At 38.0% G+C, this 72,089-nt stretch overlaps 3 protein-coding genes across 3 annotated transcripts; 2 read left to right on the plus strand and 1 right to left on the minus strand.

Annotated features, from left to right (window-relative positions):
• Positions 1–1,273: 1,273 nt before the first annotated feature.
• LOC141954208 (transthyretin) lies at positions 1,274–9,282 on the plus strand. The gene is made up of 4 exons (XM_074893511.1): positions 1,274–1,362; positions 2,150–2,289; positions 6,993–7,128; positions 9,005–9,282. Exons 1-4 carry the CDS (start codon positions 1,294–1,296, stop codon positions 9,110–9,112), a joined length of 453 nt encoding a protein of 150 aa, XP_074749612.1. The 5' UTR covers positions 1,274–1,293; the 3' UTR covers positions 9,113–9,282.
• A 1,958-nt stretch (positions 9,283–11,240) lies between these two features.
• Positions 11,241–17,755, plus strand: LOC141948093 (transthyretin-like). Its single transcript, XM_074880123.1, has 4 exons — positions 11,241–11,369; positions 13,134–13,264; positions 15,867–16,002; positions 17,438–17,755. Exons 1-4 carry the CDS (start codon positions 11,301–11,303, stop codon positions 17,543–17,545), a joined length of 444 nt encoding a protein of 147 aa, XP_074736224.1. The 5' UTR covers positions 11,241–11,300; the 3' UTR covers positions 17,546–17,755.
• Positions 17,756–18,813: 1,058 nt separating this feature from the next.
• On the minus strand, positions 18,814–53,567 carry B4GALT6 (beta-1,4-galactosyltransferase 6). Its single transcript, XM_074880110.1, has 9 exons — positions 52,893–53,567; positions 36,036–36,152; positions 35,563–35,676; positions 29,123–29,247; positions 28,495–28,611; positions 26,694–26,881; positions 24,251–24,373; positions 23,299–23,400; positions 18,814–22,409 (listed from the first exon to the last, which is right to left on the minus strand). The coding sequence occupies exons 1-9, from the start codon at positions 53,005–53,007 to the stop codon at positions 22,262–22,264; spliced, it is 1,149 nt and encodes a 382-aa protein (XP_074736211.1). The 5' UTR covers positions 53,008–53,567; the 3' UTR covers positions 18,814–22,261.
• Between the last annotated feature and the right edge of the window lie 18,522 nt (positions 53,568–72,089).

Below are 72,089 nucleotides of genomic sequence, written 5' to 3' on the forward strand. Positions count from 1 at the left end.
CAAAAACCAACTTTGCCTAAAAAGAACAACTGCATAAAGCAGCCTGAAGGCATGAAAGCCTCTGGAGAATACCATCTATGACTTCTCTCTAAGACCTTCATCATAATTCTATTCAAGTTAAGGGGCAAAATTGCTTTTTGTTAGAATACTGTGAAATCAGTAAAAACTAAGTGTGCCAGGTCCTAAGAGCAGAACTGTAGACTCAAGGTTGTTTAGGACATGAGGAGAAAGAAATGCCAAACAGGCCTGTTTATTTGTCCCTCAACTAGCACAGGCTACAGTATGGACAATTTTTACGTGATGCCGCCAGAGAAACCCAGCTACACCATGCCTACTCCCCCAGTTGACATCTTCTCCCAACTTATGTTGGGGCTGAGTTCACCCCTGAAAAACCTCTTACCTAAACACACATTTCAGAGCATAACAACACCATTTCCAGCATAATAAAGGTTTGGCAACTAGAATATCTAGGTGTTAACATAGCTACCAGTCTATGCTAGTTTCCTTGGTTCCTTCTGGGGTACATGGAGCAAGAGAGGACTCATTTTGCTTTTCTGAGAACTTTATCTTCTCAAGGGGACAGATCTCAACAGATCACTTCCCAGTGACGAAGAGGAAACCTCAATGTCTACCTGAAGATTAGGCAAGATGAATCATTAGGAACTTCTGGTGAGAGACAAATGTTGTCAGATCCTATCTAAATAAGGTTTCAAAAAGAAACATTGCTCCTTTTCAACAAGCAGGGAAACTGCTTGGGAATCTCTCCCAGCATGGACCATCAGCACTGCTTGAGCCAGACAATGAACAAACTCCATCACCCATGTACTGAGTCTGCATCTAAGAGGGAACTGGTCTTCAGAAAGCACTGAATACATTGAGAAGAAACATGGAGCCGGCACAGAGAAAGCATTGGGGCATTCTCATGTACAACCTGAGGGCAAGGTAAAGATCTCCTAGAACTGGTTGGATTTCTGGGCTAACAAAGGTCATTTGCATTATTTTGTGGAGGGCTTTCTACGAGTCTAATCTCCCCAGGCAAGGGTCATGTTTGTGCCCGTTACTTATTCTCTTTGCTCTAGTGATCCTGTAGTCCTTCCATTGACTGCAGTGGCAGTGCTATTCATGGACTGACTCTAGGATTGGACTGTTTACTAAGCAAATAATCAGAATCAGCAGATTTGGAGTCATATGGGCACCCAATAAGCAGTCTGTTTTGTTGTAGGATTGGCTATAAAATCCCAAATCCCCTCAGCTCCTAGCTGCTGGCACCAAGGCTCACTAACAGCAAACAGAATGGCCTTTCACTCTGTCCTCTTTGTTTTCTTAGCTGGACTGGTATTTTTCTCTGAAGCTGCACCACTGGTGAGTCTCTCTTTATTCAAACTCAATCATTACAAGAATGATAATCTAGATTTTCTAGATGACTACCATCTTCCCCATTCATGAAATTCTGTAACCATTAGGCTTTGGTATAGTGATATTTCACTACCATTTTTAAAGTAGCTTCTTCAGAATTCTTAAAACTTCTTTTTTGCCATTTACCCAGCTACTTTAGTATATGATGAAAGGGTCAGGATCTAGAAGGTTTGACCTTTTATTTCTATCTGTGATTGTCAGTTCATGACTCACATCCTGTCTTCGATATAAAGGTAGCTTTACCTTCTTCACCAAACAAGTGCTTCACTAAAGCACTAAAAAAGTATTTCTGAATTATGTCTAAGGATTCCTTATAGTATAATGAAGCTTAAGAAACAAATATTCCTTCCACCCTAGGGATGTCATAGGTACTTCTTTGTTGGTTTCCTAGACTAACATGCTCTGCCTGCATTTACAATAATTTACTATTTTTTTATTTGTAACCTCATTAAAAAGATACACTTCAAAACATTTTCCCAGGGCCATATGCAACTCTAAATATTTATCAAGCAACCTGTTTGTATGTGTGTGTCTAATAAAGTTATCAGTATAAAGCTCTAAGATACTCTGCTTTAAGAAATATATGCTTGCAAACTAGCTTTGAATACCATTTGTCAAAGAAATTGCTTTTAATTCAATGTTAATTCTGCAATAAGAATCAATCTTTTCTTTGAAAGAAGGTTTTGCAGGGCTGGTGAACAGCTCCTATACAACCTCTCCTGCTTTCCCCAAGGTCTCCCATGGCTCTGTTGATTCCAAATGCCCTCTCATGGTGAAAGTGCTGGATGCAGTCAGAGGAAGTCCTGCAGCTAACGTAGCTGTTAAAGTCTTTAAAAAGGCTGCAGATGGAAGCTGGCAGGACTTTGCTGCTGGGTAAGTTATGTGGTCTTATGGAGCCATTTTCAAGGTGCCTCGGGCAAACAATTGAGAAATAAAGGGAATGGAAAAAAAGCGATGTTCTCTAGAACGTGTCACACTATCACTGTTAACGGCATGTGAATTCTGGTCTAAAATCCATCAGATTCAAGTGGAAGTTATCCATGACTGAAATGCGTGCTAATTGCAAAAACATGTCACGATGCTCATCTTATTTTTGTAAGGGAATAGGTTTAATAATCAATTTTTCTCTTAGCTTCAGTACTATCTTTCCTTTCTAGAAAAATAAAAAAATAAAAAGCTTATTTACCAGAATTTTGTAGGCAATCCAGACTAACCTACCATCTTCATATGCAATGGATATAGAGCTTTATTTGCAGCAGTCACATACAAAATCCTCTCTGTAAGCTTTGCCTGTACATGTGCAAATTATAAGCACATTAGTCGTCTTCTCCTGTGTAACAAACATGGTGATTGAAAGAAATTTTTTGACCAGAAAGTTTTAAAGACTCCCACTGTAACACAACACAGAAGCACAATCTCAGGATTTGTTTGTGGTCATTTCTATAGATCTGCATGCCTTTTGCTAGAAAGACAGCTTAATATTTACAAAGCATCCTCAGAACATCAATGAGGGGCAGGCAATAATATTATTATCTTCAGTCTGTGGGAAAAATATGGGTAAGAGAGGAATACAGCTTACTAAAATTCAAATAGGTGATGTATTCAGGCATTTAAGTTTCATTGTAACAACTCACTGAAACAGATTTTTAAATAAGTCAAGAGAAACCTCCAGTAACAGCAGGATATTCAAGCACAGAATGACAAGCACAAGCATGGACAGGAGCCACCAGAGCATCCAACTATCTTTTACTAGGATTTTTATAGCATGATTTGCATAAAAGCTGCAGAAAAAAACAGAGGAGAAGACTACAAGGAAAGAGATACCTTTCTCTACATCTAAAGAGTTTCTCTTCATAAAATTCAAAACCAAAAATACTTTTCCCACTGAAAAGGAACAAGAAAGGTTAGGAGATTGAAGCAGAAACAAACCCCTCCACTCCTAAATGCTGAGTGTTAATCTAGGAACAAATGACTCTCAGAATGGATTTATATACTTTAAAGAACAGAGAAACCCCATGAAAAAAAGACATGTTGTTTTCAAGGAAAGCGGAGAAAAGGATAATGTCTTGTCCTTAGTATTTCTGCCGTTATTAGGAACCCCATATTATTTCAACTGTTTTATCAGGTGCTCTTGAACATGTAATACAAAATACATTTTACAGAAGAACAAGATAAATGCAACATCAGTGTTAAATGCCCTCACTTTTTGGGCATAACAGAGTTTTCTTGTTCAGTTTGCAATGCTGCTCTCAACAAGCCCAAGGAGACAAATCCCACAGCTGTTCTTAGGCAACCTCTGTTGACCCTTTAGGTCAGTACACCCCTGAGAAAATCAAAGGACTTCTTCTTAAATAGAAATTTAGAAGATTAACCCCAGGCAAGTGAGAAGCATTTTGCTGGGGGAAGGCAGTGGATGAACGTTAAACCACAATTTTTATTGCAGGTAAAGATTTTGACTTTTCCCTTGACTTGCATCTGAACCAAGGCTGCTCTCAGCAATACCATTGACTTTAGCTAATGACACTTGTTTGAACTGGGTTTTCACACAATTGCAATTCTTTTCTTTTGGGAAAACCAGACTTTTTCTGTGTTAAACCAGATGAAAATCTGAATGCAATCTGTAAGTACTCCTGTCAGGCTAAATCTGAATGCAATCTGTCAGTAATCCTGTCAGGTTAACAATATTTTGAAGTTACAGTACCTAGCAGATGCATATGGAAAAGTTACATTTTGTACAAATGTCTATAAAAGTTATTTTTTTACCTTTTTGTTCATTTTGTTTTTTGCTAACACATTTTAGGGAATTAAGCAAATGCACCTAGCAACTGGTGAATTTGGAGTAATAGTATTTAAAAGACAGGGAAGAAGTTAGCATAGCAACATCTTACTTTATTAAGAGGCTTATTTCAAAATTAGTCTAGCCAAAAATAAGCAAGAAGAGATAACTTGAGCCAAGACACACTCTGAGGAAGACTTTAGGGCACAGAGACCTGGGAAGCATGTGATTTGGTTTCTATATGAACTCCTCCCATGACTAGCTTTGACCTTCTCATGCCTCACATGTTTTTGGAAATCTAGTCTTATCATGTAGCTTATGAGTTGCATTCACCAAAGATAGTTCTCTTGTGACCTAGGATGTAAATCATAAAAAAAAACCCTCAAACAAAAAACCCACAAAACTGCAGCATATTTGAAGTGGTTCCCCCCACTCTCCTTTTTTTTTTTTTTAAACTCCAAATTGATAATTCATGTTCCTGAGATATTTCCTCTGCATCCGAGGGCAGAGCTTATCTCAGTGTAGTATGTATCCCAAGAGTTCATAAATGTCATTGCACAGATGTTGTCAATTTAACCTGGTCACAATATACAACTAAGGTCCAAGACAGTGTAAAAGAGGATCAGGATTGCAGTCTAGGCTGGAGCCATAGTAACTTAACTTGGTTTGCAAATTTTTTGCTGGAAAAGCACAGCTTTTTTAACTTAACTGTCCATCTTACAGCAGATGCTGGCAGTCCACATCCTATTAAGAATAAGCAACCACACTATATTTATTCCCCCACTCAGCCAGAAATCCAAGTGCTGTTCAGAAGGAATCCCTTATAGCATTTCACTACCAGGGCTGAATGCAGGGCATCCTCTGCCTTGTCCTAATCCCATCCAGGCTCTGAATCACACACTGTCCTCTTGGCTGTCAATGCCACAGTAAAGCTGAAGGGTTTACTTGTGAGACCACTTGGCTACCACTTAATAACTAAAATCAAGAAAGTGCCATTAACTCCTGGTAGTGGGCAAGAGTCTTCAAGTGAACTCTTGTTTCCAGCTTCCCAACTGTTCTGGATGGTTAACATCTGCAACTCTGGGTCAGCACCCATTAGGGAAAGCACTATTCAAGCCGTACCCACACACTCTGGGTCAGCACCCATTAGGGAAAGCACTATTCAAGCCATACCCACACTTTTTCAAACTAAAACTTATTTGTTTACCTGAACAAAGATTTTGAGGCAGACACCATTTTTCCTTGTAATTGGTTTGTGTCTAGACTGTCCAACTTATAAGCAGATGTATGTGAATTGCTAACTTGCACTCTGAACACTCCTGCAGGATCTCAGCAATTCTGTCTCACGGTTTCAAGGACACTTGCCAATTAATTCTTCATCTGTTTACCTATTGCCTTTTACTAAGGCAATATAGTTTATGCCAGGAAGTACTAATTAAACCAAAATAAAACAGATCTGTACACAAATTGCCCATGAACCGTGTTTCAAATAGGGCTTGGATTCTCTGCAGGTTTGGTCTACAAAATACTGGATACAGTTCATTTCACTTGTATTGGAGCATTGAGACGTTTGTCAGTCTTCAAAGTGCTAAACTTGAAATATAAGAAAACCTGAAAATTAACATGGGATTTTCAATCCTGTTACTTCTTAATTTAAGCAAAAACTCTGTCATACAGACTTCTTTCATTCACCACCATTAACCAGAGATGACAAATAAGATGGAGGAAGCAGTGGCTGGGAAAGAAAAGCTGCAATAGCACAACAGATTCTGTTTCTGATAAGCAGTATGTCACTGCTTTCTCCCCTCCCTCTCTTCCTCCTCAAGTCTTTCTGTTTTCTGGCTGGACAGCTGCTCCTTGCCATACGACAAGAAAGTTCCACTAGTTCTTCAAGTCAAGGTTTTCTTCATTTTTCCTTCAACTACATCACGTGGTTATGAAGAGCTGTAAATATCAAATAAATATTTTCAGCAGAAAAAAATATGGAAAAAAAATCAGAAATAAAAGGAGGGAAAAGAGATAAATGCGGTTTAGGAGCTAAGTATGTAAATATTTAAACAGTGTCATACAAAGCTTGTACTTTTCAAACAAATAGAGTGTAATGGCAGCTATATTACCTTCTTTCTTCTGGACTTCATTCACCCACAATTTTTTGTAACAAGCTGAGTACATAATCTCTCTGAGCTGGGAATTTCTATTGCTCATTTATACGGCACCCAGTGGAAGAGGACCCTCCTCTTTGACCAAGGCATTGTAATTCAAATTAATAAAATCTTGTGATGTTAAATTGCTTTTCCAAGACACTACCACCCAGGGTCACATAAAACTGCATCAGTGTATAGGGGTAAAACCCATAGACTTAGTGTTAATAACTAGGGAATAATTTTCCACTAAAATCTCTCTTTAATTATAAATTGAGATTTGCATCTTGCCTTTCATCATGACAATCCTTTTCCTAAAGAAGTAACATTTGGTTCCAGAGGGCACTTGGTAAAAGTTAAACATGATATTAAAAGAAGGGCTTTTAACTATAATCCCTGCCATAGCAACAGAAATGACCAAAAAAAGCCAGCCAGCTTTGATTTGTGATGTATATGGATGAGTTGGTAGCAAGGACAGGCTCTGCAATATGGAAACACACACTACATAGGAGGGGGGAATTATTTCAGATAATAAGAAACTACTCAATGTAGAATTTGGCTGTGCAGCACTTCTGTTATTTAATATTCCACATCGACTGTTTCTGTTTAGCATCTAAATGACAGTAGAAAATATTTATGTAGATATTTTACCATTACAGAAAAACCACAGAGTATGGGGAGATCCATGAGCTCACAACAGAAGAACAGTTTGTAGAAGGAATATACAGGGTTGAGTTTGACACCAGTTCTTACTGGAAGGGACTTGGCCTTTCTCCATTTCATGAATACGCTGATGTAAGTACTTGCAAATATAACTGATAACCTATATACTGTGTAGTGGCATCAACTGGAAAGAATAAATACAGTCTTTAATACTGAAGGAGCAGCATCATTCAGTGAAATGGTTCACTGCCATATAACACTGGGCAAATAAAGGCTGGCAAATATAGCCAGCTAAGCCAAAGGAAGTAACCAACTTCCCTGCAAATACTGACACAGTTCTTCCACAGTGGAGCTGTGCCCATTCATCCATTCAGACTGGTAGGGAGCTTTGTTCAAAAAGAGCTACATTTCTCAAAAGTACACAGTGTTTATAAAGCAAGAAAATAAAGACTGCTTTTATTGTTGCTGAAGGAATATAGGGATTTGGAAATCTTAATTTTATAGGAAATAAACTATTCTTTAATCAGAGGTATTTCCCCCATATCAGTCACCTGAAAATGTATGAATTCTAGTATGACCTGTAATTACAGGAAACATCAGTTCTTTCTGTTGTACCCTTTTTAAAAGAACTATGCTCAGTACTGAAATATGCAATAGAAAAAAAAGGCATAAAAATATAAAGAAATAACCATAGTGGGAAAGGAAAAGTCTGCTGTTTCATTGATACTCAAATTTCATAATCAGACCAGCAATATAATCATGTCTTATGCCTCCCTTTGCTTTCAGCCCTACACTGATTTATTGTATGCTCTATTCTATTACATTTACTTAACACTTCAAAAAAAATCGTTTAAATTCTTCAGGCTTAATCTGCCATTAAATTTAAGTTTCCCCAAATTAAGTAGTCTGGAATGGCTACAGATTGTGTTGTAGAACATTTTAAACCACAAGTTTATGAAACTCTGTGGAAGACTAAAACAAATGACTGAGGCCCAGATCCATAGAAGTCTGAGGTGCAGCTTGGGTCATTTAGGTCAAATAAATAATCCTCAAAAATATTCCCTAACCATTTGGATGTCTGAAAGTTGCTGGGTCCTATGCAAGGGCTTCACCTCAAAAGGTGCTTAAAAGTGCCTAGTTGATACTGTTCCAGCTAGGCTGTTGAAGAAACTTTCCTTTGACGTAATAGGCTACAGGTCAACAAATTAGCCTCAGAAGTGGGCTGAGTTCAATGCCTGTCTGTGTACAAGGTAACTGAAGCCTACAGTCCTCACATCCCAGCAGCTTAGACTCTGGCAGGACCAGGATGTAGGAAGGAACTCTCTAGTCCTCTTGTAGAAAGTACATCATGGTTCAGAAGATGGTTTGGCTAAAGAGAGCCAAAAGAAAGTGGGAGCTTAACCCAAGTGACACTTTCCTGGGAACTGGGTCTCCCAAGTTCCAGGGACTGATTTGGAGAGCAGCAAATTTGAATTACCTTAGGACAAGGGGGTCTCCTTGTTCTGGCAAGTCTAGCCACTCAGTTCTTAACACAAGAACTGACCCATCAACAGCTGTGTTAAAAACAGAAGTGAGGCACTGAAGTACAGAAAGCAGCTTTGGGCTCCAACTGCCTACCATGCTTAGACACCTCACACAGAGGTTGTATTTAAGTTCACTAGATGTGGTTTCACCTGCTGTCTGTCTTACTGGTTGTTTGAGATACCTCCCCTTCAACTTTCCATTCCACATCACAGACTAGTTTGCCTGACTCAGGTGTAGGTATCTCCACCTAGCTTCACTGCAGCCAAGGATTTTTGTGAACCTTGGTCCAAATCTCACAAATTTCTCAGTTGTCAGTGAACATCACAAAGTAACAGGGAGCATTACCCTTCAGAAGGGTAAAATCATTGACTGGACAGAACTGGCAAAGTATTCTGCAGAGGAAATGGAGTGTGCTTCCTAATTCTTTATAAGGTAGTTTTGAATGTATGTTGTTGATCGTGATCACAAGTTTTCTCTTTTCCAGGTGGTGTTCACTGCTAATGATTCCGGTCACCGCCACTATACCATTGCCGCTCTCCTCAGTCCTTTCTCTTATTCAACCACTGCTGTTGTCAGTGATCCCCAGGAATAAACATGTACTGTCATTACACAAACACCCTCCTCCGCTAGAACTATTGTAGGCTTTTAGGAGGAAGGTTTTTCCTATTGCTAATGCATAACTTTTTGCTACATTAGTTTTTTTTCCATTTTGTAACCTGGCAAACTTCAGACAAGTCAATAAAATGTTACTTCTTTAAAACAGTTTTGATTCTATTGGTGAGTTTTATTGTGTTCTAAAGTGTCGGGATTTGCATTCAAGTGCAAAGGACATCTGGAAAACATGCACTGCATGGCACTTGATTTGGTTATCTTCCTCCACTACCTTAAAAAAATCTCACCAAATGCATTGGCTCAAAATAAGAAAGTTATAGAGTTGTGCTACCTTAAAAAATTTGACCAAACACGTGTACTCAAAATAAGAAAGTCATCCATGCTACTCATAGTTCATACACAGAAGAGATGGTCCCACTATCAACTAAGTCACAGGGTAAATAGGAGAAATTTTGAATACCTAGCAGCAGAAGAAACAATGCAGAAAGACTGTTGAAACATATATATCCAGAGAGCTGAAAGAGTTAAAACCTGTGTTCTTTTACTTAAAACTTCAGGTAAACCTCAACACTTTGTGATTTCAAGAGGAAAGCTTGCTGCTCAATCAATCTAGGAAGTTCTGAAGCAATGACAATAGCACTTTGATCTTTAACCCAGCTGACTACTGTGTTCAGGTGCATTCCAATTAAATCTCTAATAAGTCAAATCTCTAACCATCATTTTAAAAAAGTCCCAAAATAGAAACAACATCTTAATATTCTCTTCATATTTTTAGAAACAGGAAAGGGTAAGCTGCAGAGTGACTGATTCAAATAACATTGTTGATAAACTGATCAAAGACTTTGAAGGCATCAGCAGTGATTTCTGTAGACTGATGGCCTATTGTATTTAAAATATCCTGAAGCAGAGGAATTGTTTTTTAACAGGATTACAGAAACTACAGAGATAGTTACTCAAATCATGCCATTCAGAAACCATCAGCACTCATCTGCCACTGACCTTGGAGTTTATCTCTACACCCAGAGCCTGCTGGGATGACTGCATACCAAGTGAATTCACAAGTTACAAAAGCTTGCCTTTAACATTTCAGTATTTGATTACTTTTTTCCCTGGTTTCTGGATACTACCATAATTACACAACTCTTGTAAGCAGTGCAAATAGTTTCAAAATGGTACTCATCTTAAAGCATACAGATTTCATGGGATCCTGCTATTCCTGAAGCTTGAAAACCAGTAAGTTTGACTTGCAGTGGGCTATGGCCAACCCTCAAAATAGGACATAAATATGTTTACACAGGTGTAGTCATTAAAAACAAAAACAAACAAACAAAAAACTACTTTGCACATAGACATCCATCTGATGACAGGATAAACGTAGTAAAAGCGTGTACATACGTGTGTCTAACCAAAGAACAGAAAGTTTAATTTCAAGAAGTAACATTTCCCTAAAATGAAGCAGATGCTTCTGGTGGGAGCTGACTTGCAGTTGTACATGGAAAGTCCTGAACTTGTACTGAATCTAAGGGACAAGTAAAGTGATAGGACTTAAAGCATTGTTTAAGTGTGCTTCAGAAATGGGTATGTAGGTATCTGGTTATCATGCTGGAAACCAACAGTAACATATTTTTCCTCCAGGGGTATGCATAAGATAACTAGATAGCCCACACATTATCCACTTAGCTTTTATCAGAGGTGAGGAGATAGGCACCACAGAAAGAAATCACTTAATAGATAAACATGGGTAAGTCAACTAAGCCAAGACATAACCACAAATTCTCATTGAAACTGAAATCGCGGAGCTGACAAGAAATTTGTATTTCTCTCAACCATATGAGATCTATACATCACTATTCCTCAACAAAAAAAAGAGAAAAATAAAGCAGAAGGGACATTGTTTCTAAGAAAATACATCACTGCAGTTGAGCTAGGCAATTTTTCACAATATTTCCACAGGCAGTGATAGAAGAGACTTATTCTTGCAGACAAGGTTCATATTTGTATGGGTTACTTATTTTCTCATTGTTTACTAAGTAAATAGTATGAATCGGCATGTTGAAAGTCAAATGGGTTTTCTGATAAGTAGCCTCTGTTTAGAGGCCTTGATATAAAAATCACAGATCCCACCAGTTTCTACTTGCTGACACTGAGACTTCCTGGTGGTAGGCAAAATGGCTTTTCATTCTGTATTTCTTGTTTTCTTAGCTGGCCTGGCATTTTTCTGCGAAGCTGCACCACTGGTAAGTGTCTCAGGATTCAGGTCCTTCATACTGAAGTAGTCCCAGCTATTTTTTTCTTTTTTTAAAAAATACTTGAATTAGTGTAAGTAAAAAAATAGAATATTCCATTTTATTGTAATTATTTTGATTTTACAGTATGTATTGACTGTATTTCTCTCCTACTGCTCTTTTTCTGGTCCTTCTTTCTTGTTCTCTAGTGATTAGTGAGAGGGCTTTATGGTTAGAGAAGCAGCACTTGTCATTAGACTCAGCAACTACGTGAAAAACCATTTAAAACAAGAAAGGAAAAAAATATCATATTCACTACACAAAAGCCTTGGGCCTGCTGAAAAGTAATTAATAGCCCTTATAACACAATGAACAAGCTCCTGTCATGAGGGCTTTCATTTCCTGTTGTGAAATCCATGCTGGAGAAATGCCTTCTCTAGTCCTCTCCCTTACTGGTCTACCCAATACAGCTCTATCCCATGCAAGCAAGAAGGGATCTCAACGCTCATTGATGCAAGCAAAGAAATGAGCCAAAGCCAGGATCCCACTTCCAAAGCAAGCTAGAGATACAGATGCTTCAGCCTGAAATTCTCCTAGAGCAGACTTTTCTCTCTCTTTCTACCTGCCCCCCTTCCCGCCCGCCCCCCCCCCCCCCCCCCCCCCATCCTTCCTCTCAAGTTCTGATCTGCGGGAAAATGAATACCTGAGCAACCTTTGTGAGGAAGCAGACTTTCATTGAGATCCCAGGGCATAAAAGCCAGAAAAATAGGTGGTGGCACTAGACCCCTCGTTGCCAGTCCCTCAAAAGAAACAGTAGCAAGGAGCCTCTGTATTCCAGAAAGGGAAGCCTGAGGAGTCAGGGCATACAGGCGGCATAGATACCTGCTGATGCATTGCTCTGATATAGGGCAGCGTATATTCAGTACATCACAGACTGTAGGAGGGATGTCAGAGAGGGCTCTTAGTTTTTAATATCTACATCATGATTCATTTTGCAATGATTAAATGGAGATCAATGATTGCTATTTTGAGATCACCCCTGATTAGCACTTTTCACAAAGCTCTATTTTCTCACTTTTCATATACAGAATTAGGCAATGGAAGGTGAAAGTCCTGATTCAACTCTACCTTTGAACAGGTAAAACATCAGGGCATAACCACTGCTTGTGATGAACATATTGGGAGTAAAACTACAGCAATCCCATTTTTGAAAGAAGGTTTTCCTCTCCTATCCTGGCATAGCTGCCAGAGGCTGACAAATCTGATCCATCATGCATTAGGAGAGAGTCTGTATGTGGTGCCTATCAAGATTATAGCAGAATTAAGATAACTCCATGGCAACCAGACATCAGAGGCTCTCAAATCCAGAAAGTTGTGCTGATTGCTACTCCAAAATACAGAGGAAGAGTTGCCAGATTTTTAAACATACCTACTACCTTTGATGATTTATTTCCTGTTGAGATCACAATTTAGTTACAACTTCATGCTGGAGATGATGTGTAGCTAAGCCATGCCAAAGAGAAAACAGAAACATGTTCTTGCACACAGTCACAGTGTCTCCCCAGTACACATTGCTACACTCCTCCCAACACCTTCCCCGGTTCTGCCATATCCAGCCCCCAGAAAGATTCAGGCTACATTTCTGCAGTACACAGTGATCTTGTTGATGAAAATATAGTGTATTCTGTAGAGCTAAAGAATAATATTCCTTATCCTTTATTATGCACCATCGCTTATCTTTCTTGCAACATAAAAATTCTCTCTTCCTATCTGAAGGACTCTGCTGACTCCAAGCATCCTCTTTTTATAAAAATTCTGGATTCAGTCCGAGGAAGTCCAGCTCCAAATGTTCCAGCTAAATTATATAAAGAAGCTGCAGATGGAACTTGGGAACTGTTAAATTTAAAGTAAGTCATACCAAAATAATGAGTGAAGAAGGGAGAGGCAATGGGAAGAAGCCAAATAGTTGAAGAGCCTATTTCACGTTCTCTTAACATATCTTTTTTGCTCAGGAAAGATAACATATTACTGAATGAATTTGCGTCAGATTGTCTTTTAACTGTACTACAGTTTCAGCTACCAAAATGGTTTTATAATGCTTTATAATTACTGTGAGCACAAGAAAGTATTTTAAACTACCCTTTAATTCAATCATCGCTTCTCCTCAATTTCATTAGAAAGGATTATATTACTTTTTAGTACCCAGCAATGAACTGCTGCATTGTTACCAGAAGAATTGGGCAGACTCTTTTAGTTTGTTTGAAACTAAAACTCTGGTTGAGAATCCTACCTTTATTGGATATTTTCCTTCTTTCTAAATGGATTTTCCTTTCATACAGCACCACAGCTTTAAAGAAAAACCACAGAATTGTTTTGAACATGTACCACATTATATTTGATAGCTGCCTTTGGTTCAAGAAAAAGGAATCAGCCAAACAGAAAATTTGTGGATAAAACTTTCTCGCCTCCTTCCCCCACAGAGAAGCAATTGCATCTAAAATAAGAAAAAGAATCTCCCAGATATTTAAACATTGCCATGTCTGTTAAAAAAATATAGTTGTAGAATTTCAAATATAGATTACTTTTTTGAAATTGCCCTCAATTTTAGTATATATTAACACTTTAAAAACTCAAAAGCAATTTTTACTTAAAGTGTAATCTGAAATTAAATTGAAAAAATTCTTAGGGTGTACACAGAATGCACATTCTTTACTCAACAAGCAACATCCCACTTCCACACTTATGTCCGTAAGATAGTTGCAAAGTCTCACCTGAGATCTTTCCAGGTTTGTTAACAGTCTATTCTACATAAAAAAGTGTGATAGAGTTCATAAGGTCTAAAGGTGACATAGTGCAGGTATGTCAATAGTGGGATCCTAGACTCATGCTTTTCTAGAAAGTCCATGAGAAACTATGTAAATGACTCTCTGGTGTCAGAACAGTGGACTGGCAGAAGCAACAGCACTCTCATTTGTGTCCTTGAGAAATAATAGTTATAGTGAAGGCCACACATATTTGTACAAGGTGGGGAAGAACAATCTATCACGTTGTCCTACTTAAATTGCGTCCTGACCCTCAAGTGAGAAGATAGCTTCACACATACTGTCACTGGAAATGCATGAAAATTTCCATTAAGAGGGTGTTTACTTGTCTTCAAATCTGAGGTTAGAGGCTTTATATAGTCTGCTGAACAGCTGGATGTTGACTGAAGCCTTAAAAACATGACATTTGAAACAAAGAACAAAGTAACCTTAAGATGAGGAGATGAAGAGGAAGTCGTGATAATAATAAATGAACCTCTCCAGCCTTGTTAATTTGTAAATAACTGGATGTTAACAAGAGATTCTGAAATAACTCTTCTCGGTTAAAGATATGTTTGGATTCAGCTGACAAAGATTATTAGAGAAATGAGCTGTTATCTAACCACAATCAATCTACAACAAAGAAAAAAGACAGACATTTGAACGGATTAAAAAAAATCTGTAACTGGCTACAGAGCATCTTGTAAGACACAAATGGTGTTCTACAACTTCATAGTTACAAGTTATATTAAAGCACAAATCTTAAGTAATGCACGGGACAATGACATAAAAACCATCCAATTCTTTATTTTTCTCTGCATGCAATTTGAATAAAATATGTTCAGAAAATGTTTTGTCAGCTAGAACACAAAACAGTGGTTTGTGACTACTAAAATCAGGCACTAGCAGCAGTGTTATTTGTGGATACCCTACCCAATCAACAACCTAGTATTATATAACTTCACAGAAGTAAGTTTCAACCAAGAGACATGTTTGAGAGACAGCATCCAATACTGGTTCTCAAGCCCTAGATCGGTTGGTGTTCAAAGGTGTATAGTTTCAAGCCAGTACTATGGCCTTGGATAGCCCTGATAGCATCTTCAAATCAAACAAAACCATCTGTTTGTTGAGGATGAAAAACCAACTGATCAATACAGACAACAGGGAATTCCACAAGGCCACATTGTTGGTTGACCTACAGTCATTTCAAATAGCAGATCTCAAATTTCAAATAGCCAACTTTAAAAAATGTTCATACTGATAAAAAAACTCAATACATTTAAATAAGAAAGAAAACTATGGAAAAATCGAGAGTTGACCCTACTTATTTGTGCAGTAAGTGCATCATAGAGCTTCCACATTGCTTACAGCAGTGGTGGTTTTCCCTCTGAGTGGGTTCATTTAATTAACTCCAAGACTCTGCCAAGAGTCTAGGAACAATAATGCCAGCTTTTGGCTCACCCCCAAACCATGCAGAGCAGTGACATGGCAGGCAGCCATCTGCTGTGGTGATCGTGGAAGTAGCAAATGCCAAGACAAGCTCTGAAGCATCCATAATACAGATGGACGTAAGCCGTTCCAGATCAGTAGAAGTATTCATTATATTACTTAAGCTACACAACATCACTCAAGTTCAATAGCTAAAGAACTAAATTTTTCTGGGGCTTTTAACCAAAATATAAAAGTGCATTCTTCTGCCGTCACACAGACAAACCAATGACAACGGAGAGCTCCATGAGATCACAACTAAAGAACAATTTGCAACAGGGAAATACAAGATTGAGCTTGACACAGCCTCTTACTGGAAGAAACTGGGCTTGAATCCCTTCCATCACCACGCTGATGTGAGTATTCCTTTTCTCCTGTACTTTAGTTGCAAAGAATAAAGATACTTTATATGTCTAGGCTTCAATTACTAACTGTACATATTGAACTTTCTTTTCACTTTAAAATATATTTGCATTAACACTTTAAATCTAGTCTCAAAGCTTTCTAACAACATACTCATGAGAGAACCTAGTTACTAGCTTCTCTGTAACTCTCAATAAGCTCTCAGATGCATTTCTTACAAAGTTTTCCATCCTTCTACCTCTACTTGAGCCTGTGATTATTCCCAGACACCTGAAGGAGAACAACAGGTGTACTCTGTTAAGTCTGCTGGGAAAGGGATTTTTCTACCCTTTGGATCCAGTATTTGTACAGCTGCAAAGATTGTAATTTAGATTTTTAAATATAATGGAAGTATGAACTGTGTTCTGGATGCTTGGATCCTCAGTTTACAATAGAAAAAAGTGTAATAGTCCTTTTTAGTTTGTGTGGGATAACCTCGTTAGGTGAAGGTGGTCCAAATCAGGTACCAAGTGAGGCCAGCTGCAGGGTTTGGGACTCTTCAAGGCTTGTCCCCTTCCCACCACAGCATCAGCCCTTCCCTATGACCTTCTGGTAGAAGCAGCAGTCCTGTATTAGTTGTTTCCTGGACTGTGACAGATCAGTGAGCACCACCACCTGTACAGTTTGCAACTGCTGCTCAAAACAGCCACTCGTCATCTCCTTGGAGAAAAGGTGGCAGACACACTGGGTTATATTTTGTTTCTGCCTCTCTGAAATGGATGAGAGATTACATCCTTATTCTAGACAATAAGAAAGGTTAATGCTGGATAGTCTTGCCTTCTGTGATAACGGAAATAAAAGAGGTAAGATGAGAGATTTACAGCATGCAAGTAAATTGATTATACATCAAGATACTGTTTAAATCTATATTCCAGACTAGAAATGAATTTAATCCAGAGTGCAGGAGCCTCCTTTCTTAAAAATAAGCCTCAGTAGGGATCATGTTTTGCTCAGTTCACTGGTTGTTTCATATGTATCATTTTTATTAATGTTGAAAGGAGCACAAGCTATGCATCACAGTGTTATTAAACTGTGTCTTTTTTAAAAAGTGGACACATATCATCTCATAACACAAAATAACCTACTACGTAGAGGGAGAAATCAAAGGACAGGACATGAGATGATGGGGAAGATGTTTAAAGGGCTGTTGTAAATGATTCATACATAAGGTCATTATCACATTGTGGCCAAAGGACTAAAGCAGTCCTTGCCTATTAAGTACGATTAAAGAAACTCACTGCTTCATATTTTGGCGTGATGATAGTTACTGTAGTACTAGGTTTAATTCTGTTAATTTAAACAGGTTAGGTAAAATTATCACAATGGATCCATTTAGGCTTGTATCTAGAGATCGCTTATTTGTCTTGTATTTGTTTTTTCTTTTTCCAGGTGGTGTTCACAGCTAATGACGCTGGTTATCGACACTACTCCATTGCTGTTTTCCTCAGTCCCTTTTCTTACTCAACTACAGCAGTAGTTAGTGAGCCAGTGGAATAGAAGCTGACATTAACCATGAAAATGTAGACGTGTAAATTAAAATTTCCGGAAATGATAAGCACTTAGGTTCTGACTGTATCAACAGCTTTAGATTTCATAGTAAATCACTAACAGTGAAGTTGTTCATTCACTTTGTTAACTTTAAGAAGAATGTGTATTGGCTTTGTTTTCAAATACTCTTCTGAAATAAAAGTACTCTGTATTTCTGTATTCTGTAAATATTTCTCTTCTGAATAAGAGTTAGGGTTTGAAAAAACACATTAAGCTTAGAAAAAAATGCATTGAAATGCCATTACTGGAATTCTGAGAATAAACCAAATTTGTCCATGAAGTTAAACTACATTCCGTCTTGCAAAGGAAGCGAATGACACACATCTGAAAGGTGTCTCGTGAAGAGTAAGCACACAAGAAAGGCGATCCACCACCTACCATCATCTACTTTATTACTGAAGCCCACAATATATGAAGTCACACATGACTACTACCCAAGGCCCCACATAATCATCAGATAAACTCACCTTCCAATTCTGATTTTTAAGATATAGAAGCAAAAGCAGCTTAACTGTGACAGCAAGGTAGAATAGCAGTTAAGGATGCTACACATACTTAAAATTCCTTCTTTCCTGCTTTCCAATATATTACAACTGGTGACACTTTCAAGGAGAGTCCATATCCAGTGTTGCAGAAAAGTACATCCATCAAAATATACTTGAAGAAGTTTATTCATGTATTTTTATAAAATTCTGCAAAAACCTTTGTACCCACAGTTGAAGTACTCCCAAAAATTACCTCCATACCTCTAACCATCAGAGACTTTCATAGTTGTAAGATACAAAGAAAAATAAGAAGGATAACTGATGATTGATTCCTGAGAAAACCAGCTCCCTATTTAATGACTGGAGAAATATGGATGAATCCTTCTATTTCCCAGTCTTGTAATCCCTATATAAGGAAGATTACTCCTAAAAAGAAAAAAGTATAGAGAAGAGCCATTAGGAGATTTAACAGAATAGAAACCCTATCTTGGAAAAGTATGTAAAAATGTTGAGTCATTTAGACTACTAAAAACAGAAGTTGAAAGGTAAAACGATTTGTTAGCCCAAGGGTCGATCGCATCACAGCCTAACCTGAAGTACTTGCTGGCCAGGTGTCCCCTCCTTTAGCTGTCACTTCGAGGAACTGAGCACTAGCAAAATAAGCACTTTGTCTATAAACAAAACACGAAGAAGATACATTCTCCACAGAACCTCAGAATAAACAAACCAACGCAATCTTTAGAACATTGTATTTCATAAAAGACAATGATAAAAAAGTACAAACATTTTCATGAACAACAGAAATCAAAACTATGATAGTACACAGGAAATTCCCAGCATTTGTTTCAGTGCATTTTTCATTAAGCCTATCTTACATACCTCTACAAATAAAATAATATTAAGTACACTTCCTCTTGCTGATACGCAATGGATCCTTTTAATATTTTTAAATAACTGGCTCATTAGTAACCCACTACAACATAGTCATTAGTAAACATAATGATAGAAAAATAGACTGGCAAGATCCAAGGAAAAGGACATTTTGCCCTTGCTTTTCAATATACTGTCTATGGAAAATGGATTTTATACTTTATATTCTCCTACTTAAATCTGAAATACAGCAAATGGGTTTAAGAGTATCTTAGCATATCAACCAGACTCCACTGTTAATATTTCTGTAATGTTTTCACTTGTTAATTTGCAAGACCTTCAGAATCTTGTAAAATACTCCCTCTTTCTTCTCCCTCCATGTTCACTCCTTGAAGAGACGACGTCCTTTATTTGCCTGGTCAGCAATGCAAAAGCCAATGTGATTGGCTTCTCTCTACATTTTACAAGAATCATGAAAATATCAAAAGGAATGTGCACAACTCTTATTTCTGCATCGCATTTATTTTGTTTGAAGGCACTGTCTATGTTAAAATTCACTACAGAATAGTACTGAGTTCAAGCAGGTAGTATACAAACACTGGTTTGATGTAATTTAAGATGGCAACTTTTAAAACTTCCCAACAAAGTGATAAAAGGTATTTAGAGAGGAGTGTTGGTTAACAATTCATAATTTAATACCCATATCTTTGGGGCACCAAAATGTAAACTTTTTAAGAACTCAGCTGTATGTCATAATCCATTCACATATTGGTCTAAATCACATTTTTCTAAGAGCATACATGATTAATCAACTTAGAGCTGTAAAGTTATATTAGTTCAGCCACAGCATATATGTAATATAGTATGTATATATGTATATATATACACATATGAGTTAGAATTTTTTTAAATTGCACATTAGTTTTACAGAATGCCTGTGCACAAAAGCATGCTTCAGAAAACAGTACAGACCTACAGTACCAAAGGATGTTTCATAATCATAGGTGTTAAATTGTAGGTGAACTTGCACTGAAAACCAGAAATCACTTAAAAATTCCATCAGGGATTTAAAAATTTATTCATCAGTTCTTAAAGAATTGTATTAGCCTGTTATGAAATAAGACTAATTTTATTTTGAAGATATAATTGTTCATACAGTGTATTAATTATCTCCCCTTCATCCATATGCTTCAGAATATTCTATACACTCAGTTATAGAAAAATATATCAGGAGGTGATCAAACCACTTAAGCATGCTTTTGAAGGATGTTTGGTTCACTTTATGTTCACTTTTGTTATTTTCATTGCATTACATCATTCCTAAAGCACATTAGATTAACTGGTAGATTTTAAGGTAATTCCAAAACAGTTTAAAATATGCTTTACAATTGTTCTCAACTACTTAAATCATTATATTTCTACTAAATATTTGGGATGCCTACAACTAAACTTGTAACTTTACTGAAGAACAGCTAAGGGCAAAACTTGCTGCTGGGATGTCAAAGAAATAAAAGGTGTTTATGGCAAACAAACTCAAATATACAAAGCACCACACCATCTGTGGCAGCAATTCAGGAAACCAACACACAGTAATGAGTTAAAGTTAGTATTCTTTGTCAACACTCTTACAGAACACTCTATGGATAAACAATCCTCATTATATACTGCTTTCCATTCTTCATGGGAGCAGACGTCAGTCTTTGGTTCCTAAAGAGTTGAGTAACTGTGACAAACAAAACAGTTTAGTAGATCTTGGTCAATATCTTTGCATTAACATAGAAAATAAATGATTCGGTCCTTTTCCTTACTATTAACAAGGGATGTAAAAAAATATTAGGAAAGATAATAATGCTTAGCAGCGGGGTACTTTTAGGTAGCATAACATTACAAGCAAACGGAAAATAAGAAGATATGTTTTTCATTGTAAGCCAAGGAAAGGGGCTAGTTACTCATACGTATAACACCACAAAAATAGAGAAACAGACAGGACCAATCCTTAGTGGGACTGCGCAACCTCAATCTCATTGGAAGTCATCGACTTGAGGATACTTAATGCATCATAGAAGCACTCAGCACTCTACCAGAATAGGCCCTTAAATTGCTATATTGATTAATATATTATGTGTGGAATTTTAAAAAGCACTTGGGATTGGCCTGCTTTCAGATCCGCTTATGCCGTCAGCAGCAGCAGAATAGTTTGACCAACACCGTGGTTCTGAAAATCCCACACTGCAAGCATTAGAACTATTAGAACTATGTTTTATTATTTTCTTAAAAATCTAACTTTAATATTCTTCCAATGAAGACACATTTTTGGCTCTTCTGATTTCGGAGGAATAAAAGTGCTGTTTACTAGGATTTTTAAAAAAAAGAACAATACCAAAATACTGTATGCACCCAGACACATTGTTTTAGGCATTAAAATCCCTGACATTGACACTAGTGGCACACGTGGAAATAGTTAAGAGTTCCTGTAGATTATAATACGCAACAACCGCAAGATTCTCCGTAATACACATGCAATATGCATATAAATAGGATTTAGATGGCAGGCAGGGTATCATACAATTTTGTTGGCAATAAATAAAATTAAAAGCTTTCTTTCTAGCAAGTTCATATATGAAACTGATTTTTCTATATAGATATGCAGGAGGCCTAGAGCTCAAAACTAGTATAACAGTTTACAGTCATAGCTGGCCAACAATTAATGTTTCCTTCATTTCACATAAGGTATAACCTTTTTTTAAGCATACTTACATTTTACACTTGTTCTTTCATGCTAATAAAAACATTCCTATAGAATTCAAACAAGAAGACACTCAAATACACACTGAAGCATAAAATATTGAGCAATTTAAAAGCAATGTACACACATTAATTTACATCACATATTTACAAAACGCATTTTAAAAAGAAACAAAAGCATTCATTTAAATACGAGGGGAGGAGGTGGTTTAGTATAAAATATTCCTGGAAGAAGAGGCCTCTGTCCCTACTTCCAGAGAAGCTACAAGTCTGTTTTCTGCAGTTTAATTAGTGGAGTGGTTAAGATAGGGAATATGATGAATGAAGGCTTGAACAGTAGTCTCATGCTGTAAACATCTGAGTGGTAGCTGCTGGCTTTTCTTTCAGAACAAAATGCATGGTACAGACAATCACGTTACTTCTCATCCCAAATATGCATCATCAAATGGTCAAAGATCTCTAATTCTAAGCTGCTGTTGGTTTGGTTTTGTTTTGTTTCGCAGTGTCTATTAGTATCTTCCAGTGTTAGTTTATTCTGGTAGGGTAGCTTGTCATTCCACTTCCATCAATAGTCTTTAACAGGAGCAAGTTCTGGTATGAGATTAACAGTTATATTTTTATACAATCTACTGACAAGTATTTTCGGAGTATATATTAAATTGTTCAACCCATCAATATACTGACGTTCTCTGGAATACCTCAGAAGTTTATATCTGCAGAGGGAGTTGGAAGAAGAAAATGTGAAAAAGATTTGCAAGAAACAATTCAGTTGATGTTAGACATGATACTGTAACAGTCATTTCATTTTGAAATATACTTTAAATTCTGAAACTACCTCTCAGCCCTTTGAAATTACCAAATTACCTACCTAAACTTTAAAAGCAAGACACTTTATGCTTTTTAATATATTCAAATTTTATGTTCACATAAAGATGTTCCCAGAAAGAGACCCATTGGTAACAGAATTGACCAATATTTCTAATTATCTGAACGCACATACAATAAAACCCTTTATTTTGCATTTCACATTCCAGTTTTTAGGTGTAGCTCATCTGCTGCATTCTGGTTGCTATTCCAGTCTAGGACAGCCAAAACCAGGATGAGTTAAAGTGTTTTGCAACCTTGTAGCAAAAGAAACAAACCTCAAAAGAAAAGTTCCTGTCAATGTAAGCAGGAAATGAGAAGACCTGTATCTCAGAAAAGAATGAAACATGATGGAAGAAACTCCTTTAGGAGTTTTAAAGTCTATTTTCATGCAGGAGTCATTTCTCCTAGCTGTACTGCTTCCTTTTGCAGAATATCCTAATTAATCAACCAATGGAGCCCTGCCAGCACTAATGCCCAAACTATTAGGGAACAATAATGTTCTGCATCAAAGTTTATGATGATAATATCTTCTGACACACAAACGCAGTCTCTCTCATGGTTAAATAGGAAATATGTGAACACCAAACACAATGTGTTCAAGAAAATACAAAGTCTAGCACAAGAGAGGGAATAACACTGATAAGCACTGACTGATTATTTGTATGTGTGGAAGATGTGTAAGAAAAAATTTTTATATCTTTAGCTCTAGTATTTGAACAGTTCTGTTTTTCTTACCGTCCTAAAAACTGGACTTCACCTCGGTGATGATGAGGAATGGATTTGTACTTCCCTAGATCTCCCTCTGGTCTTGTTACATTGTATCCAGCATAGTGAACCCTGAAGAATACATACAGATTTGTACCAAGAGTATTAAAAAGATGTTTTTACATCTTATAGAAAAAGTGAAAAATACACATCAAATCTTTTAAAGCTAAGTCTTTGTGTTCACTGACATTCTCTCCCTAAAAAACCCAAACCACTCCTAACCCAACAACTAAAAATACCTGGCAAAACCAAAAAAGTGTGAAATAATAATTTCATATTTAGTATTTCCTGTTTTGTTCTTAAAGCAAAGCAGCATAAAATATGAAAACAGTAAGGAAAAAGAAAACATACAAACTCTTCCTTTAAAATATATCTCTCTATAAACTCATGCAGACACACTTGTTTACCATGAGCAGTTAGTAACACAGTAAGCCTTGTTGTCCATTGTCCAATTCGTGACTATCAATACAGTCACAAATTTACCCCTCTCTCAAACACTGCTCCTAAGATGTGAAAGATACTTAAATTCATGCTTACTCTACATGTCTGTGGGAATGTATTCCATAATGCTAGCAGCAAGAGATGTAAAGTAAAATCAAAAAGCAACACACATAAAACTAGAAGTAATGAGACTAAATATGCTTAATGCTGTTATCTGCTGTTATATCAGTTATTTGTTACAAGACCTATCTCTTAAAAGCCTGTCAACTGTCCCCAGGCCCAGAAAAAGGAACATCATACTTATCCCTTCAGATGGTATGTTCTAATATTTCTAAAGTGAACTCTTTAGAAATGTTAGAATTTGTTCATTTAAAATAAATTCAAAAATGTAAATGTAACAACTGACAGAAAAAGCACCTAATTGCTCTCAAAGGGTGGATACCACAGAACAATGAGAAATATATAAGCACTGAACACTCACCTGTTCCAAAGATCATCATCCTCTCCACCCCATCCCCAAAAGGCATTTGGAAACCCATTGATCTTCGTGAATTGTTCCACTGTCAGGCCACTTACACCACCAAAGAACTCATTGTATGGAAGACTGAAAACAAAAGACAAATTCTGTATCATTAGCTGAACTTAGACAGGTAGCCCCCTCTTTGAACAATACCTTTCAAAAAAATAACAACTCCAAACTAAGGACATGAACAGATACTGAATGTATTCACTAAGGAAACTGGTTCACAGATCACTGGCATTAAGTAACATTCAATTGAACAAAGTGCTTGCAGTAGAGACTGGTTTGCATAAAAGGTACTCTTAAACTGTAGCTCAAATTAGTATCACCACATAAAACAAAACTCTATCACGTATTTCAGATGGCTGATTTAGACCCATAGCTGAAGTGTTAAGTGAAGCCCTCAAACTACCATATTTAGACACTATTCAACTGAAAAAAAACCTCTCTTTAATCAACTGAAAAAATTACAAATCAGTAATGCATCAATTCAGTAATTTTAATTCATAACTATATTCTACAGAACCGTTAAAACTTGAGAGGAACAGTTTAACAGTACATATTCAACCACAGTGGAATACATACTTATTTAAAAAACATTTTTCCAGTTCTTAGAAGCTAAACTTTTGAATCAAAAGAATCTATATGCTTTTTTGTCAGTAAGCATACAGTGATTACTAACACAGATTAAGTAATAAGCAGTTGGCCAACACAAACAGCCACTATAGCTATATAACATAACATACTAAGGCCCAGGCAATGTGATTTCCAGTTCTCAAAACACTTTGGCAATCTAAAAAAAAAAAAAAAAGCTATCTATATTTACTTCCACCAATATTGACTTGCATCCTTAACCCAGAAGCTGCTACAATAAAGCGTGTTCCTCTCTTTCAGAAACAGCACACAATTTCATCAAATACAAGTAATCGAACATATTTCTCAGAAGACACTTCCAAATCTGGAACCTTCAAGGAGTTACGACTATCTACAAAAAGATTTACCATTGCTTAGGACACAATTGCCACACTGAAGGACAAATAACTCCAGAATGCAAGGGGAAAGAAAAAGAAATACAGTCATGTAATTTCTGATCTCTGTGGAAACACAGGATTCAACCAAAATCTTAACAGCTTTTGGGGAAGGTTGTTACTATATATCCCTTTCAACATTTAACTGAAATAACAGGTGTTGCAAAAGTGAAAAAAACCCCAAACCCTGAAAAACCAAACACCTGCCCCACCCCCCAACCAACCAAAACCCACCACCAACCCCAAACCAACCCACCAACCAAAAAATAACAACGGGGGTATGACAGTTAATGGAATTGTTTCAGGTTTTTATTCATATGTATGTATGTGTGGTGCACATACACTTATAATGTATATATACATACAGATCCATGTGTAGACATAAATACATATTTATACAGTATAAAAATAAATGTAATTTCATAAACACATTTTGTAAATATTTATCTGTGTTTAGACATTTTATAAATTTTATAAATGTGTATGTAAACACAGAAAGTATTTTATGAATACATACAAATATAGATTAAAATCTCTTCTATATTTATATGTTTTTATTTATATATTTTTAAATACACATAAAATCTTTAAAGGTTCGACTGCTAATTGGCTGACAAACTGAAGTCCAAACACAGAGTCATGTTTTCAATGCATTGCTTTTATCTGTCAGGTTGATAAGGTTGCCAAGTTGATCAACTTCACAAATAAAATTTCAGAATGGCAAATACATACATGCAGCAAGCAATAAGCTGCTGCTTTATGTGAAGTGACTGAAAGAGTGTCATGAGATAGCAGAGTGTTAAAAAGGAAATGAAACATTGTTAATGTAAAATGGCAGAAGGAAAGCAGGTAACGAAACTGCAGGACCCACTGCATTCATCAAATGTCACTAGGCACGGAATACAAGGTACGAAATGGTCTAGCAGTAAGAAAATAGTCTGTTAAAAAAGCAGGACAAAGCAGAAATAAACTGTACATTTATGAGAAAAGACAGATGTTTTTCCTGTTGTATTTTGTTGCACATTATCTGCTTATCTTTGTTAACAGTCACTGCAAAGGCTTATGTAGCCAGAAAAGATTTGTAATAAGTTAAGTTTTTCCTCCTTGACACACATAGCTTTTTTTTTAAAGATCAGCCTCACTGAAACAACTTCAACACTGAAAATTATAAACCAAATCTTCACATTAGCAACATATCAAATGTGGACACTAAACTTAAATCTTCCTTTTATTAACTAGATATTAATTTATGTAAATAGCATGGTAGGAGGCTGTTTTAACAGTTACACTTACTGTATATACTGTCACAAAATTCATACACACTTTAAGTATGTTTCTGGGTCTTTAAAACAACACGAATAAAGCTAATTACTTACATGTACATGTATTTGTCCAGCTTTGCTGCAAAATGGCGTGGCATTTCTCCACATCCATAATAATTCCGGTCATTTTCAGGCAAGTGATCCACATCATGAAATATTATGCAGTCCCAGACAGCATCCTTCATAGCCTCTTTGAAGCCAACATTAAAGAGCATTGCACGATTAAAAGGTTGTGTACCTGTCTTCAAACAGAAAACAAAGGAGACAATGTAAGAATCAAGAAAGAGACAAGATTTCAATACTATGAGAAATACATCCTCTACCACACAAAAAAGACACATTGACAAGGATGCCTGTTATATCTCTAGCTAAGCAAAGGAATGGCTCTGGTTAGCATCAACTACATAACTGTATTTCGTGATATAAAAAGTCTAGATGTTCTCCCCTCTTACACAAAACTTAACAGCACTAGCAACTTATCATACTACTAACTGTGAAGTATCAAAATATGGGTGGTTTGGGTTAATACAGCATGACATTACTAGTTAAAGAAACACTGATACAAACTAAGAGAGAAACATTACATTTTGTTTCTTGTTAAAACAGTCAAATAGAATAGATTTGGACTATTTCGGTTGGGAGGGGCCTACAAGGATCATCTAATCCAACTGCCTGACCAATTCAGGGCTGATCAAAATCTAAAACATGTTATTGAGGGCATTGACCATATGCCTCTGCCACTCACAGGCTTGGGGCATCAACCACCTCTCTAGGAAGCCTGTTCAGTGTTTGACCACCCTCTCGGTAAAGAAATGCTTCCTGACATCCAGTCTAAACCTCTCCTGAGGCAGCTTTGAACCATTCCCACACATCCTGTCACTGTATTCCAGACAGAAGAGCTCAGCACCTCCCTCTCCACTTCCCCTCCTCAGGAAGCTGTAGAGAGCAATGAGGTCACCCCTCAGCCTCCTTTTCTCCAAACTAGACAACCCCAGAGTCCTTAGCTGCTCCTCACAGGACATGCCTTCCAGCGCTTTTACCAGCTTTGTTGCCCTCCTCTGGATGCATTCAAAGACTGTCACATCCTTCTTGAATTGTGGGGCCCAGAACTGCCCACAGTACTCAAGGTGAGGCTGCACCAACGCTGAACACAGCAGGATAATCAGCTCTCCTGACCAGCTGGTTATGCTGTGTTTGACATGCCCCAGGACGTGGTTTGCCCTCTGGTAGCCTCGTATTGAGCCTGCTGCCGACCAGTCCCCCCACATCCCTTTCTGCAGGGCTGCTATCCAGCCACTCCTCTCCCAATTTATACTTGTACCTGGTTTTACTCCGTCCTAGGTGCAGAATCTGGCATTTCAACTTGTTAAATTTCATCCCATTAATCATAACCCAGTGCCCCAATCCATCTAGATCCCTCTGCAAGGCATCTTATCCCTCAAGAGAGTCAACAGCACCTCCCAGTTTGGTATCATCAGCAAACTTGCTAATGGTGCATTCAACTCCTGCATCCAGATCACTAATATATTGAACAGAACTGGCCCTAAAATTGAGCCCTGAGGAACACTGCTGGTGACCAGCCGCCAGCTAGATGTAGCCCCACGTTTTGTCCTTGAAAACTTACAATGACAGTAGATTCAAAGAGGCCGTGTTAACACCTATAAATTATCAATCCATATTTGAAGAAAAGCAACATGTACCTGGCCACTGCTTAAACTGGGGTATGGAACTGAACTTTTTCATTCAAAGGATTAGAACAGCAGAGTAACAATTTTTAAATTCTGGACTCATCCAAATCTTGATAAGAATAGCAAATCCCCTTTAGTAAGGAATCTTTTTAAGTAAATACTGTTACCTGTTCAACAACATAGAAGGCAAATTCCAGCCGCTGCTTCTGCAACATAGGTATCAGATGACGGAAAAAAATTGGAAGATGTTCATGGCGATTTCGAAAAGGAATAAGGATCGCCACCTTCAAAATATTATATATATATTAAGCTATTATAGTAGCATTTTTAAATTTTAATGTTTCAATATAGATCTAGTTTCCCATGGCTTACACAGACTTTTCAACTTTTGCATTTAAATTGGCTCAGTGTTTTGCACTTTTGTTCCCTCTAGGAAAGAGTGCTGGAATTTTGCTCAAACAATGACAAAAAAAAATTCTGAGTAAAATATAAATAAGATTTTCCTTTTATGTTCACTTGCTTCTAATTGTACTTTAAGCAACACACACATAGTTTGTATCTATATAATAAAATATTTATTAACCACAGTTAATGAACCTTTAGAAGTTCTGGTCAATCCATTTCAAGTTTTTCTTCAAGCTTCAGTCTCTTCTTGAGCACAGATAGCATAATACATATACTATAACATGCTACATACTATATAAAATACATAGCAGTAAAAAACTGAGTGCTTGCAATAGTAAACTATTCTTATACACCAATGTGAAAAAAACCAAGAGAAAAGCAGCATCTCACCTTCCATCGTGGCTTACAGTCTTTTGGTTTCCAGTGTCCTCCTGGTTTAATGTCTAAATCTTTTGAAAACAGTTGCTGAATTTCATCAAAACTAATTTCACTCATATTGACATCGATAAGGCCTCCTAAATAGAGGAAGAAAACTGTATTTATTTATTTCAGTTAAGACAACAACTCTAATGCTACAAGGTATATCATTGACAAATAGCATCAGAAATTTGTAGTTACACTACCTACAGATAAAAAAGAAACAATTTATTCTATCCTCTTAATATTGTTTTTACAGAATGAATTTCATATTTCCCCACATAAACATTCCTTCAATAAATCTTATAAGCAAAATACTCATTTCAGAGGACACAGACAAGCAAATTTGATTTCTGTATCTATTCAAAAAAATTAAGAGTCACCTTCCAAGTACCACTTAACAATTCCACATCATCTGCACTACTGAACTGATATTCAAATTCTGGGTGTCTTCCTACCTGCACTTCTACAAAAAACCCAAAATGCATCATCACTACACTCAAACTTCCTCAACTGACATTCTATATAATTATGCACATTTCATGTACAGCCTTCATCCACTAATTCACCATTGTCTGCATCAAACCAATTTACAGCAAGCAGCTGGATTTGAGAATTCCACTGATAGAACTATGTAGCCGAATGGGAAAAGCATTCGTAAATGGCTACTGATGATTGCGGAATTCAGCAAGATAGTGAATAAAGACCACAATATGGTAGCAAAAAAAATCAGGTTAATACTTATTACGAGAAAGTATTTAGACTTAGTCGATAGCTAAAAGTTGTCGGTCATTAGCTTATGCATGTGTATAAATTTCTAAACTGGTGATAATGATTCAAAGTAAATAACCTTATCAAAAGCAGAAGCAGAAGGAATCAAGAAAATCTAGGGAGAAGAATACTGTAACACTCATTAACCAGAAGCTCAAATTGTTTTTCAGCAACTACTACGCTAGATCATCAAACAAAAATCTTGCAATAACTGACAGACACCATAAAATATTCTACTTATTTTTGTTTAAAAATTTAAGTCTTTTGGTGAGGGTTTGAATTTTAAGTCAATGAAAGAAAACATTCCCATTTTCTCCCCTGTGCTCATAACCCAAAAGATCCCATTTGTGTTCAAAAGATTGCTTCACGTTTTAACACTGAGTTGACTAGCTATCTAAATCTTCTGGAAAGACTGAAATTTTTGGAGCATACTAGGAATAACTATTGTTAGATAGTTAATAGATAAATATTGCAAGAGCTATTTTAGTTTTGGATATGATTAAATGTAGAACTACTTGTAAATGTAGAAGGTAACTTTAAAAAGAGTGATAGAAAAAAAGAATCAGGAACACTACAATAATGGGAAGATCTTTTAAGAGCAGATTTAAGCAAATCCACATTCATTTATTTATTTTAGAAGAAAAAGGAAACCTGGCAGTTGATGAAAAAAGACTGCATAAATATAAACCAGAACAAGCTAATCCTACGGAGCTTTAAAGAAAATATTTAAAAAAGCTTAGATCATCATTACGGTTGTATCTGAAACTCTTCAATAACCTGAAAAAGAAATCTTACAAAAAGTAGAAACGAGGGCAATCAACAAAGTACCAGTATGTACAGTATGAACATGTACAGATTACATTTAAAAAATTAAATATATCACTAAATCAATTTCAACTACCAAGAGACAGAGAAGCAACAAGAACCTTTTAGTTTATTTATAGAACCTAATAGGAAAATAAAGATAAATAAAGGTCAATTACTACACCAGAAAAAGAAGCAAACAACATGTGATGTAAAGGACCCAGGTGCCTTAGTCTCCTGAAAAAAGTTTAGATGTGATCAGATGCTTACAGAGTTTAAATAAAAAAAAAAAAAAAAGGAAAAAAAGAAGGAGGAATGGTAAAACACTATTTATATAAGGCAGGTGCTTCTAATTTGAAAGGACATGATGAAATGCCCTCTAGACTGTTTAAAAAGTAGCTATAGTAAACTCTGAAATATTCGTACTATCAAAAGTACACAGGAGATGGGCAAACAGAAATCAGCAGTATTTCCCTGTCATTAGTGGGGGGCAGGAACAGGCATCCCAGTAAATATCTGGGCTTAGTATTCACTACTTCCATTACTGTCTAGCATGCTGCAGTAAAACATACTTATATAACCCGCAAAAAAGAAAGCCAAGGAAGCAGAAAGCATTCTGAAGAACAGAATCAGCAAACAAAATAATTTCAACAAATCAGATACATTCTGCAATCAATAGAGTGAAATTTAAAAATAAAGTATGATTGTTACTGAAGGAGAAATGAAGCATACACACATAAAACAGGAAATACCTGGTTATGCTGCAGTATGCAGAACGATATTTTGACAGTTTGTAATGGATTGCCTATTAATATGAGACAATAAACTGCAATGCAATTGCACAAAAATGGCAAATCTCCTTCTGGAATACATTAACCACTGTTATATGAAAGGCAGAGAAGGTAATTACTAGTTTGTTTTGTAACCAGGGTTTTAGCCAGATATGATGCTTCAAAAGGAAATCAAATTAGAGAAAGTCTACGGTACAAAAATCAAGAATTACAAGAACTTTAGAAAATATGCAGTCTAGAAAGGCTGAAAGTACTGGTTTATCTACAAAGGAAGAGACTGACAAAAACAAGTCTTTTGCGAGAGAGAATAATTTGGTAGATAGATGGTAACCAACTTCTTTCCAAGCATCAAGGAGGGCAAGAAGAAATCTGACTAACTTGCAGGATGGAGGGGAAAAAAAAAGAAGAAAGTAAATTCAGGCTGAGCATTAGGAAAAGCTTAACTATTCAGTTGATGAAATACTAGAATATACTACTTCTGGAGACAGCAGAACTTCCTCCACTGATTAATTTTTTTTAAAAAATACAAAATAGATTTTTCTAATATCTATTTAAAATGGTTTAGGAATATTCAATGCCAGTGTACTGAGGTTATGAAACTAGATCTGGCTATTTCTTATAGCTCATTAAGAGCCAGTTCTTAGACAAGCCATGAAGTGACTTGAGCAGACTGCTTAAAAATTCTTAACATGAGGGTTTTATTTCATGTAACTGAAAAAACGGATCTGCTTTCCATTTACCTCTCAGGTCAGTATTAAAATTATGCTGATTAAAAACTGTTTTGTACTGCTTCTATCTTGAAGTAGAGGTGCCTTGCTTAGTACAGCAGTGCTCAACCAGTGGCTTATAACCTGAGAGACTGAGTCACACACACAAAGATCTAGCTGGTCCTATTTTAAGAGCATATGTACTTGGGAAAAAACACGATTTTACCATACTCCTTTCATGATACAAATTTGGCAAGTCAGTGAAGAGTAGTTGACTCCTATAATAACCTTAGACTATTAAGCAGGTCAAAAGCTTTCTTCCCTGGACCTGGAGCTTTCTTCCTCAGGACCACCTGTAACATTTCATTGCATTAAATAATCTTCAGAGAAGTTTTATTTAGTTTAGAATTAAATATACAGATGGTGATTAGAAAAGTATACCTGAAAACCAAAGGGTGAGACATAAAACTCTTTGCTGAACAGTAACTTATCCAGTGAGTTATTTTCTATTAAAATTATGGTTTCTCTATTAAATTAAGCAGGACAGAATAAGTGCAAAGAGATTACCAACAATGGAAAAGAGAGCAGCAATAAGGACACCTATAGACAAATTCTGGTAGCATTACACATAGCCAATGAGACTGATAACAAGGATGGTAGACTAGAACGCATTCCTACTCTGGCAATTTTAAATACAAATCTGCAAATAAATCTGCATCAATGATTTAAGACAACATGCTAGAAGTAGGCTGACCTACTAAGGTACCTTAGTACCTTCTAACTTGCCTCATCCCTCCATTCCTGGACAGCAGACTAATATACAAGTAGAACAGGTCACAGAAGCCAATACAGTTTTGAACTAACATGTCAGAATTCAACTGTCTGATCCCTTGAAAGTCTCATTAAAAATACTAACTTAGATGCATTTTTCAATCAGCATAACCATTGTTCTTGTTTCTCTGGTTATCCAGAGTTGACATTTTTCAAAATTTTTATTTCTTTCCCAAAGTAGCTAAAACATTTACTATTGGAGTAAATTTAGTTTTATTTGTTTACACATGCAATATTACAGAAAAGAACATCCACGTGATTTTGACAGTCAAACCCTATTTCTGGAGGAAAAGAGATTGAAATAAGGATATAATCACATGGTGGCTAATTGTTACTTGGTTTAATACAGTTTTCTACATGATTTAAGTTCACAAGCAACAGCAAGTTGGCTCCATGTCTGCATATTTACAATGTAAGAGACAAAGTTTAGAATTTGGAGGCATTGAAAAGAAACACAGATAGCAAGCACCGTTACTGTACTCTTCACTGGATAAACTTCTCTGTTGAGTTTTTAAAAAAAGTTATAATGGAACCTAGATTAGCCTAATAAAATTTACTATTTTACTTTGAAGAAAAAATCATCAGCAATTCAGTTTGGCTGTCAGCAACATTGGTATGATATGGATCTGAACTGCTACATTAAATACTTAATTACTTGCTCACACTGAATGACAGCCCACAGCTTAAGTCAGGTGTTAGCCTAAAAGACAAAAGGTTAGCATTCTGGACAGCATCACAAATATCTTCAGAAACTATTTCAAATTTTCTCTCACAAATCAGTAGTTTATTTGTTTGATTTTAAATATAGCAAGTAAAATAAACATTAGTGTAATAGATACTGCCAGATACTACTGAGTAGTCACTTCTAGTAACATTTATTTACAAAAAGTTGTTGATTCTTCTTCTCCAGTTGGTACATTCTGACACCAAATGAGACTTTTCAATTTAACTAATTAGCTATACTAATGCTACTATTAGTTCTTCACTCAAAAATATTAAGTCTGTCTACAAAACATTTACTAGAACTGAAGTAATTCCATGGATTACTGACTCAAGTCATGATTTCTTCCAAATACAGAGCATAAAAAACCATTTATACTTAATCATCCCTTGCTTCCTACAGCAACTCTGATAATGTAACAATTCCTAATACAGAGAAAAAAGCTGAAAACTCAATAACAGTCTCTAAGATGGAACTCTGTTTTAGCCAAAGGACTGCAATTTTATAAAGGTTAAATATAAGAACTGTCTCTAACAGCAAGCAATCAGTGGTGAAAGTCAAGGTAAAGCAGTAACCACCAGGAGCAATTTGTCTCTTTCTTTTCAATGTTCAGAACTCATCTCCTACATAACTCTTGGTCTTTAAAGATTGCTTCCCTACAAGCCAGAAGAAAGCAAACAATGCCCAGAATTTTCTCTGAATCTGAACAATGGCAAGTTTGCAGGAAAGGGAAATTCACATGAAAATTTACAGTCCTTAACAAGAATTTTTAAGAATATCCCCAAACAGAGCCATACTTTGTCTACAGAAAGAAGACAAAAAAAGTCATGCCAACAGCCTTTCAGCCACATTATTAAATCAGGTTAAGGATACTGAATTACATCAAGGAACTCTTCCAATCTCAGTTTGTGTAACTGCTTTAATTGTGCAATACCTGCCACATTTTTTGCTACAATTGTGAAAGACTTTCTACATACACTGGAATACCACTACCTGGGACAGCTGTGATATTACAGGTTTTATAAAAACCCAGCAAACCAAAACAGCAATGGTGCCAAAGTACTCAACTTAGTTTCTTATTTCTGCATGTCACTCTCTGCAACTAAACACTTTCAAATAAAAATAGCAGTTTAGATTCTAGCTTAAAGATGAATAAAGTTAGGATTACCTAATCAAGTTCTATTTAATAGTTTGGGATCTTAAACATCTGGGTTTGAAAGCTTAATTTTAAAATTTCCTGAGGATCACAATTTTTTACTTCTTATGTAAGTACTAATTCCTCATTATGACAGGGCTTTAGCACTTTCTTACCTCCATCAATTCTCACTTCACTACACCATTTTGATCAATTTCCTATATATTGAGGTAACTGTGATTAGCTGATGAAGATTTGAGAACTAGTTTTTGACTCATGAATCTCTGTATTAGGAATACTATTTCCAAGAAGAAAAATTTTAACTAATCCTCAAAATGTGCAATTCTGGGTACATTTTATAAAGTTAGAGTACTCCTACATATAAATAAACCCACTTAGTATTTAATTTGTAGAAAGTAAAATTATTTGTAATCAAAATTTAAAACACATTAGGCAATTAGCAAAGAGGCCAAAAGCTTTAGTAACACAAAATTCTGCTAAGCATTATTGTTCATTCTCAGATGTATTTTATTCATTATTTTCTGCTATATATCTGGACTCCTTGCAATTCTATTTTATATTAAAATAATTGTATTCTGGTTTAAGTACAATCCAATTTACTAGATAAACATTGAGGTCAGTTTAAAACTTACTCATGTAAGGCAGCTTCTCTGGACAAGCCTGGTAAGGAGAATAAGTGAAGTTTTCTGGAAGATACATTGTTGTTTGAGCAACACAGTCACTAGAATTGTTTCCTTCAGGATAATCTTAAAAAGAGGAATGGATTTTTGTAAAAACCTACATCGTCCACTGGATTTGTAACATACCATCATGCACGTGAGAGCACTAACTTCATAAGTAACAAATTCCTAGCAGCATGATTAAAAAAACATTTTACTGCACTAAAGGAACAATAATTAAATTAAGATATCTTTGTTACAGCTCTACAAGTATTTCCTACTAAAGTGAACTGATGAACACTTAACTATTTGGCCTTCACTCCAGTTACAGAGAAGTAGGACTTGGGTCTAGGTTTTCATAATAAAGTTATATCATTAAGGTTTGGATTTTTTTTCCCCTCCATAAAGCTCTTTTAAAAATAAATTTAAATAAGAAATATTCTTACCTGTGCCATTCAATGTAGTATTTTTGTTAGTGTACAATCTTATCATGTGTCCTATTGTTTTTACATTTTCTCTCAGCATTATACCACGAGCTTGCACCATAAAAAGATACGTGTTTGCTGATAAAACAAAAAGCAATTTTGAATTTGAATTAAAATATTGCCAAATTATTCTAACATCCATTTATAACATGTTCAATATTTGTTACTATATCTCAATCCATAGCTAGTGAACGTTAATCTTTTGAGATGAAGATCCAGAGTGAAACCTAACAACAAAAGAATAAAATGGATTCATAATGACAGATCTATATAAAATCCCCAAATTATAAAATATCAATACACACTTCATACAACTCTTCCATTTCTCTTTAACTTACAAAAAGCAAGTGACAGTGCCAAGAAATAACTGAATTTATCAATAAAAAGGTTTTCATATGTAGATACATTTCTCATATATGCATCTATATATACATCATAGCAATATAGGACAAAAAATGTCTAGAAAATCTTTTAGTCCCAGAGAATAGTCCCCCTTTTTACTCATTAGTTAACACAACTTGCTGTCAAAATGTACTGCTGTTCATTCACTCCCAACAGCTGTTTTGCTATTCAGCTGCTACAAATTACTGACAATCTCAAAGTATTAATGTTTGATAATTATATGTGAAATATTTATTATAGGCATCAAGGATGAGTAAATCAACATTCTGAGTAATTAAGCAACTCTCTAACAACACCAGCATGAAGTATTCCTCTGTCTCAGCCTTGAACCCAAAGCCCCAAATCTAATCTCAAGACAATTCTTTGTCCTAAACAGAAGAGAGAAAGTAAATTGAAAAAGAAGCTGCATTTATGTCTGAATAAGAAAATGTCTATCCAGGACTCACAGAGCTCAAAAAATAATATAAAGGGAAAGACAAATCCCCTTTGCAGAACTCTTTTTACTCTGGGTAGCAAAGAAGGTGAACAGGATCATCTGTCACTTCACTGGTGTTAAGCATCCGTTTGACTGGCAGATATTTGGCTTGCTGTAACTAGTAACCAGTCTAACCAAAAAATGCTCTGAGACTTTGGAGAAAAGAACTAAACATACTAGAACAACAACAGATTAAGATTAATCTGGCCTAAAGATATTGAAGAAAATTAGAAAATTATCTCAGGAACTCCACTTCATCAGACAACCCAGCACCAGTGGCATGACACAAATAACTCCAGATCAGTTAATATCTTCTTACAGCCCAACACAAAGAGACTAGAGCTAAAGAGAACCATTTATAAAGGACTGGGGCATTTCCAGAGGAAAATACAGTGACTAGTTCCACCACATTAGCAAACAATACTACTGACATCCACAGAGATACAAATACCAACATAATCTTTTAAGGAATGTTATTTGCAAACCCTGCAATAATGGTTTTGTTTCTAAAAGAATGAATGGAGGGACTCTCCTGACTTTCAAAGAACTCTGTATTAAAACAAAGAATACTATCACTTACAAGACGGGCTCTGAACATGTCAGGTGCTATGCATGGTGTGCAATTCTCAAACTCTTGGCCAGCATGACTAGCTGTTTTAGTTAACAAGAGTTTACATGTGTGCAAAAGTTACTCAGCTGCTATGATCCTGAAGTCGTCTCATGACCCCCAGCCACTAAAACAGAAACAAAACAAAAACCCACAACCTTGGCCTGATGACAAACGTAGGAAATCCAACAAGAACGATTCTTACTGGGATCCAAGACAACAGATAACATGCAGATATTCTTACAGAAAACTTGTACAAAAACTTATCAAAGTTTTAACCCAATTCACTGTAAAGTAGCACTTTGGGGTTCCAATTATTTTCTGACATTCATAGTTTTCCATTCAAATTCTGGCTTTTTAGGGTATCTGTTTTAAACATTTCAGGGAGTTGGTACAATTCTTGAGTTCATATATGAAGATACCTACTCAACAAATCTTCTCCTTTAGGAATTGCATAAAAGCAATTTGATCTGTTCCTCCAAGAACAATTATTTACCGTCAAACAATTTTAAAATTCAAGGCTTCCCAGAAAGTAAAGCAAAGTGGATTTTTGCCTTTCAAATAGGACAAAATTTTCCTAATTAACAAATAATTACTTTCTTGACTTTAACATCTATCAAATTGGTATCCTTCCTTCTCTTTTCCCCACATATTACTGTACAGATCTTCTCTTCAATATCTTCCTATTCCAACACCAAAAGTTCTTTCTTAATACAAATCAGTTAGTAAATACAGATTTCGGAGATAACCTCTGGAAGACTGTGTGCTATATCCTCCTTTCTAAGATGGTACCAAAAGCCAAAATCACTTGAGTTTTTAACACCACAGAACACCAGGTTTATAGAAACATAACCTTAATTCACATATATCAGGTGTGGTAGGTTGACCTGGCTGCAGGTAAGGCCCCATCCAGTAGCTTGCTCACTCCCCTGCAGTGGGATGGGGGAAAGAATCAGAAGGGCAAAAGTGATGAAAAACAAGAACAAAAACATAAACAAACCCAGCCAAATTCACCACCAGGAGACAGATGCCCTGCCAGCCCCTAAGCAACAGATACTTTGGGGGGAAAAAAAAGACACCAGTTTTATTGCTGAGCTTGACATTACTTGGCATGGAATTATCTCTTTGGTCACTACAGGTCAGCTGAGCCAGCTGCATCCCCTCCCAACCTCTTGCCCACCCCCAGCCTACTTGCTGTATGGGACAGAGTGAGAAACACAAAATCCTTGACACTGTGCAAACACTGTGTAGCAATAGCTAAACCACTGTATTTGTCAACACTGTTGTCATCACAAATCCTTCAAGTGCCTGTATGCTAGTGCACGCCGTATGGTGTTACAACTCGGACTGGGAGCCCGGAGAGTCATAAAGGTTCTGTGATCCTCTTGGGTTAAATTAAGGTGAAACGACACCAGATGACCAGTTAAAATGTTTTCCTTGCGGTAGAAACAGCTTAAACTTGTAAAAGGATAGTAAGCAATGTGGTCTCTTATAAATCTATAAGAAAAGAAAGAAAGGAAACAAAAGAAAAAGAGAGAAAGAGTCCAGATCACCACTCCAGGTTCCAGCATTGTCTCAAGTTGGGTAATCTTGGGTGGTGGGTGCACACACAGCAAAGTTTTCTGTCACCTTTTAAGTTCATCTTATCAGCTGATTAGCATATTAGACCAAGAAAGGCATGTATTCCACAAACTCATTTGCATGACAGACGAGGAAAAGGTGGAGCATGGGTTCTGCACATGCACTGACGGGGAATGGGATGCACCAACCCCCTCATCCAATTCAGTCAGTGGTCATGCTCTAGGGGGATGGGTGAGAAGCCAATAGGGAACTTATGGGTTAGGATTCAAGGTGACAGTATAGGAAGTGTCTGCTATAGTCCCCCTACAGTCCACCAAAACCAAGTGGATCATGCCCTCTACAGACAGAAGGAAAACAGCTTCACATTCACAGGCCCTGGTCCTCCATGGGGGACTTCAACCATGCCAATATCTGCTGGAGGGACAACACAGACTGATACAAGCAAACCAGGAGGTTCCTGGAGTGCATTGATGGTAACTTCTAACACAAGTGATAGAGGAGCCAACAAGGGAAGATGCTATGCTGGACCTCATACTAACCAAGAAGGAAGGGCTCATTGCGGGTGTGAAGATCAAAGGCAGCCTTGGCTGCAGTGACCATGAGATGGTGGAGTTCAGGATCCTGGGAGCAGGAAGGAGAAGGAAAAGTAAGCTCACAGCCCTGGACTTCAAGAGAGCAGACTTTGGCCTCTTCAAAGATCTGCTCCGAAGAGTTCCATGGGATAAGGCTCTTGAAGGAAGAGGCAGGTAGGAAAGCTGGATAGTACTCAAGGATCACCACCTTCAAAAGCTCAAGAGAGGTCCATGTCAATAAATATGAACCAGGCAAAAATCCCACAAGGCCTGCATGGATGAACAAGGAGCTCCCAGCCAAACTCAAACACAAAAATGAAGCATACAGAAGATGGAAGCAAAGAGAGGTAGCCTGGGAGGAATACAGAAACAATGTCCAAGCATCCAGGGATGCAGTTAGAAAAGCTAGAGCACAAATGGGATTGAATCTGGCCAGGGATGTCAAAGACAACAAGACAAGTTTCTATTAAGTACATAGGTAACAAAAAGACTAATAGGGAAAATGTGGACTCATTGCTCAGCGAGACAGGGACATGGAAAAGGCTGCGGTACTGAATGCCACCTTTGCCTTAGTCTTTACTAGCAAGACTGGCCTTCAGGAATCCCCAGTCCCAGAGAACAGGGAGAAAGGCTGGAGTAAGGAAGATGTGCCCTTGGTGGAAGATGATCAGGTCAGGAAATACTTAAGCAAACCAGACATATGTAAGTCCATGGGCCCTGATGGGATATACCCATGAGTATTGAAGGAGCTGGCAGATGTCATTGCGAGGCCACTCTTGACAATCTTTGATCAATCATGGCAACTGGGAGAAGTGCCTGAGGACTGAAGGAAATAAAACGTCACTCCTTATCTTCAAGAAAGATGACCCAGGGAACTAAAGGCCACTCACCTTCACCTCAACCCCTGGGAAGGTGATGGAGCAGCTAATCCTGGAAACCATTTTTCAGGTACATGAACAACAAGAAAATCGTCAGGAGTAGTCAGCATAGCTTCACCAAGGTAAAGTCATGCTTCACCAACTTGAGAAACTTATATAACAAAATAAGTGGCCTGGTAGATAAGGAGAGAGTAGTGGACGTTGTCTATCAGGACTTCAGTAAGGACTTTCACACTGTATCCCCTAAGATCCTTGTAGACAAGCTGTTCATGTACAGGCTGGATGAGCAAACAAGTGAGGTGGATCAAAAACTGTCTGACTGGGCCTGAAGGGCAAGGATCAGTGGCATGAAGTCTAGTTGGAGGCCAGTGACTAGTGGTGTACCCCAGGGGTCAATATTGGGTCCAGTCCTGTTTAACATCTTCATTAGTGATATGGATGATGGGGTAGAGTGTACCCTCAGAAAGTTTGCTTATGATACAAAACCAGGGTAAGTTATGCCAGAGGGCTGTGCTGCCATCCAGAAGGACCTCAACAGGCTGGAGAAATGGGCTGACAGGAACCTCATGAATTTCAACAAGGAGGAGTGCAAAGTTCTGCACCTGGGGCAGAACAACCCCAGGCACCAATATATGCTGGGGGCAGCCCAGTTGGAAAGCAGCTTGGCAGAGAGAGAAGGCCCTCGGGGTCCTGGTGGACACTAAATTGAGCATAAGCCAGCAATGTGCCACTGCTGCAAAGGCGGCAAATGGCATCCTGGGCTGCATTAGGACAAATGTTGCCAGCAGGTCGAGGTGATCCTTCCCAGCCCTCACTCAGCACTGGTGAAACCACACCTGGAGGACTGTGTCCAGTTCTGGGCTCCACAGTAGAACAGAGATGTGGACATATTTGAAAGACTCCAACAAAGGGCCATGAAGATGATGAAGGGACTGGAGCATCTCTCCTATGAGGAAAGGCTGAGAGAGCTGGGACTGCTCAGCCTGGAGAAGAGAAGGTGCAGGGGGATCTTATTAATGTATGTAAAGGGTAGGTGTATATCTACAAAATGCATATGAAGGAAGTGTGCAAAGAAGACAGAGCCAGGCTTTTTTCAGTGGTGCCCAGTGACAGATCCAGAGGCAATGGGCACAAGCTGAAACACAGGAGGTCCCACGTGAAGACCATGAAACACTTCTTTACTGTGAGGGTGACCCAGCACTGGCACAGGTTGCCCATGGAGGTTGTGGAGTCTCTATCCTCAGAGATACTCTAAAGCCATCTGAACACAGCCCTGGGCAATGGGCTCCAGCTGACTCTGCTTAAGCAGGGGGGTTGAACAGATGACCTTTATAGGTCCCATCCAATCTCATCTATTCTGTGATTTCCTTCCACTATTGTCTTTCTGTGTTTGTACCAACCACCTCTTCTGTCACAGTGCAAGGCAATGCACAAACCAGGAAGGCAAAATTTCACATTTAACCAAAGAAAACATCTAACAATGTAATCACCTAGAAGTAGTTTTATTCATATTCTCCTTATACATGGTGCCTAGTAAGTAAGAAAGAAACAGCACTTCTGATTCAAGAAACATATATAATCCAGACTGTCACATCATTTATGAGGTAAGCAAATGGGAAGTACAGCGTAGGATATAAAACAACACACCCATACAGGACACCTTGGAATAAATACCATACTCAGTGTTCCACCTAAAGCAACTGCAGTGTGAGCATTAGCTCATACCTAATTCAGATTAAATTTTCACTAGTAATTGATCCAGATCTGTATTAGCAATCATGGACACACAGCCACACATCAGTCATCAAAAGTCCTGGTTTCAGGGCATTATTTAAAACTCATTCTGATAAAGCACATTACAGCATTAAAGGGATCATCCTGTATTTCAGAGATGTTAAAAATATCAGATGGATCATTTTTTGTCTCCCGTTTTTATAGCTCACTAGTTATTAATAGTTTTATGTGTTAGACTGAAAACAAGAGCATTGTGAGGGGGAATGCATTAATTCTTAAAGTATAAAAACATCTGTTAAAATGGCTCAATGTTTTACATCAGGTAGCTTCCTGTTATTTAAATATTCAACCGAGGACAATTTACACCTTTTTTTAAAGAAAAAAACATTCACACATCACTCTCCATTAGGGAATCAAGCTCCTTCCAAGCACTACACCAAAAATTAAAGCACTCCTCACAATACGGCATTAGTTTATCATCCCTTAGCTTCACAGAAAAAGCACAAAACACAGTTTTGCATAGAAACTTAGTAGTTTATCATGCTGTACACACACACACCAAAGGAAAGCCAAAACAATGTGCCATGCACTTAGAAGCAATCAACATAGTAAAGTATACAACAGAACAACTGAAGTTAAACTGGATCAATGACTAACATTCTGAAGAACAGTAGGAAGTCAGAACTGTGATTATTTTAACAAGATAGTCAGAAAAGCATTAATTAGATTACAAACTACAATTTCTTAAATACCAAAGAAGAAAAGATGAACAGACTTGGAGATCACAAATTTCATTTAGAAATGAAGTTTTTTATCATACAAAAAACCTTAAAACACAAAAACACTCAATAAAAAAAGCCTTATCTCAAGAACACTTTCAAAGCAATTAGCAAAAAAAGTAAACACCCCCCGTACTTAAAAAGTGAGAAGATGATCATCAGAGCAGCTGTAGCAACATTATACACTGATCTTCTGGGGAGGGAAAAAAAAAAAAAGTACTGAAAAGCTCAGATAAGAGACACTTCCTAGAGAATCCAGGGATGCTGCAAAATTCAAATGCAATAAACACAGCTTTACAGAAAATAGGTCTCATCAAATGACCACTGCCCCTAAAGTTACTCATTTGCTAGTCAACACCTGATTTCACTGGACTTCTGAAAAGCACATTCAACACATCGCATAAAAACTAACAAGGATTTGAATGGGTTAACAGAAAGTTCTCCACTAGTAATTGTAGATGGGGAATCACCTCAGGGGGACATTTCTAGAACAAGTCCCACATGGATCTCTTCTCATCTCAAGGTTATATGGTATTATTCTCAGCAATACTAGAGTTATAAATACACTATTGGCAGAATTCATGCATGGCAAATTACCACAAACGTGTTCAAGATTAAATTCTACAAACTAATCTAAATATACAGTAAGTAGAGCTCAGCTGAAGACTGTTTCTAAAACATCACAGTCACAATTCTAGGAGCTAGGAATATTTTCCACAACTACAGGATAGGGACCTTAGTCTGTAAAACAGATTCAGTAAACAATTATGCAGTGAAGGATGATACCCAAAGTAACATAAGACTGCTGTACACTGGGTCCTATTCACAAACTGAAATTTACAGTAAACAGATAAATCCTATAGTAAGTGTTCAACTTCCAAAGGATTTTATTTTTACACACTTGTTGTTAATCAGAAGTTGTTTTTAAACATATGCAACAACCAGAAAAAAGCTAAAAATTGTATGCCTTGATTTGTTGTTGAATATTTAATACCAATTTTGCACTTTTTTTAATTTAACAATAAATCCAAACTTATTTCATAGGGATGGTTAGACTGCATTTGAGTCTGCATATGTATACCTCCTTGTAAGAAAAATATATTAGAAAGATACAGATCAACTCAATCTACTGAAAACACCAAAAACTACCCATGTTTCTGGCGGCTAACAGTGATCATTCATATGATACAGATGGACGAATCTGTATTGGCTACAACAGAAAGACTTCAAAATTGCTTTTAGTGGTGGTGTTTTTTCAATACTCCAGAATCTCTGTATACTCACTGCTACAGAGAACATGACAACTGGATGAGTCCTCTGACTGCAAGCCTGAGGAATTGAATAAATGTCAGTTCACTGTTTATTGAAGCCAGTAAAAGAGGAAATCTCATTGATCAAGTCTCCATTTATGGGTGAAAAAAACAACATTTAAATAAAAATTTATTTCTCTAGCAATATTTTTAAGCATGATAAATGATACAATGTTCAGTACAATTTCTAACACATTTGATATTAGTCTATCCTCCAATCTCAGGCTGTTAGTTGATCATGTAGCAATTAATTCAATAGCTAATTTTGCAACAGTATCCTACAGAAATTTAAAAATCAGTATTACTGTAACCAGCAACAATACAACTCCACTCAAGGCAGATTCAATCAGGAAAGTAAATATTTTTCCTTGAATTTCTACTATTTTAGCAAAATTCAACTCCAACTTTAAAACTCATAATTAAATTTCATTAAGATATTTGTTCAGTGAAGACTGTTCTAGGCAGGTTGACTTTGGACATCAACAATTAAATGGTTTTATAGTGACATTTTAAGCCTAAGCCTTGCCAACTCTTCAAGAATTTTGTTTTAATGAGTTCAGTTACTGAGAAAAATAGAAAACTGTAGTATCTGTAAATCAAATATTCTAAGTATCATTAAATAAAAAAGAATACATGCACAATAAAGCAATGGTAAAAGACAACTGCAAATTTAAGAAAGCCAACTGAGCACTGGGGTTACCCTGCAAAAAAGTATCGTTTATATCTGAAAGTCCTCTGCACTGTATTCACAAGAATCTAGCACTGGATCCCACACAATGCACAATCATTGCATGCTGCTCCCCATAATACCATTGCATAATATGAATACAAAGGATTACCCAAAAGTAGAAAAGCAAGCAGAGATAGTCACTTGTAGAAACAGTGTTATTAATGAAATGCCAGCAGATAAGCTATCTTTCACCACAGACAGATGTGGAAATGGTTAGAGCTTTGGCCATGACAGTAAAGCACCAGAGTTCAAATAAATGTTTCCCGGGCATACAGTTTCTCCTCCTCAACAGATGAGAAGAACACATTCACATTACTGGCTGGCTTAAGTGAAAATTCATTTCATGTGAGGTCTCATAATTACTTTGTCCTTGTGAACTTAGCTGCACACCATAAGCGCTTATATTTTTTTCCCCTTTTCCAACTAAGAGCAACACCACAAAATGAATACTCCATGAAATCTTATGCAGGCAAGTTTGCTGACTAATAACTAAGTATACCTAAGGGCCTTAGGAAAACTCAGATAAAGATGCAAAACAACTGATTCAGACAGAAAAATATGCATGTTTAGTCAAAGCTTACCTGTTGATAAATTGAAAGACAGTCATGTATGTCTGCACTGCAATAATTTATTCAGCATCAGGTGCTAGGAACAACTGTGCTGGGCCAACATCATGGAAAAATCTTTGCACCTCCCAGAATAAGGCAGAAGACTTACTCATGAAACTGCCTCAGTTCATAATAAGCTCAAGCCATTAGTCAGAATGCCAAGGAACTTCTGATCACTGGAAATCAGTGATCAAGAAGAAGAATGTGTAAGTCTCATACTCCTCTTTGCACAAGAGGGAAGACTCTATTTAGCAGAAAATTTATTAAATATTTTCTGTTAAATGGTTTGGTTGTAATTCATGGAACTAAAGTGAAAAACTACAATGTGAGCTAGAAAAAGACCACTGCAGCTAATGAAATTACAGAATTACAGAATCGTCTAGGTTGGAAAAAGACCTTGAAGATCATCCAGTCCAACCATTAACCTAACACTGACAGTTCCCAACTACACCATATCCCTCAGCGCCATGTCAACCCGACTCTTAAACACCTCCAGGGATGGGGACTCCACCACCTCCCTGGGCAGCCCATTCCAACGCCTAACAACCCGTTCTGTAAATAAATACTTCCTAATATCCAGTCTAAACCTTCCCTGGCACAACTTGAGGCCATTACCTCTTGTCCTATCGCTTGTTACTTCGTTAAAGAGACTCATCCCCACCTCTCTGCAACCTCCTTTCAGGTAGCTGTAGAGGGCGATGAGGTCTCCCCTCAGCCTCCTCCTCTCCAGACTAAACAACCCCAGTTCCCTCAGCCGCTCCTCGTACGACATGTGCTCCAGACCCTTCACCAGCTTCGTTGCCCTTCTCTGGACACGCTCGAGTAATTCAATGTCCTTTTAGTAGTGAGGGGCCCAAAACTGAACACAGTAATCAAGGTGTGGTCTCACCAGTGCCGAGTACAGGGACAAGATCACTTCCCTGTCCCTGCTGGCCACGCTATTTCTGATACAAGCCAGGATGCCATTGGCCTTCTTGGCCACCTGGGCACACTGCTGGCTCATGTTCAGCTGGCTGTCAATCAACACCCCCAGGTCCCTCTCTGACTGCCAGCTCTCCAGCCACTCCTCCCCAAGCCTGTAGCGCTGCTGGGGGTTGTTGTGGCCCAAGTGCAGCACCCGGCATTTGGCCTTATTGAAACTCACACAGTTGGCCGTAGCCCATCGCTCCAGCCTGTCCAGAACTCTCTGCAGAGCCTCCCTACCCTCGAGCAGATCAACACTCCCACCCAACTTGGTGTCATCTGCAAACTCACTGAGGGTGCACTCGATCCCCTTGTCCAGATCATCAATAAAGATGTTAAACAGGAGTGGCCCGAAAACCGAGCCCTGGGGGACACACTCGTGACCACTTGCCTCCAAATGAAGCCTTTTGTAACAGGTGAACCTTAGTAAAATAATATAGCTGAAAATAGCTCCCAAACAACAACCAGGTCTGTAGTACAGACATTTCCCTACAGAAATTATGAAACAAAGGGATAGACAAGTTTCATTCACTCAAGAAGCTTGTAAGAGACCCATGAGAACAATTCCCTAGGAAAGGAGTAAAAGAAGGCAATAGCAGTAAAAAAACTATGAACATCGACCACATCCTGCAGAAACCATCAGCCTTTTATCATATGGTATTTCCACACAGCACCAAAGGAGGGGAGTAACACAGGATTTTTGTTTTAAACAGGCTAGTTGTATTATTCCTATTTCAGTGCAGCCCTTTAGCTGCAATAAACCTACTGCCTTGAAAATATACGCTCGATTACAAAACCCTCAGACAAGGTACTACCATCCATGTAACATCGTGGCAAACAACAGTATGCTGCCCTGTATTAGCAACAGCATAATCAGCAGATCAATAGGAGCAACTTTTCGCCACTCAGCAATTTGTGAAACCATATTTGGGGTACTGTGTCCAGTTTGGGGATCCCAGTAAGAGACAGACATTAACATACTAGAACAAGCCCTGAGGAAAGCTTCCAAAATGGAGTATATGATGTCTGAGTAGAAACTGAAAGAAATGGGTTTGCTCAGTCTTAAGTAGGAATGGCTAAGGGAAGGATAAATTTTTTTGCTGTCTTCAGCTACATAGTAGAAATGTATAAGGAAGATTAAATTGAACACTTGGAGGTACACAGAGAAAAGATACAAGGCAATGAACACAAGGTGCAAGTGGGAAATTACAATTACATATTACAGTTTTCTCACAGTTGTCAAACACTGGAACACATTTGCCAGAGAGACTGCAGAATCTCCATCCCTGGACTACCTCAAAACTCAACTGGACATGGCCCTGGGCAATCCGATCTAGCAGGATCTGCTTTCAGCAGGAGTTTGGATCAGATGACTTCCAGAGGTCCCTGCCAATTTAATTACTCTATGATCAACCAGCAAGTCCTTAGAAATACCACAACTACCAGGCATGCCAGGAACAAAAAAAACATTAGCACAAAGGCTGTGCCCATATCTATGGGCTCAGCACCTGGCAACCATTTATGTTGCTGATAGCATTTTCACCTCTTTCCTCCATTTCTACACAAGTTCAAAAAAAAGTGATAGTGTCCTTTCCTATTAGGAAAATTATTTCCTAATAACAGAACAGGAAATAGATTGATATCAAAGTATGATGTTTCAAAGTTCCTCCTAGCCTGCACAGCTGCCCTTTGGTTAGGATTGCTAGAGAAGTAGTAAAGTTTTAGTAAGAGAAGCAGAAGACCAGAAGAGAGAAAACAGTAGCATTTTTTTTCCTCCTCAATCTCATTCCACCATTCAGGATTTCTAGTTACTGATGTCAAAGACAGACTGCATCTTCCCTAATCACTGCACTGTCCCATAACCAGTTCTTATGAGAACTACAAAGGTCATCATGTCCAAGCTGGCCAAGTTAGACTGCAACTGACTACAGTATTGGGAGCTCTAAGGTACTCTTCCACCCAACCTGGTACAGGTTCTCTGATGGAGTCAGACAAAAAGGAATAGCCCAGAGATGAATAAGAGATAATTTTCTGAGACCAGTTATGTTGTCCAATAGGATTTCAGTAATGATGCTGATGGAAAAAGGGAAAAGCAAAGTTAAAAAACTCTCTGACAATACTCAGATTGGCTCGGCAGTGAAATAAGATCAGCAAATGCCCTCTCTTGTTCACCACTGCCTTGCTACTTTGTCTTACTCTCCTCATCTTTGGATCCTTTCCATGACATAAACTTCAACCTAAGTAAACATTCTGAACAGCTGTCAGCACCAGACATCGACTATCCAAGTCCCTTTTATCAGTACTGTTACCTACAACACTAAAAAAGAACATATTGGTGCCAGAGATCCCTGCTCTCAGCTAGCTTCTTCAGTCTCTAACTGCAGTATACAGGGATATTTGAAACTTCCAGTGAAGTTTCAGAATCACAGGCCATCTTCATTGACGAATTCAGCAACTTCAGTTTGTATCTTTTAATTTCACATACCAGAGAAGGAGCACCACATGTGGTACTGTCAAGAAAGTGGTCTTTCTGGAGAAGTAGCACCTCTTTATCTGCTTCCATCAAATACCTGAGACATAGAAGTATAATTTGAACATTTAAATGAGATTTTTTTAAATTTTAAACATTTAAAATGTTTTCTACCATTTTACCTTGCCATCCTATTCCTCTAGGTTTTGCTTCAAAGCATCACCTCAATTAAACAGGGAAAATGAAAACCTGAAAAATAGTTGTCTTCTCTAGTCAGCAGTTCAAAATCCATCTGCTTCTGTGCTTGAGATCCTCTGACTATCACAGGACCACCAGGTTGCTGAAGCAGGGTTACAGTCATGTCTACCTCATCCCATCTTCTGTTCTTACAGAAGAGGGGAAGGAGGCACATGAACAGCCCCAACATAGCGTATGAATTCTTCTCAACCACAAAAAACCTGTATTTTTATATTATGTGGAAAATTGTATGTCTTAGTCTCAAAACACTGTTGTGTCTGAAAACCTGAAATTTAAATGCTTTTCCTCTCCTCATTCTGAAATACATGAGATAACAAAAAGTTTCTATTTCCCAAAGAACTAACCTTCTGAGAGGCCTCTACAAAAAAAAAAAGTGATATACAAGTAATTATTGTGCAAATAAAAACATTTAAATGTTAAACAGGAATAATTAAAGACCTTAAGTAATTAAGATTTTTCCCTCTAAACAAATTGTCAGTATTCCAAATTGACCCAAACTGCATTTGTCATAAAATCTGCAATTTTGCTAAAAAATGCAGTAACTCCATTTTCTAATTAGCGTGAAGGACAAAGGGAACGAGATGACCTCTTTGAGAATTCTCCCAGTGTTAAGGGCTTACTTGTGCAGACATCTCCTCCCTTTGATAAGCCATGAACTGCTTGCTAGGAGGGAATTCCACTCTATCAGCCCTTAAGAATTCAAATTTTCACTCAGCTTTGACATCTCAGGAAGCTGTTCTAGTACATAACCCACTTATTTTTGCCCTGCTACCTTCCAGTACACTGCTGCTGCTCCATAAAACATTTGGCAGTCCAACTTCTCCCTCTCTTTTCAGTTCCTCTGACCATCAGGAAGAACTAGGAGCAGCTCCAGTTCCCTACATCACAGAACTTTTCTCCTCTCTGCCACTGCACCTTGTAGCTTGCTGAGGAAGGAAGTGTTCTGATGAACCAAAATATTTTCACTAAAATGTATCTGTACACATAAATTATGACAGATCCCAACCACTTATGACTTAACTGCAGAATATATATCATGAAAAGCTGCTAACAGGTAAGGTGGCTGAACTTCCATCTTAAACCCTCCTCCTCTGCTCACACACAATCAGTTTTGACCTAGATATACCCATTTCATCACACTCATTGGAAAGGAGCAAGCACACTGGAATATTCTATTCTTCTATCACAATATGCAGATGGCTTGAGCATACAGCATAGGATTATCAGATGAATCATCTGCCTATAGACTTGGGGGATGGGGTGTTACTGGGTTTTTTTAAAATCTTCCATTCTTACAACTTACATTTTCCCCATGAATGCTGCCAGGATGCGGGTTGCTTTCAAGATATTTGACCTTCTTTCTCTCCATTCTACACAGTAACATTTCCAGGAGCAAATTCCTGGGAAATCATCATCACATCTGCAAACTGACAGGCTGAGATTACTAGTGTAAAACTTTCCTATTTCCCCTTCCTTTACCATTTTCTGTGTTCCCTCCCCCTGTAAGACCAGCACAGCATCGTAGCATTCCAAACTGGATCCAAGAAGAGGCACAAAGAATAACTCCAGTATTGTAGGGTTTTGATTTGTTTGAACTGGATGAGTTTACAGCACAACTGCATACAGAGTTAGGGCACCATACCATTGATCAGTAGCCAGAAAGGGCTATAATTTCACAAATTTGTATAACTACTGAAGATTTTTCTATTGTTAAACCACAGCTCAAAAGGTCTAACTGCAGTACATATGTCTGAGATAGCAAGAAAGACCAGTCTATGATTTTTTTCCTTAAGGTTGATCACACCTAAATAACCTACACCACAAACACTTTTGGTGCAAAGCAGTGATTTCATTTCACTCCTGGTACAAAGGAAACTGAACAGACATGTAAACGCCAATAGCTGAGCAGCAAGATGAAGTCAGGAAAGAAAAGTCTCATCACTACAGGCTCCAGTTCTGAACAAGGTACTGCATAAGCCTTGTTTAGTAAGAAGATGTATTTCTAAGAAGATACCCGTTGAAGAAGAAACATTTAAATAATGAAGTAAAACTCCAGCTGCATATATTATGCAAGATGTTAACAAAGATGTGGAAACTGTACTTTGCTTTCTAAATCATACACCAACTGCTTGTAATTTAAGTCTACTCTGACATTACACTAGCATATCATAGAACTAAGATGTCTAAATGGACCCTAGCAGCATCGTTCTCTCACTTAGAAAACTAAACTACATCCCTTTCAGCAGGGAAACACTGACGGACATAAAACTCAAGAACTCCAACTCATGATATATTCCCCCAATACTTTTTTATATTTATTTGAACTGTAATAGTAATTGAGAGACATGTCAATATTGTATGAAGTGCTCGAGGTATAGGAGAAGCAATTGCACCCTGAAAGGGTTTACAAATCAAATAAAAAATTGTGAACAAGAGGAAGCTGAACAGCATAAAAACACAAGTCAACACGAAACAATTCCTGCAGATTCGGTAGTCAAATCAATGTTGACATTTTGTAGTAATGACGAAGAAGTTTTAAGCACTGAGGACAAAGAGTGAAATGGTTTTACAGGTATTTAGGTAGCACCTGATAAGCAAGGAGAAGTGCAGGAAAAAGTGGTAATGCTCCCTGGAAAAAAAGGAAAACATTGCCTAGCCAACAGACACCCAACATAGTGAAACATCACAGAGCACCACCATACAGGATATCGCTGGCCTTAGCTCAGGGGTAAACCTAAGCACTTCTGAAAGGCTTATCAGGTGATAAAAAGCCTGATGGTCTCCCAGAAACAGCAGAAGAGTGAACTAAGAAAAACCGCAGGTTTTTTTGTCTGACCCAGACTTGCAGAGTTATTTTACGTAGCTTTTCTTAAACTGCCTCTCCTCTGAAGTGATTCTTTCAGAAGTGGAAGTGAACAAACTGTAAAGCCTGTGAAGAGAGAACCCACTGACAGAAGTAAACAACAAATATTCACATTAGCTCTTAATTTCTGATCACACGTGCTTTATTATTGATGCAGTTACTAACGATTTAAAGATGAATGCAATCAAGTGACTCCAGCAGGCAGTTCTGCAGTTCTTTGCTGGCTTCTACCGTTAATTTGTAACATGATGAAACGGTGAGATGCTTTTTTGCCTCACTTTTCCGGCCTGGGAAGCAAGAACAGCATTTACCTACCTCGCGATGGCAGATGAATCTTCTAGAGCATTTGAAACCGACAGAACAAAGATGCGAGATTAACACACGTTACCGACGGCCCTCGTCAGGCGCCCTGACCCCCTCCCTCGGCAGAGGGGTCCGCGTTTCCACACCCGAGACGCCCCTCGCCCGCCGCCGCCCGTGCCCTACCCGCCAGGCCGGGGGAGGTGGGTGAGCCCCACCGAGGGGGCCGCGGCCCCCCCCGCCCCCCTTCACCCCCCCTCCGCCCCGAGGGGGCGGCTCCCGACTCACCGATCCCGGGGGCCACATAGATGAAGTAGAGGCAGGAGGAGGAGAAGGAGAAAAAGAAGATGAAGGCGAGCATGGAGCGATTGGAGACCCGCAGCACCTTTCGGAGCAGTGGCATCCTCCCTCCGCGCCGGCGGCCGGCCGCTCCGCTCAATCCCGGCGAGCCGCGGCGGCGCTTCCCAGAGGGGGACGGCCCGCTCCTCCCATGGACCGGGCAGCGAGGAGGTGACGAGGGGGCTCCGCTCGCCCCCTCCCTCCACCCCGCCGCCTCCCCGGGAGCGGACGGGCGGGTGGGGGCCGCAGGGGCAGCGCCACGGATCGAGGAGGAGGAGGAAGAGGAAGAGGGCGGGCGGGCGGCGGCGGTTTGTGGCCGGTCCGGCTGCCCCCCTGGCGGGGCCGGCCTTCCTTCGCGCTGCGCCTCCGGGCGGGCTGAACCCACCGGCGCTGCTCGCAGGTGGCGGCCGGCGCGGGGAGGGGCCCCTAGCGCTGCCGTGGGGCTTGGGGAACGTTCCCGCCGCTGCTCATGCCGCCAGGCGCCGCGGCCGCCCGCTCTCCCCTCACAAGCAGCGGCGGCGGCGGCGGCAGCGGCGGCGGCAGCAGCAGCATCCCCGCTGCCGGCGGGCAGTCACCTCGGCGCCCGGCCCCGCCGCTCCCACCTCCTCCCGCAACCGGCGGGGAGCGCGCTGCAGCCGCGCGGCGCGGCCCGGCCCCGCCCCGCCGAGACCCGGCTACTGCGGCGGTTGGAGCGTGCGCGAGCCCCGGCGCAGCGGCGGCGGCAGCAGCGGACTGCAGAACTGCGGCGGGCGGGCGCGCGCCCGCCCCGCGCTCCGGCGGAGGGGGCCGGGGGGCGGCCGGCGGGGCTGCCGCTCCACTGCGGCGGGCGGGCGGGCGAGCGGGCGCGCGCCGCCCCGCGCTCCGAGCCAATGGGAGGCCGGGGAGAAGCGAGTCCACTCTCCCGATTGGCTGGCGGGTGGACGAGCGTCGGTATCACCGGGGCGGGGGAGGGGAGCGGCGCGAGGTTGCCCGGGTCCGCCGGGGTCCCGCGGCCCTCACGTGAGGGCGGGGCGGGAAGAGGCGTTGGGGAGAAGTGAGGAGGGCCCGGTGTGCTGCGCCCCTCTCAGGCGCTCCGATTGTGCCCGGCCGCTAGGCGGGGGACACCTTTATGGAGCCCTGCCACCTCGGCCTTTGGCGGGACACGGCGGGGAAGGGCCGTGTCCCGCCGGGGGGGCTGCGCCGCCGGGCCTACGCCACCCGTGCCCCCTTTTCAGCGGTGGTGCTGCCCCTCTCTTCCTCTTCGCAGCCGGTACTGCCCCTCTGCCGAGCGCAGCCACGGGCGGATCTCGTCATACTTGAGCTGCTTTTAGTGCAGAACAGTTGGAAATGGGAGTCAGGGCTGGCAGACCCAACAGTTCTCCACACTGCCCGTAGATTTGGCTACACTTGCGCTTTCAAATTTGCTGAATTCATACGTGATAATTTAGACGCTCCATTAGTCGTTTTCTCTTAAGCCCATTGCACGAAAAAGGTATTTTAAAAGTCGGTAATACACGCGTCTCATCAGGTAGCTGTTTTTTCTTGCTTCAGCAACTAACCTTGGTTATCACAAGTTGCTAGGTGATAGGGCCAAGTCAGTGATGTCTCCATTCCTCTGCAAAATGCTGTCAGCGATGGGAAGATGTGTGCCAGGGGGCTGGCAGCTGGCCAGGATGAGTCTAAGTGCACCTGAGATGGCAGCAGGATCCGGTTGCGTAAGAATCCTGGTCTCTTGCTAACGTGTGTTGAGTTTATTCAGACATACATAGGGTAAAAAGAATGGAGAAACAGAACTGCTCCCCTCACCCCTTCCCCAAGTACAATTTCGTCTCAGTCACTACACTTGCACCATGGGTTTTATGCAATAGGCTTTATTGATAACTTCATTTTGTTTCAGTAATAACTGAGACAAGTTATTTTGTTCACCCAGCACAGCTCATGGTCAAGTAGAGTTTATCCTTTAGGCTGAGGGGATGGACCTCATCACTTCCTTCACTTCAGTCACAAGGCAAACAGCTTCCAAACACTCTGCAGCTTTCTGTATCAGTACTTTTGTATCATAAATGTAAAAAGTCTAAGTCAGTTGACGTGTAAACATCAGAGCTAGAAATAGAAAATTATTGGTTAATCAGTGAAGTAGTGATCCAAGTAAGTGATACTAATAACAAAACCACAGGTTTACTTAAAAGATCTTTTACTTAAACAGTCCAAAAGAGCTTACTCTAGCCTCCAGCCTTGCTAGATATTGAACAGGAACATTTCTATGTACAGTAGATTATGGTACACACAACAACGATCTATAGCCACATCATGGAATTTCCTGATTGTCACTTTGATGCAGAGCATAGACATAAGTAAGCACTTCCATAGGAGAGAGAGAAATTCTACTCCTTCAGCTCTGAAACAGAGATTTGTCAGTAATATTTTGATGGATGTTATTGCAATGGGTGTCAGATAGATGGATAGACTGAATGATGCATTTTGTCACAAAATTGTTTCTGAATTGCCAGTAGCGGCTATGTAACTTGATGTATGTCATTTATTTTATTGAGGAGTGTAAAACTAGCTATAAAAATACAACATTGAGCCACTATATACATAGATGGCTTAAATTTGAAGCTTCAGCTGACTGCAATATAGAGGGTCCCTATGGACATGAACTTGGGTTTATGTAGCAAAAATATACTGTATCTTTATGTCTTGTTACTATCTCACATTAAAGTAAAATTTATTTTATGTGTGGTGCAGTGTTATTACGGCTTTATTTTTAGGTATTAAAGCTATTGATTTACTGTATTAACTGTAATAACTGAGTATTAATAGACACATGCTTCTCCAGTATTCCACTTTTATCAGAGAATCACAGAATCATCTAGGTTGGAAAAGACCTTGATGATCATCTAGTATTACTGGTTTTGATATTGTTTTAGAAGATTGGTTTCTATGCTGTAGAGAAGTGCATTAGAAGATCAATACAATGGCAACTTGCTGAACCATGTCAGAGACAAGAGTGAGATCCATGGAACATGAAGTCTTAAGACTGGCCCTAAGTCTTGTGTGGAGGAACATTAAGTGGTGCCATACGCATCGCTGTCTCTCCATACATAAAAGCAAATGCCATGTCTTCAGCTCAACAGTGTTAATTTTAACTGCTTAGACTGTTAGGTGCACTTTTGTAAGACTTTAAATGCTACTGTGATGAGCATGAGAAAACCTGCTTAGCTTAGAGACATTTGTGCAAGAATATCAAAATGGAATTTCAGAAGATAGATGTGTCATGTTTGATTGAATCTCCAGCAGCAGGATGCCGCAGGAACAGCATGACTCACACACAGTTGTGGTAGATGACTAGGCCCAGGTATCTGCTCTGAAAAGAATACTTGAAACATCCTTCATCTTCTGTAAATATTACTTTCTTCAGTAAAAAAGGTTACTGCACAAAAAGTAGATCACTTCTTTGAATAAGTCACAACATTGCAATTTACTTGTTATTGTAAGAAAAGGAAATTGCGTTGAGCATACATCGCTCTTTGCTGTATTTCATCCTGCAATGAAATTTATGCAGAAAAGTTCCTAAACAATGGTAGCTTACTCTGGAAGAAGATGATAGTTCAGAAAAACTCCCTCTCATTCCTGGTTTCCATCTAACCACCCAAAAGTGAATTTTCTATGGATCAGCAGACACGAAATCAAACTAGTTCTCACCAGAGCAACAACTGCAAAATCATCAAGGTCTCTAAAGCTACAATAATCAACACATCTCTCAGTCATTCCAAAAGGTCAAGTCCAACAAATGCTGCCGTAGGAAGTACATGTGTGAAACTAAACTATCATGCTTCCCATGTTGCATTGGCACAGTTGTGCATGATGATGTTCTTGTGACAAAATCAGGGCACTGATTTGCTGGAGAAAAGTAACAGCACTTTTTTGGGTAGGGGAGGAAGAGGGAGAGTGATGATTTTTCATCTGGGTCACTTCTAGAATCCATTTGAAAGAGTGACACCCCAAACCATTGTGGCTTTATAATTGTGGACATAGGGTGCTGTGAGACAAATGGCAGGGAGGAATGCCAGAAGCCCTGAAGGGAAGCAAAAGTATTTTAAACTACTGTCGTCACCGAATGTAGAACCTGAGCCTGACACAAGCATCACTGAAGCTGTGTCGAGGTTCCACTATCCAAGGAGGTAGAAGGTGGTATTCTGCTTAAATCACTTGTTAGAGCTGGGGGTTAAAACAATACATGTATGAATCTGCTGCCCATATAACATCCAGTTTTACAGTGTGCAATACTAATTTATTATATAATACAAATATCACATTTTGTTCTCCAGGTCATTTACTGATTCATGTTTATGTTATTTCTTATTACTTCTACCCAGTCTTTCAATCAGGTGTAATAAACTATTATTTAACTAGTTGTTTTTTTCTTTTCCATGTAACAATCTGTCTTGAGTCTGTCTTTCCTCCAATTAATACACCTGTACACATTGCCAAGTTTTACCTGTCTGCCTCCATATTCTGTGTTGTTCAGAGAGATTGCGTGAGAGATTCTGTGTTGTTGCAGAGATTGCGTGATTCTGTCACAACTTTTCTTGTCATTTATCTGTTCAAAACACTTTTTATCATACAAAATAAAGTACTGAAGTGCCACACAAATCTTGCAACTTTTGCGTTGTTTTCTTTGTTTCTGCAAGTCTATTCATTAACACCAACATCATTGTGTCTTTCTTACACCCTATTCCTTACACCTTTAAATTTTAGCTCTCTGGTTGCTGACTGTCACTTCGTTTTCACTTTCAGCTAAGCCAGCCCAGCTGCCTTATTTAGGCTGTAGCTAATATCTCAGCAAGCAGAACAATTCAGACTCTTTTTGCAAGAACTCTCTCCTACTCACACTACCTATTCTGCAAACAAGCCCAGTGAACTCCAGCCAAGCCACAAACCTCCCTTGCTTCTAAGCAACCCCCTGAGCCATGGGCAAAAGTACATGATCAGCTGTCTCCTCACCACAGGGAATTCCATGAAATCTTCCCCATGGCTTGGCTTCTTATATCTTTTGCCATCATTGCTTTAGTTTTCTTCCTTGCCTTTTCTGTTTTCGTAAATGGTAGTAATATAAAACAATAAATGGTCATAACAGGATTTCATTACTAATTCTACAAGTAGCAGTTACTTTGTTGGTATCATTCATAAATACCTTTGGTTTTTAATTTACTTGGATTTAGCAGTTTGATTTTTATTAATAACACTTCATTATATAGGGCAGCAACATTTCAGGATCCTGTACAATAATTGATATGTAATCTTTCCTGCAAGGTCAACAAGGAGTTAAAATGCCTTGAATTAAAAAGCTCAGAGTCAGAAACATGAGAATGGGCCTGATAATTAAAAAAAAAAAAATAAAAATGCACAGTCTACGTAAGATTTTTAAAGATTACGATTTTTAAAGATTAAGATTAGTTATGATTAAAGATTAAATCAAGTTGTGTCAGGGTGATCTAGACTGTAATTTAGCATGGAAAATTAGTGTCCTTCAGTGTGTCACACAAACACATAAAACTCGCCAGTAAATACTGAGAACTAGAGTAATGTACTTAAATTTTGGGTCATTGTGACCTAACCTCATTACCTCAGTTATAATCCCATTATTAATTCAAATGTCAAATTGGAAGTATTTTGAGAATGTTTTGGATTTTTTCTGGTAGTACAGCTTTGGACCTCAAACTTATTTTTAATAACTGCAGTTTGTGAGTTCCACATTCAAAAATAAGTTTGTTAGTTGCTACCGTAAAAGAGTATTATCCAAAAAGAAGCATTGTGAATCTGTTTTCTTTCACATGTGGAATGAAAAAAAATGAAACATTAGGCAAGGCCTTGTATTCTTTGCTTCCAGCATTCCTCCCATGTTTCCCAGTCTGTGATATTTTGCAAAATCATACTCTTATCTTCAATTAAGTTAATAGATAACAACTAGGTTCACATTTCACTCATATATAACTTTGCTAGCTGATACTGCCTTTTTTGGTCTGAAGTAGATCCAGATGCCATTTCTTATAGAAAGCCTCAATTACCACTTTAGGAAAGATTCCATGGAAAGAATGCTAATGCTAATCTTGAATCTATAGATCACAAGCAGCGTCCATTCTAGAGCTAACCCATGCAACACACAAAAGAGGGACGAAAGCTGTTTGTTTTCATGAAGAGCCTCACCCTAACATCTCATGTTGTTTTAACACTGCAGATAACCCAAAATAAAGTAATTTCTCTCAGTAATAGTTAAAACAAAAGTCAGAAAAAAATATTTTGGGGGGAAGGTTTGCTTTTGAAATTTTAATGTTAAATGTTAGAAAGATACTTCCATTAAAATAATTTACTAGCCATTACATATCCATCTATCAATAACTATAAAAGTTGCAAAACTCCTCAGCCAATTTGTAACACCCAGTTTTATAAAGTCAAGAGACAGGAATATATAATGAACATGCCATATTAATATTTTATGAAAGAAAATAGAGCATGTAGTTAGGGGGGGGTTAAGTTTTAAGCCCAACAAATTAAGTTAAAATATATCTATTTAAGAATTTGTCAAGAATTTTCTGCCAGCCAAAATATTGGAACATCCCAGCTTAGGTGAACCTTTTCTTGGAAAATGTGTCTGAAGTTCAGAACACCATTTCAGAAGATTTCAATCCTTATATCCCTAATTTCAGGTGAGTATCAAACTGACTCGAGGCAACAATTTGGCAATTGCAGAATTTCAAGAACAGGCATGTATGTCTGTCTGCGTGTGTGTGCATCTGTTGTACTGCAGAACAAGAACATTTGCAGACCCTTGCTTCTGCAGGGTTGGAGTTTGGTGCCCTGTAACTTTTGTGATTTTTATACTTTGATGAAATCTATCATGATAAGGAAGTCTTAACTGTCTTATCTTTCCAAAGATAGCACCAGTTTGTTCAATCAATGGTGTTAAAACAGTTTCTCAGTTCAGAGCAGTTAGTTTTTATCACTAACAAACTTCTGTAGTACTGAAAGGGACAAATAAAGGGAGACACAGTAAATAAAAGAATTGTCACTTTTGGATTTACAGGTGAGTCTTTTACCAAAATCAGTAGGAGCAAGGGATTGACATTTCAGAGTATCATATGATCAAATAAACCATTATCATATCATCACACATCAGCAAACTCCATGGCTGAATATGCCTCTCACCTTTTCCCCCATAGCACAGATCAGAGCCACAGAACATGTGTTCTTGTGCAGTCCTTTATTTATATTAGTTAAAGAGAGACCTGTGCAATAGAGGGGATAATCCCATCCCATAACTTTAGGCTTCCTCACATAATCAGCTGAGAGAAAGAAGCACCTAATCTATGTTTTACAGACTCTGCTGTTGGCATAAGGAGCCTCAGTTAACTAGGCTGTGTGATTATTCACCATGTTATCAGAGGTACATGAGATATCCAGAATCACAAATAATCAATCATTACTGTGGGAAAACATTTTTTGTCTTAACCAGTGTTGTCATGTATCTTAAAGAGATTGAATCTAATAAAGATTATCATTTTGAGATTAGGCAATTTATAATTTTTTCTGTGTCATGGATATAACTGTTTGCTATGCATAACATTGTAAGCATTTTATGTGGAAAAGACAGTATCTTGCATCAGATTATGTACAGATTCCTTTAAAATGCTGTGTCCATAGTTGTTTGAAATCAGCATAGCAAGGATAATGTGCCAGTAAAAAATATTTTTATTGCTGTAAAAGTGCAGTATGAAGAGAGACTGATAAAAGAGTAGGTTTACTGTTTGGGTATCATGGGAGTTATTTCACTCTAACTTGTACAGGTGAAAAATAAATGCAAAAGGAGACACAATCACCACTAACTAACATCAAATACTATTTTTACAGAAATCAGAATTTAAATTACCTGAATTACTGACATCAGAATTGGTCTGAAACCTCTATTTGCTACATTTGGAGGAATAGTGATTCCTTAAAACATTTCTGAAAAAGGAGTATGACTAAGAAATCCTAAGAGCAGACTGCAGACTAAGCTTACACTCCTGAACTGCTTCCCTAACCTCACTTTTAAAGATGTCATTCAAGTCTTAAAAATCAGAGTACAAAACTAAATCATGAAGTTTGGCTGTTAATTGCTTCAGTGATGAAATAAATTAGTAGATTTTGTGGAAGGCTGGAGGGCTTTTGCTTTGCTTTGTTTTTCATGGCTAAAATCTTATCCTCAGAATCACAATTCCTTTGCATATATAAATAGAAACAATCAGAATCACAATTCCTTTGCATATATAAATAGAAACAATCTGGTCCCACTCTTTCTACTACAATTAGGAAAAAAACAATCAGAATTTGTTAAACAGACTTCAGAGAAAGTAGAGTCTTATGTCTTAGGAGACAGATGTTTTCTGAATAAGCTTTCTATCGCAGTCTCATTTAGAGATTGCAGGTCACAGATAACTTTAGCAAAGGTTATAGTTGGTGCAATTCCACTGCTTTGTTCAGTTCTCAATATCATCTTTATTTAGCTTGTGAGATAGTGTTTAAATAGTTTGAACCTTCTTAAGAGCTGAAGCAATGCTACTGTCCTCAGAAAAACCCTTTGGTGTACTGCAAACTTAAGTGATACTATAAAGTTTTCCTAAAGTGTCATATTGTTACTTTTCTGATTATGCTATGCAAAAAGGGCATGCTAAAAATGAATAAATGTATTTTCATGAATACAATCTCATTTATGCAGAGGGTCATGTACTAACAGTTGTGTAGAGATGGTGATGCTGACCACAGTTGTTCTTGCTTATACTTCCCACTACAGAATCCCCATTTATTTGCTTATAATTTAAGTAACAATTAATTTGTTAAAATAAAAAAAAAAAAAAAAAATCTGTTTAAAGTGTCTTTCCTAGGTTGAACTATTCCCAAGCCTAGGAAAAAATTCTCTATGTACAAAAACCAGAAAGCAAAATGCCCGCAAACTCTTCACCTCTTGTGCTCCCCAACAGAAAAACAGCAAGATCATTTAGTCATAATTTAAATTATCTGTATTTTCAAAGAGAAACAGTGGCCTTTTACACCATCTGTTTGTTCAGTCATGGGCATGAACATCTTCCCAAATGTTGCCAAACAGTAAGCATTTGAAAAAATTAATCTGATTTCTTAGAGCGAGTGAAATTCAAAAGATTCTACCCCCACCGAGCATGTGTCAACCTCTCAGAGTTTCAAGAACTGACAATAAAAGTATGTTTGGCAAAAAGATTAAAGGTTATAACAGTATTGCAGTTATCCTTGGGAAAGTGAAACATTCTGGGAGGAAAGGATACTATATATATTATACCTGATACAACAAACCCAGTCTTGGAAATTCTCGAAACAGTTAACAAATTCCGGTGAATGTTCCAGACACAGTAACAAGAATACCAAACTGGAAGGGGTTTTTTAAAATTGTATTTCGGTCTAGATTTAAAATAGATTTTGAATCACTGTTCTAGCTTACGTTTGTTAGAGTTAGCTAAACATCCTTACTTCGATGGGTAACTTTCCCCGCAGTGCACTTTTAAGTATGTCGGAATGCTTATGTGGTGATCTGCTGCATCATGCCATGAGACCTTCTTTCTAGTCTCCAGGCTACAGCATCAGTCACAAGAAATAAGGCTAAAAAGGGCTAAAATAGCCTTTGGCATAACACAGCAACCCAAGCCCCTATCTAGGACTGTACTGAGGGACTCCAAGGCTCACCAGAGGGTGTTTTTTTTCTGCTAGTTGTACACTTCCTATCCCAAAGACAACAAAGAATAAGTATCCTACACAACTGTGAGGCAGTCTTAGGATAGACATCTATTCCCATTATTTATTATTTGTATTGCAATGGTGCTTAAAAGTCCCAGACACAGAAGAGAAGTTTAGGATTGTCCTATGGTCTGTATAAATGAAGAAATGAAAACAAACCCTACATCAGGAATTTAAGTCTGTCCTATGTTCAGCGTCTGGTGCTTCCATTATAGGTATTTATGCACAGAGAGAAAGTCACACGCACAAATGTCTACAGCTTGCAAAAATATAAGTCTTTTCATCTACTTGTATCTACTGGTAATTTGTCTTGATCTGAAACACAATGACAAAAATGAGGTTCATGGAGCTCCATACCCTTAATGAGGACAACCAAAAACTGCTGTGGAAATCAGTCTGCCAAAAACTCATTAGATGCCTTAATTGTGCATTGTTGCTCAGAGAGTTTTTCACAAGGAAAAACTTGGTAAGATGAATTTTTCCAAGCTCCTGTGGTAAAAGCAGTAAGAAATATTAAATTCTTGTGAGCTGCAGTTATGAAATTATTTTCTGTGTTTTCAAATATAACCAACAGTCAGGTCTTAAATATATGTAAATTTATTTAGGTAAAGATTAAAAAAAACTGAAGCAAACCCAGTATCTTAGAGAAATTCTTGAATCTGAACATTTTCTGAACAAGTGTCTACATTTTTTCCACAAGATCTTTTGATAGAATGACATTGCAAGCATTTAAATGCAAGCTGGTAAGAAGATAAAATGAAAGGATACAAGGGAAATAGTTTCTGCATTTCAGAACACTTTCAGGGACAAACAGACCAAAAATGGGTATGGAATTATACTTAAATTGAGGATTAGTGACATGGCACCAAATGCACAGGCAATCAGATACAGGCAATCTTGAAAATATGTTTTGTGATAGGGAGAGAAGGTCCTTTCATTCATAATACCTTCCACATAGGAATGTAAATGTTCTCTCTAGCTTACTTAGCATCTCTTTTCCATGGCTAACACACCTCTTTGAAGAGAATTCTGAGTTTTAGTGATGATGGGGAACAGGACTTGACAGCATAGGAAGGCAGAGATTACCTAATTATGTTACTGTGTACTATACTGAAAGACTAACATCCTTCTCTTCTGCTTTTTTGTGTTAGACTTAGGATAACTTGTATTTTATTTACTTTGGAGTTAGCATTTTCTTTGTTTGTCATGAGGTTTTCTGCAGCTACCCTTTTCATATCACTGGGTACCCTCCCCATAGTTTCCAGCTGATTGTCTAAATAAAACGTTCCAATTCAGTTCTCCCAAGGGAACAAAAAATGCAACTTCTGTGGAAAGCAAACAAAAAGTCACAGGAAAAAAATTTACATTGCAGAAAGTATGCACAGAGCAACCAACCAATACTGACACAGTTACTCAGCATCTATGTGGTCTATGAGTTCAAGTCTCTCACTATTTCTTTTCTGTTTTTTGGTCCTAATTTTGTTACTTAGGTGTTTTTCAGTGGAATTGCTGTGACATTTGTGCTTTCACTGATTGTTTTTAATTGCCTTACTTTCTTCTATTTGTTTCCTTTGTTTCCTGTTTCTTTTTCCTGTATTGTCTTTTCAGAAAATACAGAAGTTTGAAAATAAATGTATAAACAAAAAAAAACATTTGAAAATAAATAGCCCTGTAACACAAAATAAGATTAGTAATTTACATCAACAGAAAAGACTTTCTAGCTTTAATTTCCTGAAAATCATATATTCATTTTAATCATTCCTCTATTTGGTGTGCTTTAGTTCAAAATCCTTAGCTGATGATTTTAGAACTCCTTATGTTCAGCTAGGTCTAGCAAGAGTTTAAATGACCCAAATGCTTTAAGAAGTGACACTAAACTATCAAATTTTCTGGGCTGTTCTCATTATTCTAGATGCATAGGGGATTTGCAGAAAGGTGGAGATGAAAATATCTAGAAAATTTGCTGTTGCAGTTCTGCAGTGAACTTTATGATGTTTGTGTCCACACAGGTTTCATTGATGGTTCAGGAATTAAGTAGGAAACATTTTTTTTTTTAAGTGTTGTATAAAAAAATTCTCTTTTTCAATGGATAAATTCATGCTTGCAGTTCTGATCATTGCACCTCTGAAAAGTATAACTTAAAAGGTACAAGAAGAAGTGAAAAAAGAGAGGCAGGGCTGTGGGTGGCTTTTCTACAAAGGAAACTAAATGGATCAGGACACTTTAGTTTGGGATCTGACAGCTAGAACAACATTAGTGAACAATTATTCATTTTTTAACTCCAAATGCAGAAACTAGGAATCCTCCAAATAAATGATAAGGCTGCAAGTTTGAAGCATACAAAAATAAGTATATTTTCATACAGAGCAAAATTAAATTTCAGCTTGCTGCCACAGGGAGTTACAGAGGGCAAATGTTGATGTGGTTTGAGAAAAATTAGTCAGAGTCACAGGGGGTATATTTAATAGTTACTGGCGGACTCACTCAATGGTTTGGTCTGAACTTCTGGTTCTAGTAACCCCCAACCTGATGACCACAGAAGCTGAGGAGTTTCTGTGTCATGGAGAAGCAAATGTATCCACCCTCTTTTTTGACATAGTCCTTCTGTCTGGGACAGCACAGTGAGCTAAACAAATCCCAAACATTATGGACATTTAAACATTTTGCAGTATAAACAATCACAGCAGGTTAATCAAGCAAATAAACACTGTTAATGGAACACACTAAATAATATTTTATCTCTGAACCTGAATTTGTGAACTATTTATTGCTTTTGGCATAATAGAGAAGTTCTTTCACACATACAGGAGCCACTTCACGAAGCCATTGTGCCACACAGATCTGGCATATGGAGAGCCAAAGTTTCACTGGAAGTTATCTGATAACCTGTCCCCAAAGCAGACCAGTAAGGATGAAATCTTACGTTTTGAAGCAGGACTAAATAACTTGCAAATTTATTACCCAGCATTATTTATGCTCTTGGAATCCATGAGCCATGCTGTGACTTCTGTGATTAGATCAGTCCCATGTTCATTCTTAAATACTTTTATTTGAAAGGATCAGCAACTAAGAATCTGTATTACCCAAAGCTATAATTATTACAGCTTTACTGAATATAATAGAGATTAAAGATTACAGTTCAGATTGAACCATTATGTTCATTCACACACAATGAAATATTACAAAAGGTAATCACTTCAAAAGATGAGGTTGCCTGTAAAAGAACAGCTTAAAAAGAGGAGCTATGTCTAAGGCTTAGACTTACAGTTCACATGATTTTGTAACTGGCTGGACATTAGGAGGGCTTATAGTAACTGAATACATACACATTCTTATCCCCAGCAATGCAAAACATTAAGTAGGATTGCATAGGAAGACTAAGCCAAGGCACGCGATTGCTGTTTCCTGGTCCTGCTCTGTGTTCTGTGCAGCTGAGAAAAAACCTGCAAGGTCAGTGCATTTTATTGTTCAGAAATCTGTTCAGGTGCCAAAGCTCAGATTCATGATCTCCCCCTTACTCTTTGGTCACCTTTATGTCTAGGAGGCCGTTCCTTCTTTCAAGTCTATTGGTATATGTGAGTATGCATGTTGAAGTCAGGATGATGCAGAGGAGAAAGAAAGGTGGTATCTCCTTTTCCTAAAGAATGGTGATCAGAAGCAAACCTTCCAAGTTCCTGTCACAGAAGAGTTTGTGCCTCTCCACTTCCAATTCTCTCCTTTTGCCTCCTGTGAAAAAAAAATATTTAGACCTGCCTCATACTTAAGGCAAGTGTTTAGACTTGCCTCATCTTCAAACTTAAGGAAGTCTGACCACCCCCTGGATCTTCTTTCCTCTAGGCTTGGAGGTCTGCCCCATCTCCTTGCTGAAGGCCACACACAGAAATAGGATGCAGCTAAGCTGCTGAGGTTACAATCATCTTTTGGCTTAGGCTGAGGAAGTACAATGACTTTTCCACACATAATTGTGGTTGGCTTTCCAAACTTTCATAAAATAATACAGGAACTTCCCATACCTGAATACAGAAATGCTAGCTACACAATATAGATTTATAGATTTTAAATGCCTACTCTTTATTCCAAGAGGATTTACTGACTTGTTTGATAGTATGGTTTTGTTTGTGCTTAGGATCAATGGTTAGAATAGTGTGCTGGAAGGTGGTATGCCATACCAGCATTGCAAACTGATCATCTCTCACCACAGACAAGAAAGGGCCACTGGCATATTACCACCATTCTCCCCTTTACCCTTTCTCTCCCCCTCCTGATTGGTGATTAATCATGACCGTGTGTGCAAACCTTTATTCAGGTATCTATTGCTATAAAAACTGCTATATACTGATGTGTGTATATATATATCTATAAAAAGAGACTTGTACTACACTAACGGGCAAATGAAAAGTGGAGATGTTGTTTGTCACTGAAAGTGGCAATAAAGGCTTTTTTATCATTTTTGGAACTGTCAGCTCTCAAATTTCACTTGTAATGCATTCAGATTTTCTTATCTGGGTACAAACTGAGCATGTCAGCCTTGCTGGTGATTCAGGTCTCATTTATTCTGTTCCAGATGACCTGTCCAAAAAAAAGAGGGACAGATAGCTTCAGCCATTTCAGTGGTAGAAACTAGCAAGGGAGCAGATTTTCTCCTGCATGTGCTTTGCTCTTCTAATTTGTCTTTTTCCTCAAAACAATCCTTGTTGCTACAGGACCAGTTAGGTGACAGTGAGTGTTCATTTAGTCCATTGCCCTTATAATGGGTGGACTTTAGGTCTCAGATAATGGTTAAAATGGCTATAACAATCGCAGTTTCTCAGATAAGTTTTTTTTGTTCTCTAATAAGACTATATTCCAGTCATTAAAAAGGCACATGAGAAACATTGATCTCCAATTTCTTTTTTACTTTTTAAATCCTATTGGCTAATCAACTTATTCTTGCCAGGAATGCAGTCTTATCTGTGGCAGTGAACTCAGCAAGGTTAGTGCTTATAGATGTTATTCCAGAATTCTTATTCACAAAAAATTGCAGAACTAATAAGAGCTTAAGGATTCCCCTTTAATGATTTCACTACCATCCTTTTATTTTATTACAATTGTGTTATTATAATAAATTCCAGACATAACTCAAAGGTGGGGTTTTTTTCTGGGAAAAAAAACGAAATCTGGATTTCATCATAAGCAAGCATGAAGTGCACGTCAAACTCTGAGTCACAACTGTCACATCTTTATAATCAAACAAAGCTTTAAATCTGTTCCTCAGACACTAACCGTAGGGTAATGAGTTAATCCTTGAGTGGGTAGTTCAGTCTTCACTGGCTCCTTTTGCATGCCACTAGCATCTGGCCTGCAAAATGGAAATCATGGCACTGCTATAATGGTCATGGAGATCTTTGGACAGAAAGACATGGTATTTACTTATATTTCTAAATGTATTATTGAATGGTGTTTATCTGTCTTTTCCCAGATTATACAGTAAATGTTTAATTCTTTTCTGCAAATGCTGCATTTTGGGACATTTCCTAGACACGGCATTAGCTGTTCTGACAGGAAACCAGAAATCAGACTCAAGACTCTCTCAGCTGCTGTAAAGTGTCATAGTCTCAGTAAGCCAAAGATCAATGGCACTATTCAGCAGATTATAGATAACAAACAGAAATCCACTCTTTAGCAAGGGTCTAAATTTGCTGTTACCTCAGTTTATAAAAAAAATAAAATGTCATAGTGTCTGAAGAGAAGGGAATAGCCTCTAAAATAAGAGAGGAGTGAAATTGAACATCCTTATTGCAGAATGCTTCCCAGTGAGAAAGAAAAAAACCTGTAATAGAGACAGTACACACATTAGAAAGAAAAAAGGAAAAAATAAAGGCACTGTATGGCAAAAGGAGAGTGGATTCCTAAATAGCATAATTGTGCATATACTGCTGTAGTTTCCCGCAGAGATAAATAGCGCATTTTTCTGCACATATGATATCCATCTTTCAGTCTGTGGAAATAGACTGGGTTCTTCTATTAAAATACTGCCTGCATAGTACATAACCAGCAAAAATATAGAAAAACCCCCCTTTGGTTACCAGAGAGCTGAAAAGAGAGCTGAAGGAGAGAAAAGCATCCCATTTCTCCAGGATGATAAAAGCTAGACATTGTTTAGTGATAAATAATCAACGTGAAACCAGCAGCCTGATTCCATTACCTTATGCAATGTAGATCAACAGAAAAGACAGAGATGAGTATTCAAATTAAGGATTGTTTTCACTCAGCTTGCATAAATGCAAATCATACCTATGATCATACTTTATTTGCTTCTTCCATGAACAAGGCAATGAAGTTTCACATTTCTGGCTTCGGAATTCTGAAATACTTTAAATGTCCAAGTTAGAATGACATAAATAGACTTCAGGAAATGTTTGGGGCTTTTTCTCTCTCTGTCTTTCTACTCACTGTAAAGCCTAGATAACTTGTTTAAACATTTGCAATTTAATCCCATCTTCAGAGTTTAGGATTTTTACATCTGTCACTTTTAGACTTTTCTAATAGATGGCCAGGGAACATCAGACTCTTCAGAAAGACTGAGAGAAAGACGAAAGAAAATTAAAATCAGCCAAAATAAATTGTATGTGTAACAGTTAAGAATGGCTGTACGTTGACTGAAATTAATTCTAGGGCTAGTCCTGTCAATAGAATGAGGACTTTCCTTCACAGCATCTTCTTCTGATCCCATCATCTTAATCGATTACTTTCAGTTAGCCTTTCTCACCTACCATTAGCATACTGCAGTACCATTTCTAAAAGTGTGTTTTATTTGCCACATATATTTTGTTGCATTTCAATTTCATGTTACAGAGTTCCTGTGAAAGAACATTGAATTCACGGTCACAGGTCACACTTCATAACCTCAAGACACTCTTTAATAGATTACAAGGTGACTAAAGCATAAAAGACACTCTAAAAGCACTTTATGGGAGTTATTTGCAGAAAGCGTCAGTTGTTAATGACCCAACACAAAGTGCCATCTAGATTCCACATATTAATGATCCCTTGTATCTTAGGAAACTCATTTTAATTACATTTGCAATAATAGAAATGCCAGCTCTTTAAAATGAACCAGGAAGGTGGCATTCTTAGTAAACAGCCAGCCTAAAAATTAACTATAATAAACTCCAATAAGACAACTGACCTGAAAATTTTCTGTTTCTGTTCTTATTATACTAATTTTTTCCATGAAAACAAAATTCCCCGAATGAAAGTTATTAACAGATAATAGCTACATCATCATTAAAAATGACAGGATTAAAAAAAAAAAAAATTTAATAAGGCATATCCCTGATTTTTTCTTTAAAAATCTCAGATACATGGTTTGGATGATTAGAGTCCTTTGAAATATTGTAATATAGTAAGACAGTAGGAGAGGAGGCCATCTGAATTGAATTACAAAGGAATGATGTAAATTGCTTTATAAGCTGACCAAAAAATTATCTCTTAGACACATTTTTTAGAAGCATGTTGCTAATCCTAACTCCATGGATCTTTATGAGACTTTTGGAACACTTAGTTTATTTGTCATTGCATTAAGATATGTTTATACATCCACCCACATGTATATTTTTTTTAGTAAAGATCAAGTAAGTAGATGGAGACACTGTGTACTCTGAGGTGTAAGCAAGTGGTTGAATTCAGTAGGTTAGCCCCAAAATCTACAAGTCTATTTTTTCTACTTCATATTTTTAAGGAGGTAAAAGACAGATTTCTGAGGCTTATCATATTGATTACATTACTATTAAACAGAAACCGAAATCTCATTGCAATAGTCATTTTCATATGCAATGCAGGAAATAGAATTTGCCTTGAAGAATGTTTTGTTTAATAGGAGGGACCTTATTGCTGCTTCAAATGTAAGAAGAAAGTTAATCAAATCCCAAACATTCTAGACTTCCTTTTTCCCTTTAAAATAAAAAAAGATAAAATACTGTACTGTGTTTTCACCTGTCTGTCTTTTGATTTTTTTACAAAATTCTTTCTCCAGCATTCAGAGGAAGGAAAATCTCCCATATTTTTCTCAGCAAAGTCATGTCATGAAGAAAACACAGTTTTCAACAGTTGAAAAATAGACAAAGGATTATACCTATTTTACAGATAGAAAAATCAGAGCAGAACTAAAAACTATATGCAAATACTCCAAAAATAGACCAACCATAAGTTCATTCTTCTCTTTTTAAGTTTTAAAAAGGTGCTATGTGCTGACAAAATAGATTGTTCTCAATGCTTATGTACAATCCCTTTTTTCAAATAAATGCATTTTGTCTCCCATCCCATGTCCGTCCGCCCCCCCCCCCCCCCCCCCCCCCCCCCCCCCAAATTGGAGGAAATTCCCAAAATACAGATTATTTTGTTATCTGTTAATTTATTTCTGGATTTTTATTCCATGCTGTGTCTGAAGTTATTTAAATGTAAAATCAGTAGTATTACAGATAAATCCCATATTTTCCACATATTTGTTATATTTCTCTGAAAGATGAGACCATTCTTTTCTGGAAAAGTTGCTGTGTGCTTGGGTTTGACAAGGATGAGTTTCATCTGCAAAGAGGACACAAGCAATCTGTTAATTTAAAAAGTGGATAAACTGTATGGTCAAATGTGTAAAGCGTGGTGAAAAGTTCTGGACACATTCATTGGCAGGTTAATTCCAGGGAAATATTTAAAGTGTGGCATTGGGACTAGAGGAGGAGCAAAGCACTGGTTCAAACAGCTGCAGCATTTTTCATGGACTGTTGTTAAATGAAGTTAATGAAAGGTAGTTAGGGTGCAGTGCTTAACCTAGGCCCTAGGACTTCTGAAACAATATAACCACATGGGTATAATAGAGAAGACTGCAAATTGGCACATAAACTTTGATGGTCAAGTTAATGAACAGCACAAACACTGGTTATTATATGAAAGTGGAAGATGCAATTAATGTTCCAGTGGCACAGAACAATTCTAGCAATTAAGAAAATCCTTCTGTGATTTTAAGGCATAGTGCTGAACGTACTAATTTCTTTCTTGTCTACAAACTTAATCTGGGATATTGCTTCTGCGTTGTCCATAACTTGGTTACTGGGCACTGAAAAGCTTCTGATTTAGACTACCTGGGTTTCCCAGGTTTATAGTTTTGAGTGTTGCTTGTAGTGAAGGTGGAGAGTTTGTGCGGAGCCAACAGTCCTCCAAAATGGTCCAGTAAACTCCTTCAGCTTCAGGCTCCCCAATATTACCCCAGACAGGAGGGTGGATAAATTTGTGAATAGTTCAGAAGATCACTGAGGTCATAAACCTGTTTCTCACTCAGTTAAACCAGTTATCCAGATTAACTCTGTAATGAAAATATAACACTATCAT

The sequence above is a fragment of the Strix uralensis genome, chromosome 1 (genome assembly GCF_047716275.1).
Source record: "Strix uralensis isolate ZFMK-TIS-50842 chromosome 1, bStrUra1, whole genome shotgun sequence".
Taxonomy (NCBI): domain Eukaryota; kingdom Metazoa; phylum Chordata; class Aves; order Strigiformes; family Strigidae; genus Strix; species Strix uralensis.

Coding starts and splice junctions, on each gene's coding strand:
- LOC141954208 (XM_074893511.1), top strand. CDS start 1,294: ATGGCCTTTCACTCTGTCCTCTTTGTTTTCTTAGCTGGACTGGTATTT. Junction 2,290..6,992: donor TGGCAGGACTTTGCTGCTGG/GTAAGTTATGTG, acceptor TTACCATTACAG/AAAAACCACAGAGTATGGGG. Junction 7,129..9,004: donor CATTTCATGAATACGCTGAT/GTAAGTACTTGC, acceptor TCTCTTTTCCAG/GTGGTGTTCACTGCTAATGA.
- LOC141948093 (XM_074880123.1), top strand. CDS start 11,301: ATGGCTTTTCATTCTGTATTTCTTGTTTTCTTAGCTGGCCTGGCATTT. Junction 11,370..13,133: donor TCTGCGAAGCTGCACCACTG/GTAAGTGTCTCA, acceptor TCCTATCTGAAG/GACTCTGCTGACTCCAAGCA. Junction 13,265..15,866: donor TGGGAACTGTTAAATTTAAA/GTAAGTCATACC, acceptor GCCGTCACACAG/ACAAACCAATGACAACGGAG.
- B4GALT6 (XM_074880110.1), bottom strand. CDS start 53,007: ATGCCACTGCTCCGAAAGGTGCTGCGGGTCTCCAATCGCTCCATGCTC. Junction 29,248..35,562: donor AGAGAAGCTGCCTTACATGA/GTAAGTTTTAAA, acceptor TCCTCTATTTAG/GAGGCCTTATCGATGTCAAT. Junction 23,401..24,250: donor GATGATGATCTTTGGAACAG/GTGAGTGTTCAG, acceptor TGTATTCTTCAG/GGTTCACTATGCTGGATACA.